The sequence below is a fragment of the Triticum urartu genome, chromosome 1A (genome assembly GCF_056163025.1).
Source record: "Triticum urartu cultivar PI428250 chromosome 1A, HENAU_Tu73, whole genome shotgun sequence".
In the NCBI taxonomy this organism is placed as follows: Eukaryota; Viridiplantae; Streptophyta; class Magnoliopsida; order Poales; family Poaceae; genus Triticum; species Triticum urartu.
The window spans coordinates 592,687,987-592,759,181 of NC_141873.1; the positions used below are offsets into that span (position 1 = coordinate 592,687,987).

The 71,195-nt window shown below is 44.7% G+C and overlaps 4 protein-coding genes across 7 annotated transcripts; 1 reads left to right on the forward strand and 3 right to left on the reverse strand.

Annotated features, from left to right (window-relative positions):
* Positions 1–20,375: 20,375 nt before the first annotated feature.
* On the forward strand, positions 20,376–24,198 carry LOC147993248 (uncharacterized). 2 transcript variants are annotated; one of them, XM_087533889.1, is made up of 4 exons: positions 20,376–20,762; positions 22,260–22,769; positions 23,426–23,587; positions 23,709–24,198. In XM_087533889.1, exons 1-4 carry the CDS (start codon positions 20,514–20,516, stop codon positions 23,802–23,804), a joined length of 1,017 nt encoding a protein of 338 aa, XP_087390015.1. In that variant the 5' UTR covers positions 20,376–20,513; the 3' UTR covers positions 23,805–24,198. The 2 variants fall into 2 exon arrangements, with proteins under 2 accessions (XP_087390015.1, XP_087390018.1); XM_087533892.1 differs by having other exon boundaries at positions 23,429–23,587.
* A 742-nt stretch (positions 24,199–24,940) lies between these two features.
* LOC147993249 (nucleoside diphosphate kinase 3-like) lies at positions 24,941–28,803 on the reverse strand. Its single transcript, XM_087533898.1, has 7 exons — positions 28,560–28,803; positions 28,228–28,362; positions 28,090–28,127; positions 27,881–27,931; positions 25,837–26,004; positions 25,633–25,745; positions 24,941–25,368 (listed from the first exon to the last, which is right to left on the reverse strand). The coding sequence occupies exons 1-7, from the start codon at positions 28,654–28,656 to the stop codon at positions 25,245–25,247; spliced, it is 726 nt and encodes a 241-aa protein (XP_087390024.1). The 5' UTR covers positions 28,657–28,803; the 3' UTR covers positions 24,941–25,244.
* A 498-nt stretch (positions 28,804–29,301) lies between these two features.
* LOC125528535 (uncharacterized) lies at positions 29,302–31,733 on the reverse strand. 2 transcript variants are annotated; one of them, XM_048692991.2, is made up of 8 exons: positions 31,532–31,733; positions 31,153–31,262; positions 30,925–31,036; positions 30,736–30,818; positions 30,541–30,604; positions 30,320–30,437; positions 29,749–29,903; positions 29,302–29,606 (listed from the first exon to the last, which is right to left on the reverse strand). In XM_048692991.2, exons 2-8 carry the CDS (start codon positions 31,245–31,247, stop codon positions 29,517–29,519), a joined length of 717 nt encoding a protein of 238 aa, XP_048548948.1. In that variant the 5' UTR covers positions 31,248–31,262; positions 31,532–31,733; the 3' UTR covers positions 29,302–29,516. The 2 variants fall into 2 exon arrangements, with proteins under 2 accessions (XP_048548948.1, XP_048548947.1); XM_048692990.2 differs by having other exon boundaries at positions 31,153–31,281; positions 31,532–31,725.
* Positions 31,734–35,670: 3,937 nt separating this feature from the next.
* LOC125528536 (uncharacterized) lies at positions 35,671–41,646 on the reverse strand. 2 transcript variants are annotated; one of them, XM_087533915.1, is made up of 4 exons: positions 41,247–41,646; positions 37,354–37,836; positions 36,503–36,664; positions 35,671–36,389 (listed from the first exon to the last, which is right to left on the reverse strand). In XM_087533915.1, the coding sequence occupies exons 1-4, from the start codon at positions 41,487–41,489 to the stop codon at positions 36,294–36,296; spliced, it is 984 nt and encodes a 327-aa protein (XP_087390041.1). In that variant the 5' UTR covers positions 41,490–41,646; the 3' UTR covers positions 35,671–36,293. The 2 variants fall into 2 exon arrangements, with proteins under 2 accessions (XP_087390041.1, XP_087390042.1); XM_087533916.1 differs by lacking the exon at positions 41,247–41,646 and adding an exon at positions 39,134–39,607.
* Positions 41,647–71,195: the final 29,549 nt, after the last annotated feature.

Here is a 71,195-nt window from a genome sequence, read left to right on the forward strand (position 1 = left end):
GAGGCGGCCAGGGCTGGGCCGCGGCCCCTCCCCCCTAGTCCGAATAGGACAAGGAGAGGGGGGGCGCCCCCCCCCCCCCTTCCCTTCTCCTTCCTCTTTCCCCCTCCCAAATCCTAATCCAACTAGGAAAGGGGGGAGTCCTACTCCCAGTGGGAGTAGGATTCCTCCTGGCGCGCCCTCTCTCCTGGCCGGCCGCACCCCCCCCTTGCTCCTTTATATACGGGGGCAGGGGCACCCTAGAGACACAACAATTGATCAGTTGATCTTTCAGCCGTGTGCGGTGCCCCCCTCCACCATAGTCCACCTCGATAATACTGTAGCGGTGCTTAGGCGAAGCCCTGCGTCAGTAGAACATCAGCATCGTCACCACACCGTCGTGTTGACGAAACTCTCCCTCAACACTCGGCTGGATCGGAGTTCGAGGGACGTCATCGGGCTGAACGTGTGCTGAACTCGGAGGTGCCATGCGTTCGGTACTTGATCGGTCGGATCGTGAAGACGTACGACTACATCAACCGCGTTGTGCTAACGCTTCCGCTTTCGGTCTATGAGGGTACGTGGACAACACTCTCCCCTCTCGTTGCTATGCATCACCATGATCTTGCGTGTGCGTAGGAATTTTTTTTGAAATTACTACGTTCCCCAACAGTGGTATCAGAGCCAAGTTTTATGCGTTGATGTAATATGCACCAGTAGAAAAAAAGTGAGTTGTGGGCGATATAAGTCATACTGCTTACCAGCATGTCACACTTTGGTTTGGCGGTATTGTTGGATGAAGCGGCCCGGACCGACATTACGCGTACGCTTACGCGAGACTGGTTTTACCGTCGTGCTATGCACACAGGTGACTAGCGGGTGTCAGTTTCTCCAACTTTAGTTGAACCGAGTGTGGCTATGCCCGGTCCTTGAGAAGGTTAAAACAGCACTAACTTGACAAACTATCGTTGTGGTTTTGATGCGTAGGTAAGAACGGTTCTTGCTCAGCCCGTAGCAGCCACGTAAAACTTGCAACAACAAAGTAGAGGACGTCTAACTTGTTTTTGCAGGGCATGTTGTGATGTGATATGTTCAAGACATGATGCTAAATTTTATTGTATGAGATGATCATGTTTTGTAACCGAGTTATCGGCAACTAGCAGGAGCCATATGGTTGTCGCTTTATTGTATGCAATGCAATCGCCCTGTAATGCTTTATCACTAAGCGGTAGCGATAGTCGTAGAAGCATAAGATTGGCGAGACGACAACGATACTACGATGTAGATCAAGGTGTCGCGCCGGTGACGATGGTGATCATGACAGGTGCTTCGGAGATGGAGATCACAAGCACAAGATGATGATGGCCATATCATATCACTTATATTGATTGCATGTGATGTTTATCTTTTATGCATCTTATCTTGCTTTGATTGACGGTAGCATTATAAGATGATCGCTCACTAAATTATCAAAGTATAAGTGTTCTCCCTGAGTATGCACCGTTGCGAAAGTTCTTCGTGCTGAGACACCACATGATGATCGGGTGTGATAGGCTCTACGTTCAAATACAATGGGTGCAAAACAGTTACACACGCGGAATACTCAGGTTAAACTTGACGAGCCTAGCATATAACAGATATGGCCTCGGAACACGGAGACCTAAAGGTCGAGCGTGAATCATATAGTAGATATGATCAACATAGTGATGTTCACCGTTGAAACTACTCCATCTCACGTGATGATCGGACATGGTTTAGTTGATATGGATCACGTGATCACTTAGAGGATTAGAGAGATGTCTATCTAAGTGGGAGTTCTTAAGTAATATGATTAATTGAACTTTAATTTATCATAAACTTAGTCCTGGTACTATTATCATATCTATGTTGTAGATCAATAGCTCATGTTGTTGCTTCCCTATGTTCTATATATGTTCCTAGAGAAAACTAAGTTGAAAGATGTTAGTAGCAATGATGCGGACTTGGTCCGTGATCTGAGGATTAACCTCACTGTTGCACAGAAGTAATATGTCCTTGATGCACCGCTAGGTGATAGAACTATTGCAGGAGCAGATACAAACGTTATGAACGTTTTGACGAAAGCTCAGTATGATGACTACTTGATAGTTTAGTGCACCATGCTTTACGGCTTTGAACCGGGACTTCAAAAATGTTTTGAACGCCACGGAGCATATAAGATGTTCCAGGAGTTGAAATTGGTATTTCATACTCGTTCCCATGTCGAGAGGTATGAGACCTCTCACAGTACTTTGCCAATAAGATGGAGGAGAATAGCTCAACCAGTGAGCATGTGCTCAGATTGTCTGAGTACTACAATTACTTGAATCAAGTGGGATTTAATCTTCTAGATAAGATAGTAATTGACAAAGTTCTCTAGTCACTATCACCAAGTTAATAGAACTTCGTGATGAACTATAATATGCAAGGGGTGACGAAAGTAATTCCCGAGCTCTTCGCCATGCTGAGATCGGTGAAGGTAGAAATCAAGAAAAGAGTATCAAGTATTGATGGTTAACAAGATCACTAGTTTCAAGAAAAGGGAAAAGGTAAAGAAGGGAAACTTCAAGAAGAACGGCAAGCAAGTTGCTTCTCAAGTGAAGAAGCCCAAGTTTGGACCTAAGCCTGATACTGAGTGCTTCTACTGAAAAAAGGACGGGTCACTGGAAGCGGAACTACCCCAAATAATTGGCGGATAAGAAGGATGGCAAAGTGAACAAAAGTATATTTGATATACATGTTATTGATGTGTACTTTACTAGTGTTTATAGCAGACCCTCGGTACTTGATACTGGTTCAGTTGCTAAAGAGTAGTAACTCGAAACAGGAGTTGCATAATGAACAGAAACTAGTTAAGGATGAAGTGACGATGTTTATTGGAAGTGGTTCCAAGATTGATATGATCATCATCGCACACTCCCTATACTTTCGGGATTAGTGTTGAACCTAAATAAGTGTTATTTGGTGTTTGCGTTGAGCATGAATATGATTTGATCATGTTTATTGCAATACGGTTATTCATTTAAGTTAGAATAATTGTTGTTCTGTTTACATGAATAAAACCTTATATGGTTACACACCCAATGAAAATGGTTCATTGGATCTCGATCATAGTGATACACATATTCATAATATTGAAGCCAAAAGATGCAAAGTTAATAATGATAGTGCAACTTATTTGTGGCACTGCCGTTTAGGTCATATTGGTGTAAAGCGCATGAAGAAACTCCATGCTGATGGGCTTTTGGAATCACTTGATTATGAATCACTTGGTACTTGCGAACCGTGCCTCATGGGCAAGATGACTAAAACGCCGTTCTCCGGAACTATGGAGAGAGCAACAGATTTGTTGGAAATCATACATACAGATGTATGTGGTCCGATGAATGTTGAGGCTCGTGGCCGATATCGTTATTTTCTCACCTTCACAGATGATTTAAGCAGATATGGGTATATCTACTTAATGAAACATAAGTCTGAAACGTTTGAAAAGTTCAAATAATTTCAGAGTGAAGTTGAAAATCATCATAACAAGAAAATAAAATTTCTACGATCTGATCGTGGAGGAGAATATTTGAGTTATGAGTTTGGTCTTCATTTGAAACAATGCGGAATAGTTTCGCAACTCACGCCACCCGGAACACCACAGCGTAATGGTGTGTTCGAACGTCGTAATCATACTTTACTAGATATGGTACGATCTATGATGTCTCTTACCAATTTACCACTATCGTTTTGGGGTTATGCATTAGAGACAGCTACATTCACGTTAAATAGGGCACCATCTAAATCCGGTGAGACGACACCGTATGAATTATGGTTTGGCAAGAAACCTAAGCTGTCGTTTCTTAAAGTTTGAGGTTGCAATGCTTATGTGAAAAAGTTTCAACCTGATAAACTCAAACCCAAATCGGAGAAGTGCGTCTTCATAGGATACCCAAAAGAAAATGTTGGGTACACCTTCTATCACAGATCCGAAGGCAAGATATTCATTGTTGTGAATGGATCCTTTCTAGAGAAGGAGTTTCTCTCGAAAGAAGTGAGTGGGAGGAAAGTAGAACTTGATGAGGTAATTGTACCTGCTACCTTATTGGAAAGTAGTTCATCATAGAAATCTGTTCCTATGACTACTACACCAATTAGTGAGGAAGCTAATGATGATGATCATGTAACTTCAGATCAAGTTACTACCTAACCTCGTAGGTAAACCAGAGTGAGATCCGCACCAGAGTGGTACGGTAATCCTGTTCTGGAGGTCATGTTACTTGACCATGACGAACCTACGAACTATGAGGAAGCGATGATGAGCCCAGATTCCGCGAAATGGCTTGAGGCCATGAAATCCGAGATGAGATCCATGCATAAGAACAAAGTATGGACTATGATTGACTTGCCCAAAGATCGGCGAGCCATTGAGGTTAAATGGATCTTCAAAAGGAAGACGGGCGCTGATAGTAGTGTTACTATCTACAAAGCTAGAATTGTCGCAAAAGGTTTTTGACAAGTTCAAGGTGTTGACTATGATGAGAGTTTCTCACTCATATCTATGCTTAAGTCTGTCCGAATCATGTTAGCAATTGCCACATTTTATGAAATCTGGCAAATGAATAAACAAAACTACATTCCTTAATGGATTTATTAAAGAAGAGTTGTATATGATGCAATAAGAAAGTTTTGTCAATCCTAAAGGTGCTAACAAAATATGCAAGGTCCAGCGATCCATCTATATGGACTGGTGCAAGCATCTCGAAGTTGGAATATACGCTTTGATAAGTTGATCAAAGCATATAGTTTTATACAGACTTGCGGTGAAGCCTGTATTTACAAGAAAGTGAGTGGGAGCACTACAGCATTTCTGATAAGTATATATGAATGACATACTGTTGATCGGAGATAATGTAGAATTATTCTGCAAAGCATAAAGGAGTGTTTGAAAGGAGTTTTTCAAAGAAAGACCTCGGTGAAGCTGCTTACATATTGAGCATCAAGATCTATAGAGATAGATCAAGACGCTTGATAAGTTTTTCAATGAGTACATACCTTGACAAGATTTTGAAGTAGTTCAAAATGGAACAGTCAAAGAAAGAGTTCTTGCTTTTGTTACAAGGTGTGAAACTGAGTAAGACTCAAAGCCCGACCACGGCAGAAGATAGAAAGAGAATGAAAGTCATTCCCTATGCCTTGGCCATAGGTTCTATAAAATATGTCATGTTGTGTACCAGATCTATTGTATACCCTACACTGTTTTTGGCAAGGGGGTACAATAGTGATCTAGGAGTAGATCACTGGACAACGGTCAAAGTTATCCTTAGTGGAATAAGGATATGTTTCTCGATTATGGAGGTGACAAAAAGGTTCATCGTAAAGGGTTACGTCGATGCAAATTTTGACACTGATCCAGATGACTCTAAATCTCAATCTGGATACATATTGAAAGTGGGAGCAATTAGCTAGAGTAGCTCCTTGCAGAGCATTGTTGACATAGAAATTTGCAAAATACTTACGGGTCTGAATGTGGCAGACCCGTTGACTAAACTTCTCTCACAAGAAAAACATGATCACACCTTAGTACTCTTTGGGTATTAATCACATAGCGATGTGAACTAGATTATTGACTCTAGTAAACCCTTTGGGTGTTGGTCACATGTCGATGTGAACTATGGGTGTTAATCACATGATGATGTGAACTATTGGTATTAAATCACATGGCGATATGAACTAGATTATTGACTCTAGTGCAAGTGGGAGACTGAAGGAAATATGCCCTAGAGGCAATAATAAAGTTATTATTGCCTTCCTTATATCATGATAAATGTTTATTATTCATGCTAGAATTGTATTAACCGGAAACATAATACATGTGTGAATACATAGACAAACAGAGTGTCACTAGTATGCCTCTAGTTGACTAGCTCGTTGATCAAAGATGGTTATATTTCCTAACCATAGACATGAGTTGTCATTTGATTAATGGGATCACATCATTAGGAGAATGATGTGATTGACTTGACCCATTCCATTAGCTTAGCACTTGATCGTTTAGTTTGTTGCTATTGCTTTCTTCATGACTTATACATGTTCCTATGACTATGAGATTATGCAACTCCCGTTTACCGCAGGAACACTTTGTGTGCCACCAAACGTCACAACGTAACTGGTGATTATAAAGGTGCTCTACAGGTGTCTCCGAAGGTACTTGTTGGGTTGGCGTATTTTGAGATTACGATTTGTCACTCCGATTGTCGGAGAGGTATCTCTGGGCCCACTCGGTAATGCACATCACTATAAGCCTTGCAAGCATTGCAACTAATGAGTTAGTTACGGGATGATGTATTACAGAACGAGTAAAGAGACTTGCCCGTAACGAGATTGAACTATGTATTGAGATACCGACGATCGAATCTCGGGCAAGTAACATACCGATGACAAAGGGAACAACGTATGTTGTTATGCGGTTTGACCAATAAAGATCTTCGTAGAATATGTGGGAACCAATATGAGCATCCAGGTTCCGCTATTGGTTATTGACCGGAGACGTGTCTCGGTCATGTGTACATAGTTCTCGAACCCGTAGGGTCCGCACGCTTAACGTTTCGATGACAGTTATATTATGAGTTTATATGTTTTGATGTACCGAAGGTTGTTCGGAGTCACGGATGTGATCACGGACATGACGAGGAGTCTCGAAATGGTTGAGACATGAAGATTGATATATTGGAAGCCTATGTTTGGATATCGGAAGTGTTCCGGGTGAAATCGGGATTTTACCGGAGTACCGGGAGGTTACCGGAACCCCCCGGGAGGTTAATGGGCCTTAGTGGGCCTTTACGGAGAAGAGGAGAGGCGGCCAGGGCTGGGCCGCGGCCCCTCCCCCCTAGTCCGAATAGGACAAGGAGAGGGGGGCGGCGCCCCCCCTTCCTTCATCTCTCCCTCCTCTTTCCCCCTCCCAAGTCCTAATCCAACTAGGAAAGGGGGGAGTCCTACTCTCAGTGGGAGTAGGACTCCTCCTGGCGCGCCCTCTCTCCTGGCTGGCCGCACCCCCCTTGCTTCTTTATATACGGGGGCAGGGGGCACCCTAGAGACACAACAATTGATCAGTTGATCTTTTAACCGTGTGCGGTGCCCCCCTCCACCATAGTCCACCTCGATAATACTGTAGCGGCGCTTAGGCGAAGCCCTGCGTCAGTAGAACATCATCATCGTCACCACGTCGTCATGCTGACGAAACTCTTCCTCAACACTCGGCTGGATCGGAGTTCGAGGGACGTCATCGGGCTGAACGTGTGCTGAACTCGGAGGTGTTGTGCTTTCGGTACTTGATCGGTCGGATCGTGAAGACATACGACTACATCTACCGCGTTGTGCTAACGCTTCCGCTTTCGGTCTATGAGGATACGTGGACAACACTCTCCCCTCTCGTTGCTATGCATCACCATGATCTTGCGTGTGCGTAGGAATTTTTTTGAAATTACTACGTTCCCCAACAGTTTCCCCGGTGAGGTGTGTAGATTGGCCACTGCCACTCCTATTGTTTATGGCATGGGAGACGAGGAAGAAACACAAGTGAAGTCGACTATTTGTTTGATCCCATTCGAAATTAATCAGATATAGCGTAGGATATTTTCCTTCTATTTCCTCCTTTTTTCTACTTTCTCTTATATTTTTTGTGTCCGCCGGTGAGGGATCGAGGTGCAGCTATAATTAGCGAAGGCGGTGATTGTAAACCTATAGACGCGTGCTGGCAGTGGCCATGCAACTTTAGTTGCGCGTGGGCAACCCACATGGATTTGTGCTAGGTTGGTTCTTGTGCAACTATAGTTGCACGTTTATTCGGAAAAAAAAGAAGAAAAAACTATAGTTGCACGTAAGAGACGAACGTGCATGCAACTGTAGTTGTGCACGAAAAAGAGATGCAGTTGCACATGGACAGGCATATGCATGCAACTAAATTTGCGTGCAAATTACTTCCTCCGTTTTAAATTACTCGTCATAGAAATGGATATATCTAGAACTAAAATACATCTAGATACATTCATACCCGCGACAAGTAATTCGGAATACAGAGAGTACAAGTATAGTTATGCGTGGAAAAAATATAAAAATAGGAACACTGAAAAGTTATTAGAAACATGTAAAACATATGTCGAGGAAAAATAAACAAAACTTGAAAGGAAATTAGGATTTAAACCCTGATGGGCTGAAGATACCACAGTCCTTCTGACCATCCAACCACAGGTTGGTTCACTACAGGCGACTGTTGATAAGTAACAAGCCCGCTTAGGCAGCGATGATATGATATGACTGTCCCAACCCATAGGGCACTACGGATAGGTGCTGGCACCACTGCACGGTTTGCTTTGCTGCATATATGGTACTCCCTCCGTCCAATAATATAAAAGTGTTTTTAACACAACAGAGAAAGTAGTATAACTCGTAACGACTTTGATTAGTGCTCAATTTGTTTCTTCTTCCTCTGTCCGGTCTGGCTTAGCTTGCTCCATTTAGCTGAGGCGAACACCAAAGGTCGTCTAATTAAGGTCGACAGTGGACAAAGTGAGGACCCACTAGGTCACTAGTATCTGCCGCGGGCGCGATGGATGGACCGGACCAATAATGAATGGCGAATGATGAGTCATTATCGTCCATCTCCATCTCCATTTGTTTGTTGTCACATTGTTGTTGGATGCTCTTCTCTCCTCTCCTCCATCGCCAGCTTCACTCAATGCAGCTCCACCGACCACTTCGTTCTCTACATCTTGATCATTACTTTTATTTGATATCATTACAAATTTAGGAAGACTAATGGTTTTCGCACTTCCAATCAAATATTCCTAAAATGTCTTAAACATCTTTTTTTTCAGGACCAGAAAGAGCAACATAGTTCCATGTACACCCACATTGACACATGTTTGGAATTAATTAAACTCGTATTTGTGTATATTAGAGTTGTGTAGAGTATTTTGTACAAGTTAGATTACAATTGAACTTGAAGTTGTGATGTGTGTAGACAGGGTATGGAATCGTGTCCTATTAAGACACTTGTATCCTAGACCTCATGCATAATTTGGGAATAGACACACAATGTAACATATGCCAAAATAGCACAAGCACGCAGAGGGGGCCGACGGCATGTGCCGGTGTTCGATTGGCCGGTGTCTGATATTGTCATGGTATCAATGGGGAGGAGCAATTGAAGTCATGTCCCAAGGATTATCCGATGTTCGATGAACACCGTTAACAAATCTCGATATTGCGTCTTGAGTGATTATTTGGTTCTCGGTAGATCGATGTGCGTCTTGGATTAATTGTAGCATGTATAACTAGCTAGTGGGGAGAAAGATATCAACAAATCGGTCATTAAAAACATATGCTCTCTAAGTTTTTGATTTTTGAAACAATTATTTGTGAGGGATGAAGGTTCTATGCGAGACAAAACTAGGACGTAAGCGTGAGAGTGACTGACATATGAATGATTTCACATCCATCCAATACTAACTAATAGGTGCCAGCAACAACAAAGATGGCACTACCCAAGGGACCATCATATGCATGATTGACCAGACCGCGGGCATAATAACCACATATTCCTTCTAGCAGTCCAACAAGGTATTATTTGACAAATTTGGCCCTTTGCTGACAAATTTGGCCCTTTGCTGAAACTAATACCACATCTGGCCCCTTGGCTAAACTATGTACAAATCTGGCCCCCGAGGTCGGCGCCAAAGAGGATGGAGCCGAACCGGTGCAGGTCGGCGCCAGTAGGATCATGCACCGAAGCAAGGTCGGCGCCGAGCTCCTTGGAGCCGACTCCTCAGAGCATCTGACTGCAGCAATGTCTTGGCGCCGACCTGCACAAGTTTGACGCCATCCTCCTTGACGCCAACCTCAGGGGCCAGATTTACAAATAGTTGCGTCAAAGGGTCAGACGTGACATTAGTTTTAACAAAGGGCCAGATTTGTCAAATAATACTCCAACAAGTGATGAATCATCGCACAATTGATGCCCTGCCACTGCCGCCAAACTATACACACTTAACCAGCCCATGTGGTGAGCGTAACACGTCTTATATTCTGCTGCGGGAGATGGAGTAGGTAGATACATGTTTGCGGTCAACAATTGTGGCTCCATTGGGTGGATTACAATAATCCAGCTTATCCAACTGGTTTTTGTCTACTTTAGCATTTGTTTTATCAACTTATCTAGTTTGGTGGTAAAAATGTCGCCTGCTCGGACGGCCATCCCCACCGCCACAGGCGCCTCCTAACGACCCTTCCCTCCTCACCGTTGTCGGCCGGCCGAAGGTGGCGGCGGACCATCTCCCCTCTTGTCCCGCCGTCTCCAAGGTTCCTTGCAACACATCTTCCCATCCCACGCAGATCCGGCGATGGTCGTCCATCGTTCTCAGCGACATCGTTCCCCTTGCGTTGACTCCTTCGGCAGGGGCGGTCATGGGCACATCTGTGTTACAAGCAAGGGTTTCAATCCATGGCATGTGACATCTATGACGCCAGGAGCAATGCCATAAGCCGCGCGTCATGGAGTGGTACGCCGTCGCACCCGATGGACCTGGCATTGGTAGCGTTATCTAGCCCGCGGCTGGTCTGACGGGGCACCGGCGACTCCTCTCGGCGGCACAGTTGGCAGATGGCAGCCCCTGAGCAGGGTTTTCTCCATCGACGAGGAAGATCTTTGTGAGAGTTTTTCTCTTCCAATTTGGTGTTTGCTGCAGTGGCTTTTACTGGCAACGTTGTGGGATGCAGGCAGAAGGCTCTATTATGGGTTTCCGTACCCTATTCCTTCTCAAAGCTGATTTGTAAGAGAGGTACGGTTTCTCATCACGTTGTATTGTTGCTTTATCCTTAAAGCGGCATGAAAGCCTATTTCAAAAGTATATATAGGTACACTTTTGTTTTGTTGTAGTGGGTTAAAAAGAAACAACCTAGTCAATGTCAGCGCCGATGGAGCTTAGCTAGGTAGCTGGACCGATGAGCATAGCTTAGCTAGGCAGCTCCATGCGGGCGTGGATGTATGGATCGATCCCAGACTGTAAAGAGACGAGGGAGAAAGAAAGAAAGAAAGAAAGAAAGAAAGCTATCGAGCAGGAAGGATCGAAGAAGCTGCAGGTGGAGATGCCCTAGAAATGAAATGAAAGCAAGCCAAAGCTGCAGCAGAGTCGAGACGTACGCTGCGTATAAGCGGCGGCACACTTCCATTCCAACTTGCCCACACATCCATCGCTACAACCCAACACGCACTGCACGTGTGTGATCTATCTGTAGCTAGCTGCACTGCAACTACTCCACATATACTACTGCAGTATATTACAGGTCAACGCACGGGTCAGTATGAAATCCAGTTAGTTAAACCCTTCAGATCAAATAAAAAGGTCAAACCCCAGGTAACATCCAACCAACAGTTTGCTGATTAATCCTAACCATTTGATCTCAGTCTTTATCTTATCGGGATTGCTAAATCTCGGTCGACTAAGACTGTCGATGTTATATTCATGAGATCTTACACAAAGATCTGTGCAAATTTTCTTTTAATTTTTCTCTTTCTTCTTTTTATATGTTATATCACTTGATTGAGACTTGATTAAGTCTCAGTACTAAAATCTAGCCACCCCTTATCTTATAACTGGAGCTGGCTTAAAAAAGTTCACTATCCACTCCATTTCAATCTTATTCATCCTCATCAAACCTTTTTGGTTAGAAAAAATAAAATAAAAAATAATGCAGGTGGGAAGCCTCAAACTGCAGAACTTGTCTCTACACCCAGCTCAATCAAACAAGCAAAGTGGCCACCTCACTCATGTTTTGAATGAAAAAATATATTTTATAAGTACATATCAGTGCTTCAATGACCGTGCATTTACGCAGGTGGGCTTGTTTGAATTTCTTTATTACCTTTTGCAAATCCATTGGTTATTGTATACTCGTGATCCAATGCAATTTCAATTGTTTTATACTCCCTCCGTCTCAAAATAAAATAAGTGTCTCAACTTTGTACTAGTTTAATAAAACACTAGTGTTATGCTAGTACAGTGGAATGTAGATGGTGATTGATGCACCAGTCATGTGGCTCAAACTTGTGAAAAGAATCATTTCATTTATAGCTGAATTTTGATTCTACGTGTACTACAACACGTAGAGTACATCCACCTGGGCAGCTAGTTTGTTTTGTTTTCCTTTGTTTTATCAGTAGCTAGGAAGCTAGTTTGGCTTCTTGTATTTCATGGCTAGCTAGACCACCATGCATGCATCGATCGGAAGAACAAGGAAGGTTGACATGTATACTCTATCATAAAGATACCAAGGCGGCCCTAAAGCTAGATACCACATCAAAACATGGACACGTAGAGCCATGCACACCTATACTATACTATACACACCCCGTACCAAAATATAAGCCACGCATTTTGTTTCAAAATTGTACCTTGTTCGACCATATATATGCAGATTATTTGATACAAAATTGGCACTCCATCAAACAGTGATTTTAATGATACCAATTATTATGTTGTAATCTACATATTAGTCATTGCACTTTTTTTCTCAAACTGGACATTCAAAAGCGTATATGATTTGCACTTCAGGCCTATGTTTTTCAAATTCCCGATCTGAACTATTAACATGATTTTTTTTCCTCTTTTGCGAGGGCAAAGAGAGTTTTATACCAGAGTTATAGAATTACATTCCAGAGGCAAGAGTTCCTCAATACAAAATTCCCGGTCTGGATTATTAACATGGTTTGTTTGTTTTTATTTTGCAAGGGTAAAGAGAGTTTTATTCCGAATTACATTCAAGAGGCAAAAGTTCCTCAATACAAGGGGGTCCTCTATTCACATGATATTAACTGTCAAAATTTTGAAAGCTTGACCGAAAACATGTCCAAAACATCACGTTTTTTATGATACATATGGCGAGAATACGTAGCTTGTTTGTGAACTAATCAATGACTCGGTGGTTAAAAAGAACTAGCCATCGAAGTGGAGGTGATGCATGGAATAAATGACCTAGGTGATTTGATCTCACTACCAGAGGCCCTCCAAAGGAACAAAAAAGGTGTTACCATATATATATAGCAATTGGTTATGGGTGGTTAATTACATGGCCAATGATGTTGTTGCAATTGACCAAAAGAAAGGAAAAACCTTGCCGGTTAAGGAACAAGGGTTGTCCTTGGTTTGCCTCTAAAAGGTGTAGACGCACAAGACATAATGGGTGCCTCTACAAAAGATGTTGGCTCTCCACTAGCCAGTAGTGAAAACCAACCGGGTGCATCTTCCCTTTCCTCTTCAACACTTTCTTTTCTTTTCTTTTCTTTTCTTTTCTTTCTTTATGGGGATTGCAAACCAGTAAAATAATTATAATGAAGCAGCTTGTAGCCCGTAGCTAGCGACGACTTTGTGTCTTCCTCATGGATCGGTGCGTGCATGGTGCATCTAGATGCAAACGCTTTAGCATGCATGCATGCATGCATCTAGACACACACTGAGATGAATTAAACAGCTACTCCCTATGTAAACTAATATAAGAGCGTTTAGATTACAACTTTAGTATTCTAAACGCTTTTATATTAGTTTACAGAGGGAGTAATATACTTATCCCATGTTGTCATGTTGATATAGTAGCTGTGATATCACCCCCCATGAAATAATAACCTAACTAAGCTGTCAACCAAAGGCAGCATGTAGCAGATGCCTGATGCAAGCTGCCAGTAATAAAGTAAGTAAAGGAGACTCTGTGTGTTTTACCAACAAGATTAAAAAGTAAGCAAAAGGGAACCTTTATAGTATAAGCAAGATGACATGTGGGACCCACCCCGCCGATTATTGGTGCAAGCAAGCGAGCAAGTTGCAGCTAGAGGTAGCCAGCGTCAGCAGCTGGCATGTGTGAAAAGGCCAGGCACTGCACATCACACTCACAAATTGACAATAAAAGGTGAGAGAGGGCCCTCTTGTTTTGTTGCTAGCTAGCCACTAGCTTGTTGTTAGCTACTGTACCTTACCTTGGGTGAAAATAAAATAAAATTGGAGTGAAGAAGGCGCCACTAGAGTGAGGGCCCACCACCATCAGGGCCACCACACAAAGATTCCCACTCAGTCACTCACTCACTCACCTCTCTCCTTGAGATCCCTTGCCAACAAATAGAATCCAACTCGCTCGATCGTGCTGCCTCTTTGTTTTCTTCATATTGTGCACAAAATTGCACTACAGTAACAGTTGTACACCGTGCAGGTGCATGCATGTACAAATCATACATACTTACATGCTTGCATGAACATGTCGTAGATTCATACACACAAAAGGCCCTGCTAAAACTTATCAGCTGGAGCAGTCCCATCTGCTGGCCTTAATTTGCTCACGCATCATCCAAAAGAAGAATTTAATAAACATTTTCCTTGTTTATTGCATGTTTCACTCCTCATTCATTTACCAAAAATACATATACATATATATATATATATATATATATAGAAAGCATTATTTGGGTCGTTTTCGCCATGGGTCTGCGAGTGGCCTCTAGCTAGATAGATTGATATATAGGTAGGGTGATGCACACATGGAATCCGAACAAACTGTTGAAAGCCGCGTGATGGATGAATTGAAACGTTGGAGGAGGACAGGATGGATGCATATTCCCAAGTGAATAACATGCTGCAAGCTGTGTACAGGCATGTTCTTTTTGCTTTTTGTTTTTGCAAAAGCAAGCATACTGTACTTTGAACTCTACATCACGCGTCTCCTTTTTGCAAGACAATTTGTGTTGCCAACCAACCGGATTGATGTCTGTCTTTAATTCCCCAAGAATCTGGTCCGGCCACTCGTGCACGACCGCCCGCCGCCGCCACCGCCGCATCAAGAGAGAATTTCGATTCTGAGTTGTGAGCTGGAGAAATTATAAATTCCTTCTAATCCAGAAATGCGAGCCCGCTTGAAGAGTTCGCAAAACAATGTTGAAAAGATGCTAAATTGCAAATTGAGATATTTTGAGTTCCTTCCCATAAACACGCACCAACCCCCAAGATCTTCTCAATCAATCTACATGCTATGCCAAAGACATCACGTCTTCACCCTGCTTGGAAAATTAACTAGCAACCAAACTCGATCAGACACTAGTTTGGCTCATTCCTGTTATAATCGTACTCTATTTTCTTAAAAATATATATCTTCATAATTTACAAGCTAGCATACATAATGCCAAAGCCCATGCATGCTCTCACCCTATATGGAAAATTAGCTAGCTACCAAATTCGACCATATACTACTAGCTAGTTTGGCTCATTCCTAACAAACCATACTCTATTTTAAATATTAAAGAATATCTTCAGCTACTTAAACCATTGTGGCATGCATGTTATTTTGCCCAACAAGACCATGCTTAGGTGCCTTTAATGGATTTAATATATACATACAGTTCAACGGTTGGCGCATGTGTTATCTTGATCTTGCTCCATTGTGTCAATTGAGTTGTGCTTTGTCCAATAATGCATATAGCCCTCCATGAAACCCCTTCTAATCAATTGTGCTTCGACTTGACTTGCCGGTGGTTCTTAAAGATCATGATATTTTCACAATCACGACATGGACAGAACATACTCCGTTCGGTGGGTGGTTTCCTCCTCATATCCATCATGGCGCCTGTCATGGATCCAAAGATTCGATTAATGTACGCTTCGGTTAAACGGCACTCTTCTTTGTACATCCAATGTTCCAGTCCATATTCTATGTATATTATGAGTTAAAATTTATTTCAGTTAAATAATCAGAATCATATAAATAAAATTACAACTAGTAAAAACAAGTCGATAATTACAACTAGTATCAGTTTTGCAGTAGTGTGGAGAAGTTGTTCTAATTCAGATATGCGAGTCCGTAGAGTTTGTGAAACAACTTTTAAAAGTGATGTTGTTTTGCAAATTAAACTAATAGTATATCTGTTATGACTTGTTTCACAATAACACGCACCAACCCACAATTTAATCTTAATTTAATGCATATGTAGTGACACTGCCCATGCTCTCACCCTATACGGAAAACTAACTAGCTACCAAATTCGCCCATACACTATAGATAGTTCGGCTCATTCCCAACTAATCATACTCTATTTAATATTAAAAAAACATCTCTGGTCACTTGTGCAATCGTGACATGCATGTTATTTTGGCCAACAAGATGATGATTAGGTGCCTTGGATGGAGTAACATATACGTCCTCAAACAGTGCAACTTGATGGGTGGACGCATGACTTGGCGATAGATGCATGATGCCTCTCTGATGACGTTCAATTACTTTTATATTATGAGATTAGGAAGGAATTAGCTGCTAGCTCATGGTTTACTTTTGTTTTGTTCGTTTATACTATACCGGAGGGAAGGAATAAAGGAGCCATGCATCTACATCATGCACCTTAGGTAACATATATATCTGATTAGAGATGACATGTGACAGTGATGTCGATTAGTAAAAACAATTTGACGTGTGCGTTGATATCAGTGGCTACAGTCGAAAGGGTCATTTACTGGTATCAAGTTGTTCATTAAAAGTATACAAGTTATTATTAAAAAGAATTATCATTGGCGTCTCTGTCAATATGATGACGGCTCAATCGATTCTCATGTGTCTCTATCGCTGCTGGAATTGATTTAAGTCATTCCAGCCAGGGGCAATGCATTTTCCTTTTTGTCGTATTTTTGTTGATATTTGCTCTGGTGTTGCACCAGACTAGTATGCATGAAATAATTTATGTTTATGTAATATAGGTCAACTGCATGCGTACTCAACCATGAATAGCCAAAGGAGATACCCCAGAGTAAGCAACAAGGGCCCAATAGTGATAATTAATTAAGCTATCATTAACATGGCCAATATAGAATTAGTCGGCAAGGACTTAAGCAATAAATAACGGTAACAAATACTGTAGGTTGCAACAATGTGGGAAGGCGGTTTCAGTTAGAAGATAGATAGGGTTAAGGTTGGCACAAGGCTGATATATATATCAAAAACAACAACGATGGATGCAGGGGCAGGGGTAGGACTGGGCCAGGGCTTCACTACTCTGTAGCTACAGGGGGATGAATAGTATGTACGAGCACGTGGGCATCATGCCCTAGCCGCAGACCGATATGCCTCCTGTGCTTTGTCTCTGCCCCTGGATGAATGGGCATCTGAGGCAAATAAGATGAAAATGAACGGTAAAATCAAAGAATAACACTAATCAACCAGCAAGTTAGGTGGAAGGCGGCAGGTTGTAATTTTATTTAAATGTTCCTTATATGTAATACTATAAGAGAAGGTGGAGGTAATTTACCTGACGATTAATCGAGGATGAAATCAAATTAATGTGAGTGAATGGATGGACATCGTGGGTGTATGCCATTACATAAGAGTATACACTATTCTTTTCTTTCTTTTTATTTGATATGATGATATAGTGGTGGAGGGGATTGGGATGAGGCAGTGTAGGTGAGGAGATAAACGGGGTTAAGGTTGGCCCATGGTATAGGTTGGTTCTGTCCATGTAAGCGAATGGATGTTGATCTGAGGCACGCGAATAAGATGAATAGGACATCAAAATGGGTGAGTAAAAGGATTTGGCATCATATAAGAAGAAAAGTGAAGGTGGTCCTTTTTAGAGATGAAATCGAAGGTAATTTAATTAGATGGATGGGACTCCAATGAATTTTGTTGTTAGGAGATAGATAGGGTTAAGGTTGGTCCAAGGTGTAGGTTGGTGCAAAGGCAGCCCATCAGCTAATATATCAAAAAAGCGGGAGATGGGTGGCAAGGGCGGAGGCAGGATTTAGACATGCCCAGGGACGGCTTCACTACACTGTAGTTACATGGAGATGAATAGTGTGAACGTAGTGGGCATATAAACAGGCCACCAATCGACCAGTTAGCTAGGTGGAAGATAGCGGGTTGTAATTTGCATGCTCAGGTCGAAAATGGTGTGTATGAGCACGCGACCGTCACCCCCCGGTGTGCATGAGACTTATCTCTGCCCTTGGATGGGTGGTCACCTGAGGCACGCAAATACGATGAAAATGAACAACAAAAACGGATGAGTAAAGGGTTTGGTGTCATATAAACAGGCAACCAATCGACCAGCTAGCTAGGTGGAAGATAGCGGGTTGTAATTTACGTGCTCAGATCGAAAATAGTGTGTACGAGCACGTGGCCATCACGCCCCGGCGTGCCTGAGACTTATCTCCGCCCCTGGATGGATGGTCACCCGAGGCATACAAATAGGATGAAATGAACGCCAAAAATGGATGAGTAAAGGGTTTGGTGGCATGTAAACAATGAATCGACCAGCTAGCTAGGTGGAAGATAGCAGGTTGTAATTTGCGTGCTCAGGTCGAAAAATGGTGGGTACGAGCACATGGCCGTCACACCCCGGCGTGCATGGGGCCTATCTCCGCCCCTGGATGGATGGTCATCTAAGTCACATAAATAAGATGAAAATGAATGTAAAAAAGGGATGAGTAAAGGGATTGGCGGCGTATAAACAACCAACCAATCAACCAGTTAGCTAGGTGAAAGGCAGCGGGTCGTAATTTACTTTAAACGTTCCTTATATGTAATATATGGACAATAAGAGGAAGGTGAAGGTAATTTATTGACGATTAATCGGGGATGAATTTCAATTAATGTGAGTGGATGGACATAGTGGGTGTATGCCACTGCATAAGAGTGTATTCTATTTATTTCCTTTTATTTGACCATATTGAGGGTGTAGGTTGTCTGGTTGGCTACAATGCACTGTGAGAGTCTGTCCAAAAAACAATCGAGTGCTTCTCTTGGCCGTGTGGCATGCTAAGAGGAATTACCAAGTGTGTGATCGAAATGGTGATGCGATGTCACTAGTTGCGGGCCAGTGTACATGGAGGAAGGAACAGTGATGGTATGAAAGGAAGTAAGATGATGTCGGTACCGGTGACGAGATATGATGTGGCGGTGGAGGGGAGGGGAGGGAGAAGTAGGAGACTTGTTTTTTGTGAAAAGGAAGAGATCTATTATAGAGATTATTTATACTTTGAGCGCCACTTATTTGTAATAACAAACATATAGACAAATACATTGTCGCAAAAGGAAGTTAATTTAATTATGCAGGGACGGACGGATCGGGATTGAAGTGAAGTGCGTGAGTGGAGTGGAATGCATGGACGTGGGTACATGCAACTTGCTAGAGTAGTTAGTTAGGGTGAACTAGCTAGCAAGGAGGCAGCAGTGAGTGTATGCGCATGTATATGAGCGCTTGTGTCCGTACTGATGCTTAAAAAAAAGAGGCAGCAGTGTGGTGAAAGAAAACAAAGCAAGTCACCATAGAAGGTATGAGCGAAAGAAACAAATAGAACTTGCTGGGAGGGAGTGTGTGATGTCCTTAACTGCGTGCGTGTGTGTGATTGGGATTAAGTAATTAGATTTTGGGTTTGACGTTCTTCCGTTTCCGTCTCATAATATAAAAAGGTTTTTTGGCACTATACTACTAGTGCCAAAAAACCTTCTTATATTATGGGACTCCTATGTGGTTGGTGATTAGGACGGGTAGATGGCGATGGATGGATGGACGGGGAGAGGGAGGAAGCAGTACAAGTAGAAGTACAAGTAGAAGAAATGGACTGATTGGTTGAAACTGGTTATGAACTCTGTAAATAAACATAATAAGAGTGTTTAGATCACTAGTATTACGTTGCACCAAAAGAAAGTAAAGGTAAAACAGACAAGCAAATTCACGTGGAAAAGAAGAAAAAACCAAGGGAGGAACATGGGTGGGTGGCAGTGCTAGTAGTAAACACTGTAGCAGGCAGGGCAGGGCAGGGCAGGGCAGTGTAGGGGTAGTGGGGAAACAGAGAGGCGTGTGTTGATTGCGCAAGGAAGGTGAAGGTGAGTCCATCCATCCATGTGGCTGCCCTGCCCTGGCCTGCCTCACTGATTGAACAAGAAGAAGAAGTTTACTTTTTTTTTTTTTGGAAATGGTCTCTGCATCACAAGAAACAAGTGAGCATCTGGCAGGCAGTAACAACAAGAGTGAGTGAGTGAGTGAGTGAGATGGGAGCGAGGTTGCTTGCTTGCATGTTGTTTACCAGCAGCAAGAGCAAGCGGCGAGGCTCTTCTCTTGTCTTCATGTCTTGTCTTGTTTTGAGGCCAGCCCAAGCCCAGCAGCAGCACCGCGTTGGAGTTGGAGTTGGCGTTGGCGTTGGCGCTGGTGTTGTGATGTGATGGATGGGATGGCTTTTATTTACTTTACTTTTCTTTTCTTTCTTTGTTTGTCCCTTTCTTCCTCCTCCGCTCTGCTTGCACCTTGTTGCTATAAATCCCGGCTGCGGAGGCCTCCATCCTTTCCAATCTCTCCCAACCCAACCCCCATTCCCTCCCCTCCCCTCCCCTCCCCTTCCCTTCCCTAGAAAGAGAGAGCCCTTCCCTAGAAAGAGAGAGAAAGAGAGAGACCTCCTCCTCACGCCGGCCACCGCAAAACACACAGCCACTACACAAACAAACAGACAAACAAGATGTTCGCCGACGCCGGCTTCAGCTTCTCCGCCTACTCGCCGCCGGGGCCAGGCTACTCATACTCCCCGCTCTTCTCCTCCTCCTCCCCCTCCTCCTTCTCCTCCCCATCTGCATCCACCCACGCTGCTCCGCCGCCGCCACCTCTCCCTCTCCCTCTCCTGCACCAACAACAACAACAACATCAAGCCACCGCTGTTCCTACTGCACCCGACGACGACGCCGCCGCCGCCGCCATGTACCACCACCTCGTGAGTACCTTTCCCCCTGCTAGCTACTAGTATCTTAATCTTATTTGCATAAGAGTACATGACATGCATGACACTCCATCAATCTCCTCTCCTGCATCACATCACTTCTTTCTAGTACTATTATGTTGCATCACCCCCCAAAAAAAACAAAAGGCTTTGCTTTTAGCACAGCACTAACTGGTATTTTTCCTGTCTGTCTGCTTCTGCTTCTTGGCTGCAATTCAATTCAATTTTGGAAATTGAAATTGGTTGCTGCACCACTTGTAAGGCCGCCGCCGCCGCCAATTCCAATTCTTCTCTTCTCTGTCCGTCCGTCCGTCCTCTCCGTGGAGACAAATTAAAATGTCGCCTTCTTTCCCCATTTTTGTTTCCGAGCCCCACCTGCGATATCGACGGCCTCTCCTCTGCAAAAAAAAAAAACGGACACAAGAGTATATGTAGAGAGAGGAGGGACAGGGAAAGGGAGGAGCTGTCAACTATTCTACACTGGACTAGAAACAACCTCCCTTCTAATTAGATTCATCTCCCAATTTTAATAATTCTCATCCACTAATTAACAAAAATAACATCTCTAATAGTAAGTACTTACTGCCCACCTTTATTTTTAATTAACCACTCGTTGCTTCCTCCTACCTCCTTTCCTTTCCTTTACTTACTTTTTTCTTGTTGCAAACTCATATAATATCTATGTATGGACTATGGACTGGTGCTACTTTACTGATTGTCATCAACATGCATCAATCACACTGTCACACACAAGCACATTTTTAGCTACTTTGATAGATAAAGATTGCTTATCATGTCTTGCTATAATTAATATTACTACTGGTATACAGTATTCATACGTCAACGTCCATCACCACTGCACTGCCATACAAAAAGGGGAAACACCTATTTTTGCCTAATTCAAACAAACTGTCCTAATTTACCAGCACCATGCCATAAATCCTCATGACCCTCACTGTTTTTTTATGTGTTATGTAAAGAAAGATCCCAGATAACACTTGCTCATGTTGCCTCCCAGCTTTGAATCTTCTTCTTCTCACTCACCTTTAGGCTTTAGTAGTTGCCAATTTGAAGAGAGGGATGGAATTAGGTTGTAGTGTTTTTGGCCATTGGAGGAGATGCCACTGTCCTGTCCTGTCCATGGGCGGCATATGCTCTTCTTCTGCCCTGCTCATGTAGTCATGTGGTGTGGTGGTAGCAATAGCAATAGCAATAGCAAAGCATGACAGGGACTTGGCGTCAGTTCACATGTGCACCCACACTAGAATACAACAGCACTCATCAAAACTATTCTCTACTGCTACCACCACTTGCCCTTTTTATTTTTACTCTTGACCTTCCACTCTTCTTCCTACTGCTTACTTATCTTCTTCAGTTCATTGTATTTGCAGAAATTAAGTGTTTCTAGTAGGATTAAATGTTTTAAGTTGATTTCTCACCTCTAATAATATATTTTGTTTCATGCATGTATGGTAAAAAAATAAATAACAGGGAGACATGGGGCAGCCATCCCTGATATCAGAGTACGACCTGGGAGCAGAGGGGGACCTGTTCAAGGCTCCGGAGCCCATAATCGAGGAGCCGCTGCTGGCCCTCGACCCGGTAGCCGCCGCCATCTCGATGATGTCCGGCGGGGACAACGCCATGGACGACAGCATCAAGGTCTCCGACATGGGCCTGAGCGAGGTGCTGTACGAGTGCGAGAAGGAGCTCATGGAGAAGTCGGCCATCGAGGAGACCATATCCGAGCTGCTGGACGTCAAGATCCCCATGCTGCAGGTCGAGGACGTGCCCGGGGAGCTCAGGGCATCATCGTCGTCGACGGTTGCTGCTGCCGGCACCGGCGAGTGCTCGCTCCAGAAGAGCGTCAGCTCCGGGTGCCTCAACTCGGCCGACTGGATGAACGGGTCGGCGGTGAGGCCCAACTTCCTCGACTTCCAAGGGCTCGACTTCGAGGCCGCCTTCGGGCTCCGGCGAGCCTACAGCGAGGGTGACATTCAGGTATGATACTAGCAAGATGATCATCTCCTTTCTCCCCGCCCTGTCTCTCTCTCTCTCTATCTCCCTGTTGCACAGCACAACACTGGAGATGGAGATGGAAATGGAATTATTGCTGTGACAAGCACCACTGATCGACCTTTCAGCTTTGTGTCTCCAAGTGAGCACAGCTGTCGACAAAAGACACGATGAGTACACAAGACAAACCTAAAAGGCGTCGCTTTCTCATGGCATTCCACAAAACCTTCTCACTGTACATGTACTAAAATCAATGTAGTGCTTTGCTCGACATGAAAAGGCCGTTCCGTTATACTATAGATAGATAAAAGCTACTGTATGATATGAAGGAAGGAGAGGCACTAGCTATGTAGTGATGTGATCTCAGAGGTTGCTAATTCTGCCCAAAGCCACCTTTCCCTTAACGGCCTCCTCGATGCTTTAGCTGACACTGCAGGGCATATATACCTACCCTGCACACTCACCACTTACTGTGTGTGTGGTATCTTTCAAGTTGCTTACTAGTTTTTTCGACACGCAAGATACTAGTAATATGATTTCTAATTTACACGCACAGGTGAAGTATAGATAAATGTAAAGTTCAATTTTTGTACGAGGATTGCAATTTGCAAGGCTAATATGTTTACCTCTTTTTTCGACAGAAGCTTGGTGCCAACAACCCTCGACCTGGGATCGCAGGAAATGTGCAGGCATCTGGTGAGAGGCTTGTGACCATCAGTGACCTGAAAAGCGAGGAGAGGAAGCAGAAGCTCAACAGGTACAGGAAGAAGAAGATCCAGAGGAACTTTGGCAGAAAGATCAAGGTATATTACAAACATACCTCTTTTTCTTTTCTTCTTCTACTAGCTACTACACAAGTAATTCAGCAAGAAGATTGAAGAAGACCAGAGAGTGATGACTGTTTGCAATTCTGTGTGTTTGCAGTATGCTTGCAGGAAGGCTCTGGCAGACAGCCAGCCGAGGGTGCGAGGGAGGTTCGCCAAGATGGACGACGGCGACATGCTCAAGCCGAGGAAGTAGACGGGGCCATGGAGGCCGCCGCAAAGCCGATGAGGAGGGAAGACAAAGGTTGTTGCAAGGAGGAAATTAAGCTGCTGCTGCTGCTGAGAGCTGCTGCCAGTGGCTTTGCTGGCGTCTAGAAGCTTCTAGGTGAGGCGGCACCGCCTTCTAGGATCATGGCTGTTGTGCCGCGCTGCGCCGCCCGTCGGAATTCATTTCAGTCGATCCATCAAATCCGTTCCTTCGGGTGACATTTTCTATTTTCGCGTTCGTTTGTAGTAGTAGTAATAATAATATGATGGTCCTCCTCCCTGTGGTGCAAGAGAGTGGAGAGCCCTCCCTAGCTTCTCTGTGTACAAAGGCTTGAACTTGAAGTTGGTACTAAATAAATAAAACCCAGGCCCCTCTCTTGTCACTTGCTTGCCGCCATGTGATAATCTTGTTGTTATTGCTATTAATAATCCTACTAGTAGTACTACTCTTGTGATGATGATGGTTGGTGAAGTGCTTGCTTACAAATTGACCTATCAGTCTCAAGGCCCCAACTTCCAAACCAAAACTATGTCCTTTTATGTCGACAAGCTTTCTCAACGTTCTAAGATCAGTTTTATGATTGCGGGACTATCATTGTGACGCGCCTATTTTATAACATTTACAGAAAATCAGCCAAAAATACATAAAAGTTGGTCCAACAAACACTAAAACAGGCAAAATTGGGTGGGACAGGGCTATCATAAATCCGTCGCTAATGAACTAGGGACAATTTTGCTGGGATGGGAGAGTAATTCATTTGTTGTAGGGGTGTATTCGTAACACAAACTCTTCTTCTCTCTTAGTTATGTACTATATAGGCAAATCTTTTACCTCCGTTTAAAAAAAAAATCCACCGCAACAAACATGCCCAGAACTATCTATCTAGATTGTATCGTTGTATATCTGTTTATCAGGGATAATTTATTAGTGTTTATTGCTAGTACAGACTTAATGTCACAATTTTAAGAAACAAGGGCAAATATTGCATCCTCAAAGACTTCGAAAGGTGAAAGCGGTCGAGATTTGGCCCCATCCTCTAAGCCCCCAAAAATCATCCCACAGTCATGCACCAAGGAACGGAAACGAAATTAAAATGGACATCCGGCTACAGTGACAGTGAAAAGTGCAGAGAATATAGGCCTGAATTTGGACAACACATGAAAACAAACAGCATCCATCAAAATCAAGTGCCTGAAGGCGACGGTTTGATTTGAACATCACGATTGCTCGGTGCACGCTCTATAATATTCAAAGGTACAAGCTCTTTAAATTTCTTCGGGCCTTATTGCATCAGAACAAGACAAGGGCAAGGGCGACACCGACTGAAAGGTCGCCCGGGTCGCGGTGTTATTGCACTCTGCCATGGTCTAGAGGCGATTACGGAAAGGGACTGGAGCTTCTTTGGCTCTTCTGAAGACGATGCAGCGGTTAGTTCACACCGTAGATCCACTTCTCCTCGTTGCTGGTGTAAGAGACCAGCTCCTTGGGCTGGAACCAGAGTGCGATCTCGTCCTTGGCTGTCTCCGGGCCATCGCTCCCGTGGATGATGTTTCTGACGTTCAGACGACAGAATGAATGTGAGCACAAAGGAATTATTCTGGGAGTGCATCATGGCATTCAAGAAATGCGGAATCGAACCCTACATCAGGCCTTTCTTTCTTCTTTTTTTGCTTCAGTCTGTCTATTCTAAAAGACTGAAACTAAGCAGTGATGAGTGCAAATGATGGATGATTAGATGCATGGACACACTTTTCTGAATGAGTGCAAATAATGGATCATCGCTAGCTGGGCCTACTGACGAGAGAATGAAGCATACCTTCCAACAACAACAGCAAGGTCACCCCTGATGGTTCCTGGCTCAGATTTCGATGGGTCCGTGGCACCGATCAGCTTCCTCCCGTACTTGATAACGCCCTCTCCTTCCCATACCTTCAGAATATGGAACAGATTAATAAACCGCAACTTGGCGGCAAACACAGGGTTATTTGTGTACGGACAAAAGATGGGGGGATTTGATTACCATGGCAAGCACGGGACCGGAGCTGAGGAAGTCGCACAGTCCACTGAAGAAAGGTCTTTCCTTGAGATCATGGTAGTGCTTCTCGGCAAACTGCTTGGATGGAACCACCAGCTTGATGGCAACAAGCTTGTATCCTTTTCTCTCAAATCGGGACACTATCTCAGAAATCTGTTGCCAGAGAGAAAAGATACAGAGACATCCATCATGATACAGTAGGAAATTAAAGACATGTATATGGAGAGAACACTTTTTGTATCCCGAAAATCAGGGGTATTTCCCTGGCTCTGTTCATAGAATGAAACCAAATGTCACAGCTCTTGTTGGCTAACGGCGCTACAGCAAAGGATAAAAGAGGTTTGAAACAAACTGTGACACCTTGTACTGAACACCTGACATGGGGGAGAACACTAAACAGTAGAAACTTGTGATGGACTGCATATTTTGGTCTTACAGGATTGTGATGGGCATGGGCTGTGTATTTTGGTTTTAAGGGATTGTGATGGGCTGTGCGCAGTTTTGTTTAAAGGGATTGTGATGGGCCTGGGCTGTGTATTTTGGTTTTAAGGGATTGTGATGGACTGTGCGCAGTTTTGTTTAAAGGGATTGTGATGGGCTGTGCGCAGTTTTGTTTAAAGGGATTGTGATGGGCTGTGCGCAGTTTGGTTTAAAGGGATTGTGATGGGCTGTCGCAGTTTGGTTTAAAGGGATTGTGATGGGCTGTGCGCAGTTTGGTTTCAAAGGATTGTGATGGGCTGTGCGCAGTTCGGTTTTAAGGGATTGCATGGGCTATGCATTTTGGTTTTAAGGGATTGTGATGGGCTGTGCACAATTTGGTTTTAAGGGATTGTGATGGGCTGCGCAGTTTGGTTTCAGGGGATTGTGATGGGCTGTGCACAATTTGGTTTTAAGGGATTGTGATGGGCTGCGCAGTTTGGTTTCAGGGGACTGTGATGGACTGCACGTATTCGTTTCAAGGGAATGTGATGGGCTGTGTATTTTTGCATTCTGGATTTAAGGAATTGTGATGGGCTGAATGGTGGAACTGGATTTGCATATCAGCCTGACTGTAACTAGAAGCATGCCTAGCCTTATTACCAAACCTTGATTGTGAAGCATAATGGGCTAGTGGGCCCCCTACTACGGATGCTACCGAAATAAGGAAAGGCCACCAGGGTCCAACAAGATAGAATAGTAAGGTTCCTCTCCAAACCCCCAAGCTTGTCCTAGGCTCCTAGCTAGGTGGTGTACCTTAATTATTATATAATATACAGATAGATCCAAATGGATCCAAGGGTAGGTACAACATTAGTTGTTAATGGTTGGTCTAGAACAGATCTCAAGAAAAACGCTGTCGGTGGGCGAAACGGAATATGTTAGCATTTCAAGACCAGGAATGGGTGTAGGATTCAATTGACCTATTCATATATGTTGGTTTTAGAAAGGGGTTGTGATGGGCTGCATATATTATTTGATTGTAGGTGGATTTGCATATGAGCCTAACTGTAGCTAGAAGCACAGAGCAGGATTTTGAAGCATAATGGTCTATTGCATCGCACACGCCTACTTATCGATGCAAATGAATTAATGAAAGGCACGGTCCAACAAGATAGCATCTATATGATTATCTGCTGTTCCTAACAAACTTGTGTTTTTTTTTTGTCCAGCAAGAGTGTTTGATTCCAACCCCCCAAGTTAGTCATAGCTGGTGGAGTGTCTCTTATTATATACTGTACAAAAAAGAAAGAGTCCAAATGTGATCCAAGAGTAGGAGATTAATTGTTAATGATTGACCGAGAAGAGATAGATCTCAAGGACAAGGTAGGTGTGTGAAAATTAGAACTCGCGTATCCAAGAATGTAATAACGATTCGATTGATGTGTACGTATATGTATGAAACAGCAGAGAACCTTGAGTGCAGGCATAAATAGTGAAGCGGTGATGCAGAAACAATATATGTATAGTATGGATGTTATGTTGCAGGAGTAATATGATTGATAACAGATATGACATATGTGTGTGTTGGTGGTATAGGTTGGGTACTCACGAGGCCTCTCTGGACGCCGTCGGGCTTGATGGCGATGAAGGTGCGCTCCATCTGCAGGCAGGCAGGGAGATTCAGAGTGTGTGTGAGGATTATAATACATACATACTGTACATGGTTGTTTCCTTTGCATCGATTCAAGGGGACTAGAGTAGAATACAATACAGTAGAATACAATACAATACAATACATAGAAGAGAAGAAGATAGGACCTCGGCGGCATGCACGTCCTGATCCTGGAGCATGTAGGCTGTAAGCAAGGGAAGGAAAGGTGGGTTGGAAGGCCTTACTTATGGATGTATGAAATGAATCTATCTATCTGAAGTTGTTGTTAGAGAGAAGAGTGAGACCTGCGGCGGGGATGGCGGCGATCCATGCGTAGCCGTGGGAGGAGGCGTTGGTGTGGAGGTGGTGGGCGTATGCGGCGGGGAGGGTGGAGTTCCTGCCGAGGTTGGCGAGGGTGGCGAGCGCGGCGTTCCTCCCGTCTGCAATGCAATGCAGTTCAATTCAATGCAATTCAATTCAATTCAATTCAATTCAACCCTGATCAAGTGATTCGATTGGATTGGTGGTTGATTGGATTGAACGGAAATCAGAAATCTGACCTGATCTGGATCGAATGGATTGGTGGTTGATTGGATTGGATTGGATCTGGGAGTGAGTGAGTGAATGACAGACTGACCTGCGAGGAGGGAGGAGGCGGCGCGCGGGGCCGGAGCGGAGGAGGATGCGATCAAGGACCTGGCGGCCTTGCAGGCGGAGTGGAAGAGCTTGCTCATCGTGTGGGTGGGAGAGGGAGAGGGAGAGGGAGAGTGATGGGTGCTTCTCTCTCTTATGTAGATGTTGTCTGCTTTTGGTTGGTTGGTTTTGCTTTGCTTTGCTTCAGTAGATCAGATCTGAATCTGATGCCTCCTCTCGTCCATTCCCTTCCCCTCACTTGAAGGGAAGATGTTATTCTTAGTTAGTTAGTTAGTTACCTTTTTGCCCCTCGCTGCTGCTTCTTCTTCATTGTTTTCTTCTGCGTCGCCACGTCGCACATCGCCCGAGCACAGACGGAGGAAACCACCCGTATTCATGCCAAATTATTTTTCAGCATCCCCGAGGATGACAAGTTATATTCTCCGAGGATGACAAGTTTACTTCACCTTTTTTTTCCAGCAAAATTTCAGTGTCAGTTTCACTTCACATAAAATTTCAGCCCCAAATCGCATATGCTTGCAAAAGAGAAACTCCTTCCATCCTTCTTTTTTGTTACTCTTCCAACTCAAATCTAGTGCTCACTCACCATGTGACATATGTGGTAAGCAATTCAAACCAATCCAAAAAAAAATCTAGTGCTCACTACTAAGCAGCTATGCTCAGTGAGTACACTGCTTACTGCATTGGGTATAGCTGCTTGCAATCTTGGCTCGGAACAACACGCAAAACATCAATAGAAACTTTATTCAACCAACAAACCTGTTAATCATAATTCATACTGCACAAACAAGCCTGTCACCTACAGCTGCTTGCACGCTTCTGAAATTTTATATACATACATCTGCATATACTCCTACAGCCTCTACAGTACAGACTAAAGCAAGCCCCCTTCTGTTTAGCTTACAGCTACTACATGTTTCCTCCACACAATTATAATGCATCACCATCCCCCGCTCGTCTTGCTCTTCGCCTCGGCGCCTGCTTCTGCCAGTTTGCAGTCGCTTCTTACGGCCCTTACCCACGAATCCACCTGCCACACCACAAATCGCACGACAACAAAAACTTGTATTAATCCGTGCATGGCAATGCGATGAATCGTTCACATAAATAAATTCCCTTCTAACAATTGTTGTTTCGGTTAGGGCCTTAGGGGAAACCACTGTATTACTCACCTGTATCTCGCAGCTGCTCGAGCACTCGAACCTCAGGCCCTGCCGGGTCAGTATGAAGAAGGCGTATCTCGTTTTCCCGTCCTCCGGCACAAAGTTGGGGAGCTGCCCTACCTCCACCACGTCGCGCAGCAGCGTCGATTCCTGCGGGCTCAGGTCTGAAAATGCATCGCAGAGTTCACCATCATCAGACTCAAGTTCAGGTTCAGCACAACAAAGAACACGACACCAAGAGAAATGTGATTCGGGTTCAGTACGCCAAAGAACGCGTCACCACGAGAAATGTGATTCAGCTTCAGTACGACAAATAACAGGACGCCAAGACAAATGTGATTCAGGTTCCATATGACAAAGAACACATCACCAAGAGAAATGTGATTCAGGTTCAGTATGACAAAGAAAATACCACCAAGAGAAATGTGGTTTTTAATGTCTAGTGAGCAAGTATGATGTGTATTCATCTGTAACTTGATTACTTGAATTCAGGTTCAGCATGGCAAGAAAGACCAGTAGTGCTGCGTATTCATCTGTGATTGGATGACCAAGACCAGTATGTCAAAAGTTTTTATCTTACCTGTAGACTTCAGATAGTAGTATAAACACTGTCCTTGTAGGACAACAAAGCGGGGAAGCCAGTCATCCACATCGGCATCGTCTATGATAGGCGGCTCCCCAGGAAGTTGAGTCCATCTCTGCATGCGGCAAGAGATCATTTAGAGTCATCAGTCTATTGAACAGTTGTCAGACCAATGAAGGTATTTGGGGCAAACAAAAGTGCACTGGTTTCTTACTTACACTTCTAATATGGAGGTACCCAGAAAGGCGTGCATATCTCAAGACTTCGTCAATATTCTCTAACCTGCAATGCTAAACTTTATGAATCACATTTGATGGAGTAAAAAAACACTTAATATAGACAGACACACTTTTGTTCAGGTGATAATCCACACGAATGTCGAGGCTGAATATTGAAGGGGTGTTTCAACATACCGAGCTTTTAGCTGGGACTCCCTTTCATCGGCATCGGCGATTTCGCTTCGTAATGATTCCACTTGAGCTCTGGTCAATTCGATCTGATAACAGCAAAAAATGTTAGTACTGCTTGTAACTTGTAAGATGGGATTCATGGTAAATGACAGAAACAGAGGTCTGTTATAGCTATATAAAAAACATTGTAACCTTGTCATCATCCTCGTTGCTGGAAGACCACCTAATACGAGGAATAGACAAGAGTTGCAGAAGCGATGCGGGTCCCTTGACTCGTTTCGGGGTCCAAGAACGCCTACGCGGGCTGCTCATATTGGCAAAAACAGCAAGCGTGTCAGTACACCCAGCATTAAAGAAAGAGGTTGAAAGTTTAGAGAAGTCTTTGACAGCCATAGTTGATTCTGCCATGCGTATCATCACCTTGGTGAAGGATCCATGTTGCTCTTACTTGTGGACTCTTTGTTGGGAGTGAAGTGCTGCGGGAAGACCTCTATTCTCCCGTAAACATCATCCATCCAACGGCGCAAGTGCTAGAAGAAATTGCATAGTCTGTTTAATGGTAGAATGTGGTGTAGAATTAAATTAAGAATCGTAAGACAATTGGAATCAAAGTGGTTTGCCACATATTAGACCATCCAGTACTAGACTAGAGGAATCTGTTGAATCTATCATTAGTCTAACCGATGATTCCTAGGGGAACCGCGGCCTGTAGAGCAGCAACGTCTCATGTGGATGATATATACGTATGTCGATAACAAGTGGTAGGGATTGGGAGGTGGAGATGGAGCGAGGAAGGAACCTGAGCTGACTTGATGGCGCGGCGCGGCGGGCGGCGATCTGGATTGGGTGGCCGCCGGGGAAACCGAGGCTGGAGGACCTAACCTACCGCTGGATTGGTGCGGAAGGAAGGAAGGGGAAAGCTGGTCTGCTGGTGGTGGGGTGGTGGGGGTTCCGTCTTCCGTTCCGTGGGAGATACATACAGATTTTTTTTATTTTTTTTTGAGGGGTGAGGGGTGGGAGATACATACAGATACAGAGCAACAAGACGACGGATGATGCCAGGTCAGGTCGGACTTTCCCTCCAGCGCGACCACGTTCCGTTCCGGACCGGAACCGTGTACGTTTTGTATTGGGCTAAAGCTGGCCTGGCCCAATCAACCACTTGCTAATTCAACACACACATTACATTACTGTTTTCTCAAAAATAAAACAAAATGTAGACACATACTGTTTCAGTGTGCTTGTAAGGGTCACCTACTCTGTATTGATTCGTGATTTGAATGAACAATTTCTCAACAACAACAAAAATTCGGTTTATTGTCAAATTCGGTTTACAAAGTTAGAAACCAAAAATAACAACCCAAGACAGCTAACCGAAAATTCGGTTAACAATCTCCTCAGTGATGTTCAATCACTTTGGGTTGGTAGGTGTTTGGGTTTGGGTTTTCCTCACTTGATGATTTTCGTTCATAGTCCTCGGAGGATGGGTTGCTCTCAATGACAAGTGTCAGTTTCTCGCGGAGCAGCCAACCAGCTAGTGGTTGTAGGGGGGCGACTATTTATAGCCTAGGGAGCAGCCCGACATGATAAGCCATAAATGCCCTTCAATGATATGACCGTTAGGTGGGTAGATATTTTGGGACAGCTGGCGCGTAGCACAGCAACGGTGGGATATTTGAGTCTCAAATTCCTCAGGGCTATCATGTTCCTCACTTGTAGGCAATCCGTACTGGCGATTCCTAACTCCCCAGTCAGAACAAATTCTTCAGAGAACAGAAGATCTTCGTCTCTGTCACTGAAGAAATTGACTGAACTGTATAAGATTTCCAATGACTTCACTCGAAAGGATTGGGTAGGTGTAGGATTTTGAGACGAGCATCACTTGGAAATTTTTCCTTAGTTTCTCCTATGACTCAAGAAAGAGAAAATGAAACTACGAAAACAAAAGTCTTCATGCTTCATAATCCTCGCATGAATATCAAGTCTTCACGGTCACACTAATTTATTCACTTTAAAATCTTCAAGAAAAAAAGTCTTCAGCTGAAGACATTCATTTTTAGGGGTCGACTTTCATCGTAAATATCAAACTCCTCATAGACTTATAGACCTGTGTACACTCACAAACTCATTAGTCCCTTAATCTATAAGTCTTCAATACACCAAAATCACTAAGGGGCGCTAGATGCACTTACAATCTTCCTCTTTTTGGTGATTGATGACAATATAGGTCAAGTTTTCAATGGGGATAAACATATGAAATGTAAACACTGATATTGAGGAATTTGATTGCAAGATATATAAGAACTCCCCCTGAAGATGTGCATATGTGAGGAATTTGCTTTGAATAGCAAATGCACATTGTAGAGTGGAATCATGGAGATCTCCCCCTATCTTGTAACTCATACACGCATTTAACATATGATATGAAGAATTTGAAATGCGTGATGAAATATGACGACTGATGTAATTCAGCATGCGTGCATTAACATATATAAGGAAATAACATGCAGAAAAACAGAGCAAAAGTATCAAACCATCATCGGAAGTTTACAACTCGATCCAACAAATATTTCAGAAGAATAAGAGTTGTAACTTAGCAAAGAAACACCCATATAATGAGACCCGCTTGAAGACTAACTCAAATTTCTCCCCCTTTGTTATCGAATGACCAAAAAGGATGAAAAATGAGGACTAACGATCCTGAAGAATATCATAATGTACTTCCAATTAGTACATGTCCCCGTTCTGGAGACGTTTTCTGTTAAAGCCTCGTAACCGCAGCTGGAGCAATAGCCCAGCAAACTTGAAATGTCTTCTCGTAACCGCATCAATTTTTTTGGTAATTCACTTCTGAGCCCGGGCTCATCTACCTCCATTGAATAGTAAATTCAAAAAAAGTAGTAGAGTAATTTTAAAATATCTGATTTTTTCTGCCATCAAAGCTGCTCAGGTGTACAAGGAGAGTGCAAATTTCTACAGTTTTGGGATATTCCAGGACCTCTAGGAAAAACAATTGGGTCCAAATAGTTTTCTTTCTCAAAGTTTCTTTCACAACCATTTTTTGTCTTTTTTACCACGACATCCTCGAATGTTTAAACACCACACATTTTTGCACGCGCAACACGCATTCGAGCGTCTTGGATTGCAAAAGTTTCAATTTTTTGGTACTTTATTTAAATTTACTGTTTACACTTAGGCGGAGATGCACCTTGGCACCAAATCGTTGCACTTTTTTTCTTCTTGTTTTATATTTTTGAATAAGATAAATACAACATAGGAAAAGCCAACGTGACACTCAATCGACAGTGATTTAACAAAAAGAAGTCATAGTGGAATGAGCGGTACCGAAAAGAGACATAGCAGCAACCCCCAAAATTAGTCTTTGTGTGGAGAGATGCAACTAGTACTTTGGCTAAAAGAACAGATGGAGGCGTACCTTAGAGAACGATATCACATGTCTTATCCGTGGCAATGGAGAGTCCTATCTAAGGCAATGGAGAAGATGATGAATTCCATGCACTGATTTCATGCAAAAAAAAAAAAGTAAAGCTGCGCGGTATGAGATGAGGGATGTTTAGGGCCCGTGCGGATCTCATCCAGCTTCATGAAATAGCCAGCTTCCTGAGAAGCCAGCCGCCGCCAGCTTCTGACCGGATTCGAATGCGTTCGCCCCATCACCAGCTCCTCCTCTCCGTCATCATGGGCTGGCAGCCCAGGAAGCGAGTTTGTGGCCCAGTTTGGTTGCTCGTAACGAGGAAAACTGTTTGAGCGAAAGAAAACGGTTCGCACCGAGGCACTTCGGAAGGGCATTTCCCAGTAATTACCAGCAACTTCTCCTTCTCCTTTACGTGAAGCTACGCTTCTGCTGCTCCACGGATTTACACCGCGGGCCGCTCGGTCTCCTAGAGCGGGATTCTCGGAGGTGAACCGTTCGGGTCGCTTCTTGCTGGCTTCTCGGGAAGCTGGATCGTGGATGAGATCCGAACGGGCCCTTAGAGGTTGCCTGGAGAACAACAACTTCGGCATATGGAAAAAGTAAAGTACTTTGGCTTGCCTTTCGTTACACATAAACGAAGATGCTCCCCCATTTTGTGCAATCTCCATTGCAAACATAGATGTCAATAGAATGTTTCGTAAGTTTTTTTTAGAAACACCTGTAACTTTATTCATACACATAACAATTACACGTGCACTGATTTGGAGCTAAGATCCAAGAAATACAAAGTAACTCCTATGACTAAGAATTACAATGAAATCTATTGAAAACACCTTCTTCGCGGTATCAATCTCTGCTCGAAGAATACTCCAAAGACTTCGGTAAAGAGGTTGCAATTGGACAGGAGCAATGATGTTATCACTCTTTCACCCACACGAACGTTACCAATAATGGTTTTTGAAAGCGCCTTGTGTCCCCCATCCAAAAAGATGGGAAGCCTTAATCGATGAACGTACTTGGCCGGGGATGATCCCCTAGAAGTGCAGGTCGTCGAATCAATATATCTTCACCATGATGTCGATGAAAGATCTCAACTCCACAAAGAACCATGCTAACAAAAAAAACTTGACACATAAACATAAACTCGTCAGATCCGAATAATCGGATCTGCGAGGACAAAAAACTTTCTAACCTCATAGCACCACCAAATGAACGAGATGAAATTTATTCTCACGAAACTACGATGATCACTAGACGTTGACGAAGAAGATGGAGGTCTTGAAGATCTGAGGTCCCCTCACCTCTCAGTGCCAAGATGGTAGCCGGAGGTGAGGGGACCTAAATTGGTGGCGGCGGCGATGGCGGCACAAGAAACCCTAAGAGAAAAACTTTTTCCTAAGTTTGTTTAACTCAAGAGAACATAGCTCATCCCAAAACACGGCCAGACCTCCACCTTTGCCTTGAACAGAAACACTAAAGCATTTTTCACACCAAAACAACAATGCAAACTCTCAACATACCCTTTATTTTGTCTAGTTTCGGAAAGGAAGATAACATTGAGTCAGTGCGTCTTGGAGAGGCGCACAAGTTCTGGGACTGTGCGAGGTTGAGCCAGGCCTTGATAGATCCAACACATCATTTTCATGGCTCCCGATGGGCGTCATCATGTGCGCCCGTTAGTTGATCGGTAGCTTCCTTTGCCACATCATCGACATCGTTCTACTCTCGCACAAATTCCCTACTACTAACCAGTAACACCTCCTCAGCTCCATCCACTTCCTCAGTAACATGAGTGACATAACACTCTGCTCCTAACACAACCTCAATTCTCTCAATGCAAACTCTTTTACACGAGACACTCCTAAACTCTACACTCTCAGAGTCTCGGTACTACGGTTGTTCATGTTGAAGACAAGATCTTGGCCATGAGAGAGACGCCTCTTAGTACCTGCAGTGCTCTCAAGTATAACAGCAAATGAATGGTTCACTACCGTTGTTGGTGAAGAAGGAACCCCAAACTTGACATGCTTGACGCCTACACACTGCACCTCAACACGCTCATCAGCTTCCTGGAATAACCTTGCTTAACTTCCTCATCAGCTTCGCAGTGACCTTCCATGGCGGTCTACTTCCTTGGCTTGAGCATGTCGCCAACATCCATCTTGACGAACCTCCCTCGCACCCTCGGTTGGCTGTCTGCTAGAACCTTCCTGCAAGCATACTGTAGAGCACAGAATATAAATCATCTATCACTCTCTGATCTTCTTCAATCTTCTTGGTGAATTACATGTGTACTAGTAGAAGAAGAAAAGGAAGAGAGATTAGTTTGTGTACCTTTATCTTTCTGCCGAAGTTCCTCTGGATCTTCTTCTCCCTGTACCTGTTGAGCTTCTGTTTCCTTTCCTCACGTTTCAGGTCACTGATGGTCAGAAGCCTCTCACCAGCTGCGTGCACATTTGCCGCGATCCCAGCTGGAGGGGTGTTGGCACCAAGGATCTGTCAAAAAAAGAGGTAAAAAGATCCTAATAAGTCATCTTAGGCTGTGTTGTGCTCCGTGAACCAATCTTAATCTATCTTTTCATTTTAGGGTGTGTTGTGCAATTTTGTAGGGACCTTATTGTAAATTCAACTACCGACTAGTGGCCTCCACATCTGACCCCCAAACAATTTTTAGGGCATTGTTCTGTCCGATGCCACGCGGTACCACAAATCCGGTTTAGGGAGAGCCATATACTATTTTTAGGAGACACGTTTTTGCGGTATCTCTAGAGATGCTCTATAGCTAGACTAGTGGTGAGTGCGCAGGGTAGGTATATATGCCCAGTGCCAGTAGTACTATCAGCTAAAGCAGTGATGAGGCCATTAAGGGAAAGGTGGCTTTGGGTAGAATTAGTAACCTCTGAAATCACATCACTAGCTACCTAGTGCGTGTCCTTCATAGTCTTTTTTTTTTAAATATAAAACGGCCTTTTCATGTTGAGCTAAACTCAGTCTTGCATCTACAGTGAGGTTTTTGTCCAATGCCATGAGAAAGCAACGCCTTTTAATTAGTTTGGTTAAGTGTACTTGGCGTCTCTTTTGTCGACAGCTGTGCTCACTTAGAGTCACAAAGGTGAAAGCTCATCACAATAATTCCATTTTCCATTTTCATCTAGTGTTGTGTTGTGCAGTGCAGTGCAACATACCTGAACGTCACCCTCGCTGTAGGCTCGCCGGAGCCCGAACGCGGCCTCCAAGTCGAGCCCTTGGAAGTTGAAGAAGTTGGGCTGCATCGCCAAACCGTTGATCCAGTCCGCCGAGTTGAGGCACCCGGAGCTGACGCTCTTCTGGAGCAAGCACTCGCCGGCGGCAGCAGTCGTTGTCGACATGAGCTCTCCGGGCATGTCCTCGACCTGCAGCATGGGGATCTTGGCGTCCAGCAGCTCGGATATGGTCTCCTCGATGGCCGACTCCTCCATGAGCTCCTTCTCGCACTCGTACAGCGCCTCACTCAGGCTCATGTCCGACGCCTTGATGGTGTTGCCGCTGCCGGACATCATCGAGATGGCCTCTGCGACCGGGTCGAGGGCGAGCAGCGGTTCCTCGATTATGGGCTCCGGAGCCTTGAACAGGCCGCCTTCTGCTTCAAGGTCATACTCTGATATCAGGGATGGCTGCCCCATGTCTCCCTGTTAATAATTTTTTCCATACATGAAACAAAATATTAGAGCAGAGAAGTCAACTTAATTATTTAATAATCCTACTACAAACACTTAATTATTAGGGAAACTTAACTAGTTATTTCTGATTCATCCATTCATTCAGTAGAAAGGGAGAAATAAAAAGACAATTGTTTTGATGAGTGTGTGCTGGACCGGTGGGTGCCCCATACCCGGTAGGCGTCCTGGTTGGGGCTTCAGGTCTTAAATGTTGGGTTTGACTGCGAGGTCTATTTGATATTAGGCCCAGACTATCAGTATCCCTTTATCAACTAGATAAGAGTAGCGACAAATGTTGCCTAGACGGCGGCTTCAGCCTTACTATTGTATTACCTTATAAGGTCTTTTTATGCATAATTAATAAAGTGGCTGCATGCATCGCCTAGATACAAAGGCCGGGGGTCTTTCTCCTTTTTCAAAAATAAAAATAAAAATTGTTTTCATGAGCAGGGAGAGTGTAAATAAGAGGTGCTGTAGCTTCTAGGTGGTACGTACTATTTGTAGTTGTATTCTAGTGTAGGAGCACATGTCAACTGTCGGCATGTGCTGGTACCACCAGAGCACATGAGAGCAGATGACAAGAGGAAGAGCATATACCGCCCAGGGACAGTGGCATCTCAAATTGGCCAAAATCTCAGGCTAATTCGATCCCTCCTTCCAAATTAAAGAAAGCAGTGACCTGGCTGGCCTTTGTGTGAGAAGAAGAAGATTCAAAGTTGGGAGGCAACATGACCAAGTGCTATCTGGGATCTTTATATTACATAAAAGAAAACAGCGAGGGTCATAAAATCTGCCGTCGATTTCTTCGATATGATAAATCACAAGGCATGCATCTGTTTTCTCCTGAATGAATGAGTGAATGAAATCACAAGGTATCTATCAGTAGCTAAAAATGTGCAGGCTGCAGCTTGACAGTGTGATTGATGCATGTTGATGACAATCAGTAAAGTAGCACTAGTCAGTCCATACATAGATATTATATGAGTTTGCAACAAGAAAAAAGTAAGTAAAGGAAAGGAAAGGAGGTAGGAGGAAGCAATGAGTGGTTAATTAAAAATAAAGGTGGGCAGTAAGTACTACTTATTAGAGATGTTATTTTTGTTAATTAGTGGATGAGTATTATTAAAAATCGGGAGATGAATCTAAAGTGGCCGTCGATATCGCAGGTGGGGCTCGGAAACAACAAGGGGGAAAGAAAGCGACATTATAATTTGCCTCCACGGAGAGGACAGGAGAGGAGAAGAATCCAACTTGAGCGAGCGAGCACCTTTTATTTGATCTCCAAAACTGAAGTGCAGCAAGAAGAAGCAGGAACTTCAGTGCAGTGGGTTGATGTGATCTGATCCAGGAGATTGCTTAGCTTATTGATGTTGTTGATGCAGGAGCGGCAGTGCTGGCGGCGGTTGCGCCGGAGCAGCGGAGGCACAGGTGGAGGAGGAGGAGGAGTGGTCTGGGTGGGGGTGGGAGAAGACTGTGGGGGAGTAGCCCGGCCTCGGCGGAAAAGAAGAGCTGAAGCCCGCGTCGGCGAGCATCATCTTCTTCTTCTTCTCTGCTTCTTGGCTTGTTAGAAGAGGAAGAGGAAGAAGAAGGGATGGATGGATGGATGAACGAACGACAAGGAACGGGTAGAGAGAGATTGGAAAGGATGGAAGCCGCCGCAGGAAAGATTTATCATATATATATATACGAGGAGTAGGAGGATTTTTTTTTATTTTTTGACGGGAGTAGTAGGATGACTTTTTTTTAGGAGGGGAGGGGGAAGAAATTAAGGGACAAAAAAAAACGCCACGCTAGCTGGTGTTTTCTCCATCTTGGTCGTGGGCTGGGCTGCTAAACAATAAGCAAGGAAGCAACCATATGGGCCGTCCGGTTCCCTCTCCTTCACTCACTCTTCTTGTCGCCTAAACAACAACAACAACAACGACGACAAAAAACCCACTTTTACTGCCAGCAGCTAGCAATATCGCATCACCATTACGATCGCACCCTTGGCAATTTCTCTTATAGCATGATACTCGAAGGAGAAGAAGCACTTGGTTATTTTTGGACCGATTGAGTGCATTGTAGCCAACCAGACATACACTCTCATTATAGTCAAATAAAAGCAAATAAGAAAACACACTCTTATACTCCCACCAGTGTCAAAAACGTTCTTATATTATAGGACGAAGGGAGTATATATTACTGATATACACCCACTATGTTTATCTATTCCATCCACAAATGTTAATTGCAATTCATCCTCAATTAATCATTGAGTAAATTACATATAAGTAATGTTTAAAGAAAATTACAACCCGCTGCCTTCCACCTAACTAGTTGGCTGTTTATATGCCTAAACTCTTCACACATCTTTTTTTATCATTCATTTTCATCTTATTTGCGTGCCTCAAATGACCATCCATCCAGAAGGCGGAGACAAGCGCCGGGCACGTCAGGGCATGATGGCCACGTAGCCGTCCACACTATTTTTGATCTAAACACGCAAATTACAACCCGCTACATTCCACCTAACTAGCTGGCCGATTGGTTGCCTGTTTATCTATCTACCACCAAACCCTTTACTCAACCGTTTTTGTAGCTCATTTTCATCTTCTTTGCGTGCCTCAAATGACCATCCATCCAGGGTGGAGAGAAGCCCTGGGCACGTCGGGGCATGACGGCCATGTGCTCGTCCACACTATTTTCGACCTGAGCACGCAAATTACAGCCCGCTACCTTCCACCTAGCTAGCTGGCCGATTGGTTGCTTGCTTATCTATCTACCATCAAACCCTTTACTCAATCGTTTTTGTCTCTCATTTTCATATAATTTGCGTGCCTCAAATTACCATCCATCCAAGGCGAAGATAAGCCTTGGGCAAGCCAGGGCATGACACTCACGCGGTGCTGGGCTGTTGCTGCTGGCGAACAACAAGCAAGATGGCAAGGAAGCAACCATATTAGCATGTTTGCTTCTGCATCTCCCTCTCATTCACTTACTCACTCTTCTTCTTACTGCCAGCAGCTAGCAATACCGCATCGCCATTATGATCGCGCCCTTGGTAAATTGCTCTTATAGCAAGATACAAGGAGAAGAAGCACTCGGTTCTTTTTGGATCGTCTGCCAAAGTGCTTTTAGCCAACCAGACAACGTACACCCTCATTATGGTCAAATAAAAGGAAATAAGAGAGTACCCTCTTATATATAATAGTGGCACACACCCACGATGTTCATCCATTCCATCCACTCATATTAATTGTAATTCATCCTCGATTAATCGTCAAGTAAATTACCTTTAGCTCCCTCCTACTTTCCATATGTTACATATAAGCAACATTTAAGGAAAACTACAACCCGTTGTATGCAAAGATTAGGATAGCAGGGGAAAAGGTACTCACGAGGTGGTGGTACATGGCGGCGGCGGCGACGTCGTTGGGCGCAACAACAACAGTGGCTTGATGTTGTTGATGCAGGAGAGGCAGAGATAGCGACGATGGTTGTGCCAGAGCAGCGGAGGAAGAGGGAGAGAAGAAGGAGGAGTAGTCTGAGTGGGGGTGGGAGAAGACAGGGGAGTATGAGTAGGAGTAGTCCGATGGCGAAGAAGAGTAGGCGGAGAAGCTAAAGCCCATGTCGGCGAACATCTTCTTCTTCTTCTTCTCTGTTGATTGTTGGATCTCTGCTTCTTAGCTTGTAAGAGGAAGGGGGATGGATGGATTGTTGGTTTATGAACGAATGGGTTGGGATAGTTTGGAAAGGCTGCAACAGGAAGGATTTATAGGAGGAGGAGGAGAACCAGGGGAGAGGAGGAAGAAGAAAGAGCGGCGGGGGAGGGGAGGAGTAAGAAAGAGACAAGAAGGAAAGAAAAGCCACGCTGGTGTCTCCATCTGGGTGGTGGGCTGGACTGGTAAACAACTAGCAAGGAAGCAACCATATGGGCCCATCCGTTCTACATCTCCCTCTCATTCACTCACTCTTCATGTCGCCTCAAAATAAAACAGAAAAACTCATCTGGTTACTGCCAGTAGCTAGCAATATCACATCGCCATTACGATCGCACCCTTGGTAATTCCTATTATAGCATGATACTAGAAGGAGAAGAAGCACTCAGTTGTTTTTGGACCGACTGCCATAGTGCATTGCAGCTAACCAGACAACATGCACCCTCATTATGGTCAAATAAAAGGAAATAAAAGGACACACTTAAAAATAATAAGGGCATAGACCCATGATGGTCATCCATTCCACCCACTCACATTAATTGGAGTTCATCCTCGATTAATTGTCAAGTAATTTACCTTTAGCTACCTCTTATTGTCTATATGTTACATATAAGCAACATTTAAAGAAAATTATAACTCACCGCCTTCCACAAGCTAGCTGGCTGATTGCTTGGCTGTTTAAACACCGCTAAACTCTTTACTCATCCATTTTTGCCGTCCATTTTCATCTTATTTACATGCCTAATATGACCATCCATCCATGGGAGAAGACAAGCCCCAGACACATCGGGGTATGGCGGCCATGTGCTCTGCACACTATTTTCGATCTGAGCACGTAAATTACAACTCGATGCCTTCCACCTAGCTAGCTGGTTGATTGCTTGTTTGTTTATATGCCACCAAACCCTTTACTCATGCATTTCTGTCATTCATTTTCATCTTATTTGTGTGCCTCAGATGACCATCTATCCAGGGGTGGAGACAAGCCCCGGGCATGTTGGGCCGTGAAGGCACGTGCTCGTACACACTATTTTCGATCTGAGCACGTAAATTACAACCCGCTATCTTCCACCTAGCTAGCTGGCGGATTGGTTGCCTGTTTATCTACCACCAAACCCTTTACTCATCCGTTTTTGTCGTTCATTTCATCTTTTTTGCATGCCTTAGATGACCATCCATCTAGGGCGTGGAGACAAGCCCCAGGCACGTTGGGGCGTGATGGCCACGTGCTCGTACACACTATTTTTGATCTAAGCACGCAAATTACAACCCGCTACCTTTCACCTAGCTAGCTGGCGGATTGGTTGCCTGTTTATTTGCCACCAAACCCTTTACTCATCCATTTTTGTCGCTCATTTCATCTTTTTTGCGTGCCTTAGATGACCATCCATCCCAGGGGTGGAGACAAGCCCTAGGTACATCGGGGTGTGACGTCCAGGTGCTCGTACACACTATTTTCGATCTCAGCATGCAAATTACAACCCACTACCTTCCACCTAGCCAGGTGGCCGATTGGTTGTATGTTTATCTTCCACCAAACCCTTTATCCATCTGTTTTTGTCGTTCATTTTCATCTTATTTGCGTGCCTCAAATGACCATCCATCTAGGGCAGAGACAAGCCTCGGACACGCCAGGGCATGGCGGCTGCGTGCATGTTCACACTATTCATCTCCCTATAGCTATAGTGTAGTGAAGCCGACCCGGGGCCGGGCTCAATCCTGCCATCAACCTAGCATCCATCGTCATTTTACCCTGCCCACCGGGCACTCTTTTTGCATATAAACTGATGGGCTCCCTTGGCACTGATAACCCACAAGTATAGGGGATCGCAACAGTTTTCGAGGGTAGAGTATTCAACCCAAATTTATAGATTCGACACAAGGGGGCCAAAGAATATTAGTAAGTGTGAGCAGTTGAGTTGTCAATTCAACCACACCTGAAGATTAAATATCTGCGGCCAAGTGATCAGTAGCACAGTAGTATGATAGTTTAATAGCAGTGGTAACAATAGTAGTGGTGACGGTAACAATAGTGATAGTTTTGTAGCAGTTGTAACAGTAGCAATAGCAAATGTAACTTAGCAAGAACAATATGTGGAAAATTCGTAGGCATTGGATCGGTGAATTCATTGGATGATACTCATCATATAACAGTCATAGCCTAGGGTGACACAGAACTAACTCCAGTTCATAAATATAATGTAGGCATGTATTCCATAAATAGTCATACGTGCTTATGGAAAAGAACTTGTATGACATCTTTTGTCCTACCCTCCCGTGGAAGCGGGGTCCATAAGGAAACTAAGGGATATTAAGGCCGCCTTTTAATAGAGAACTGGAACAAAGCACTAACACATAGTGAATACATGAACTCCTCAAACTATATCATCACCGGAAAGTATCCCAATTACTATCACCCCGGGGTTTACGGATCATAACACGTAGCAGGTGTTGGGGAACACAGTAATTTCAAAAAAAAATCCTATGCACACGCAAGAACATGGTGATGCATAGAAACGAGAGGGAAGAGTGTTGTCTACGTACCCTCGTAGACCGTAAGCGGAAGTGTTATGACAACGCGGTTGATGTAGTCGTACGTCTTCATGATCGACCAATCCTAGCACCGATGGTACGACACCTTCGCGATCTGCACACGTTCAGCTCGGTGATGTCCCATGAACTCATGATCCAGTAGAGTGTCGAGGGAGAGCTTCGTCAGCACGATGTCGTGATGACGGTGATGATGATGCTACCGGAAAAGGGCTTCGCCTAAGCACCGCTACGATATGACCGAGGTGGATTATGGTGGAGGGGGGCGCCGCACACGGTTAAGAGATCAATGATCAACTTGTGTGTCTATGGGGTGCCCCCTTCCCCCGTATATAAAGGAGTGGAGGAGCGGGTGGGGGCCGGCTTCCTAGGCGCACCCCAAGGGGAGTCCTACTCCCACCGGTTAATACAATTCTAGCATGAATAATAAACATTTATCATGATATAAGGAAATATAAATAACAAATTTATTATTGCCTCTAGGGCATATTTCCTTCAGTCTCCCACTTGCACTAGAGTCAATAATCTAGATTACATTGTAATGATTCTAACACCCATGGAGTCTTGGTGCTGATCATGTTTTGCTCGTGAGAGAGGCTTAGTCAACGGGTCTACAACATTCAGATCCGTATGTATCTTGCAAATCTCTATGTATCCCTCCTTGACTTGATAGCAGATGGAATTGAAGCGTCTCTTGATGTGCTTGGTTCTCTTGTGAAATTTGGATTCCTTTGCCACGGCAATTGCACCAGTATTGTCACAAAAGATTTTCATTGGACCCGATGCACTAGGTATGACACCTATATCGGATATGAACTCCTTCATCCAGACTCTTTCATTTGCTGCTTCCGAAGCAGCTATGTATTCCGCTTCACACGTAGATCCCGCCACGACGCTCTGCTTGGAACTGCACCAACTGACAGCTCCACCATTTAATAAAAACATGTATTCGGTTTGTGACTTAGAGTCATCCGGATCAGTGTCAAAGCTTTCATCGACGTAACCGTTTACGACGAGCTCTTTGTCACCTCCATATACGAGAAACATATCCTTAGTCCTTTTCAGGTATTTTAGGATATTCTTAACCGATGTCCAGTGATCCACTCCTGGATTACTTTGGTACCTCCCTGCTAAACTGATAGCAAGGCACACATCAGGTCTGGTACACATCATTGCATACATGATAGAGCCTATGGCTAAAGCATAGGGAACACCTTTCATTTTTTCTCTATCTTCTGCAGTGGTCGGGCATTGAGTCTGACTCAACTTCACACCTTGTAATACAGGCAAGAACCCTTTCTTTTCCTCATCCATTTTGAACTCCTTCAAAACTTTATCAAGGTATGTGCTTTGTGAAAGTCCAATTAAGCGTCTTGATCTATCTCTATAGATCTTGATGCCCAATATATAAGCAGCTTCACCAAGGTCTTTCATTGAAAAATTCTTATTCAAGTATCCTTTTATGCTATTCAGAAATTCAGTATCATTTCCGATCAACAATATGTCATCTACATATAATATCAGAAATGCTACGGAGCTCCCACTCACTTTCTTGTAAATACAGGCTTCTCCAAAAGTCTGTATAAAACCATATGCTTTGATCACACTATCAAAGCATATATTCCAACTCCGAGAGGCTTGCACCAGTCCATAAATGGATCGCTGGAGCTTGCACACTTTGTTAGCACCTTTTGGATCGACAAAACTTTCTGGTTGCATCATATACAACTCTTCTTTAAGATATCCATTAAGGAATGCAGTTTTGACATCCATTTGCCAAATTTCATAATCATAAAATGTGACAATCACTACTGGAATCAGCTACTTTGCCATCTGCCAGTTCTTTGCCGTCCGCTAGCGGACGGCAAAGAAGCTCTTTGCCATCAGCTTCCAAAAAGCAGACGACAAAGAACTGGCTGATGGCAAAGACCAAGTTTGCCATCAGCCAGTTCTTTGCCGTCTGCTAGCGGACGGCAAAGATTCTTTGCCGTCGGCTAGCGGACGGCAAAGAGGGAGGTGGCCCCCACCGCCAGCCCGTTTAGATAAAACATAACGCCCCACCTCTTTGCCGTCTGCTAGCAGACGGTAAAAAGGGATAAAGGCGGACGGCAAAGAGCGGCGGACGGCAAAGGGCAGCGTAACTAACGCCCCCCGCCCCCCGCCCGTTACTCTCTCTACTCTCCCTCTTCCCTCCCCGACGCCCACCAGATCCCCACCCACCGCCGCCCCCACCGCTCGGCGCCGCCCCCGCCCCCGCCGCCACCCCCGCCCCGCCGCCCGGCGCCGCCCCCGCACCCGCCCCGCCCCTGACCCCCCCGCCCGGCACCGCCCCGTCGCCCGCACCACCCTGCTCCCCCTCCGCCCACCGCCCGCACCGCCGCTGCCGAGCCTCGCCGCCGTCGAGCACCGCCCACCCGGCCGCCCCACCCTGCCACCGCACCTCGCCGCACCTCCCTGTCCCGAAGGTGAGAGCCCCTCTTCTCCTTTTTTGTTTTTTCTATTTTTTTAGTTTAGATTACTTCTAGTTTTGTTTTAGATTTAGTTTAGTTTTATATTTAGTTTAGTTTAGATTACTTTTAGTTTTAGGTTTAGTTTAGTTTTAGGTTTACGTTTAATCATGAAAAAAGAAGAAGAAGAAGAAGAAGAAGAAGAAGAAGAGGAAGAAGAAGAGGAGGAGGAGGAAGAAGAAGAAGAAGAAGAAGAAGAAGAAGGAAAAAAAGGAAGAAAAGGAAAAAGAGGAAGAAGAAGAAAAGGAAAAAAACCCCGACCCGACACGGTACCCTGACCCCGACCCGGCACCCCGACACGACACCCCGACCCCGAGACCCCGACCCCGACCCCGAGACCCCGACCCCGACACCCCGACCCCGACCCCGACCCCGACACCCCGACCCCGACACCCCGACCCCGACCCCGACACCCCGACCCCCCAAGCCTGACCCGACACCCCGACCCCGACCCCGACCCGACACGGTACCCAGACCCCGACCCGGCACCCCGACACGACACCCCGACCCCGAGACCCCGACCCCGACACCCCGACCCCGACCCCGGCCCCGACACCCCGACCCCCCAAGCCTGACCCGACACCCCGACCCCGACCCCGACACCCCGACCCCCCGAGCCTGACCCGACACCCCGACCCCGAGCCTGACCCGACACCCTGACCCCGACACCACACCCCAACCCCGAAACAACACCCCGACACCGACACGGCACTACCCCGACATCGACACGACACCCCGACCCCTCGACCCCGAAACAGCACCCCGACCCCGACACGGCACCCCGACACCAACAGGACACCCCGGCCACCGACACCTCCCGAAAAGGTGTTCTTTGGCCTTCCAGAGGCCGACGGGGTCATATATTTGTGAATTATTAGTTAGGTCATATATTTTTCGATTTTGTTATGAAAAACATCATATATAATTGTGTTGATCGTGTAGTTTTAAATGTGCAGTTGTTTCATCGCTGCGAGGTTTGGTGTTCGACGACCTCGCCGTGCGTTTGACGAGCTCTGCCCCTTAGTTCGTGGGTGAGCACAAATGACAAGTCCTCCTCCCCCATTAATTATTTGATCTATTCCGATGAAACTTGATAGCTAGCTATATATGTGTCTTGAATCATCAGTATGCGTAACCAATATGTGTCTCCCGCTCGAAAGCGTCATAGTTATAAATATGCATGCATTTGCATATTTATAACCTTGATTCTTTCGAATTGTCCAATGCTATCCATGGACAGCCCGAGTATGTGTAGATTGGGTTCGTTTTCCCATATGCTTTGCTCCGGATCCGACGCATATATTTCGTCAGTGCCTCCCCTGTTGTTCTCCGGGTACACATCCTCTCTGTTTATTGCAGAGACGTGTATCAGGAGAACAGCAGGGAGGTGCTGCCGAAATTTTGCGTCGGATCCGGAGCATAGCATGGGAAAATAAACCCAATCTACACATACACGGGTGGGATTAGGACCTATCATTACCTATTAGAGTGTAGGTTGCATGGACGTAATAAAATTGACAAAGTAGATCAACTGATGAATATATACATGGTGAATTACATATATAATTGTTGTGTGTCCAGTAGCTCTGAAAGTCAAGATGAGTGACCGTGCTTGGATGTATACCGGTCACACTGGTCAGAACAAATGGAGCGCTGAATGGTTCACAAAAACTAAGGGGTTTGTGCAAGCCGCATTTGAAAATGGCCAAAAGAAAACCTGGTGCCCCTGTTTCCGGTGCGGCAATTGGGAAAAGAAGACAGAGGCTGAAATGGGCAAACACCTGCAGAAGAGTGGTTTTACGCCCGATTATACGGTGTGGACATTTCATGGTGAGTCTGCCCAACGTGACCGAGCTGAGGTGGATCGTCGTCGCACCGACGAGCATGGTACCGGGATGGAAAACATGGTGCAAGGCTATGATGATGCTCGGGATTCGGACGAGGAGATGGAGGAATCTGCAAAGGCCTTCAATGAAATGTTGGAGTCTTCGAAACGTCCGCTCCACGAGCACACTGAGCTTTGTCAGTTGGATGCCATCTCACAAGTAATGGCTCTGAAGGCTCAGTTCAACTTGGGCAGAGAATGCTATGACGCAATTATGACAGTATTTGGACGCTTTCTACCCAAAGGCCATGTAATGCCTGCAAACCTGTACCAGTCGGACAAAATCCTCCGTGCACTGAAGATGCCCTATGAGAAGATACATGCCTGTGAGAAAGGATGTGCCTTATTTAGGCTTGACTATGCGGACTTGAACTATTGTCCCATTTGCAAGTCTTCCAGGTATATTGTGGTAGACAACGGTATGGGTGAGAAGACACAGACCAAAATCCCCGTTAGTGTTCTTCGGTATATGCCAATCATACCAAGACTTCAACGTCTTTTCATGGTCGAAGAGACGGCCAGACAGATGACATGGCACAAAACAGGCAAAAGAACCGAACTAGATGCAGATGGGAATCTGATGATGGTACACACATCGGATGGTGTTGCGTGGAAAAAGTTTGATGAATTACATGCTGACAAAGCGGCAGATCCAAGGCATCCTCGAGTCGGCATCAGCACGGATGGGTTCAGTGTGTTTGGTATGACGGCAGCCCAATACAGTTGTCTGAGGTCGGGAGCGTGGTCTGAGGTCTTCCATTCCAGACGCACCTCTCCGCCGAGCGTTGCTGGACAGTATGGCCACACCGCCGGGCCCTTCTTCGTCGACCGTGGTGCCCAGCAGGGGACGAGCTCGAGGTAGGAAGAGAGGAGGTGGGGCACGTGGTCGTGGGAGAGGAGGTAGGGTGACTGCTACGGCGCCTTCCTCGCTGCCACCCCCGACTGTTTCACCCGAGCACGTGACTACTAGGGTGGACTCGTCCGAGGAGGAGGCTACACGGACTCCGGTCCACGAGCCTCCAGTCCACGGGTCTTGGGCCCACGAGCCTCGGGTTGACTGGCCTTCGGCCCACGAGAGTTTGGCCCACGTGACCCCGGAGGAGCACACGTCCGGATGGGGTACCTGGCCGGATCAGCCCGAGGAGCCGAGTGGCCATGCTGATGATGGCGGGGAGCCGACTGATCTTGAGGAGGAGGGGTGCACCGTCTACCAGCGTGGTGCTACACGGCTCCCGTCCGTGCCGGTGACCCGCGAGCAGAGGTGGTTGATTTTCCCTGATGGGGAGAGGTACGTAAGTGCATTTAATATTTTTGTACCTTGTGCATTCACGTTTTTTCAAATAACTAATGCGTTGGCCTTGTCATGCTGCAGGGGTTGGGACCACCATCATAGTGTCCGCCGGCCCAACTCCGTCCTTGGAGTTCTTTGCCGGCAAAACTTCCCGGGGTTTGTCACGTTGCCTGGTGAGGGTCGGCTTCCAGAGCTTGGATTGAGCTGGGAGCACTACGTGGCTGCCCCGGCCCCGCCGGATGAGATTATCGACGGTGTCGTGTGCGACACGAGGGCAGACATGGTGATCAGAAAGTTTTGGGTAATTTCTCCTTTACACATTTAAAAATCTTCAACTAGCTAGTTATTAATTGTACTAATCAATATTGTCTCATTTGATTGCAGACATTCTACAGGTGTGAGGAGGGATACGAGGAGGACGTGGCACATGTTATCGAGAACGTCTGCAAGCGCCTACTCCAGAACTTACGGCACGAGGCTCGGGTGCAGGCTGTTCGAGACTACTACGCCTTGCGTGGTATCAAGAAGACCAAGCCGGCGTGCCGCGATAAGTTCCTGAGTAAGGAGCAGTACATGAAGGTAATTCTTAAGGCCTTCTCTACTTAAGTTCCTTCATTTAGTAATTCTTAGCCGTAGCGCTCAAGTTTCTATTTGCTAACTTAGGCGCCTCCGAGATGGTGTGCGGATCGGATGGATTGTTGGGAGGTGTTGGTCGATTAGTGGTGCTCAAAACAATGGCTAGCCCTCCACAACGAGGCCAAGGACAAACGTGCCCAAATGGAAGGTGTGCCACACCATCAAGGCAGCTCCAACTTATATCAGTTCGGGCGCAACTGGGTATGTGGTTTGCTTCATGATTCATGCAATTCATTCATCATGCTAGCTTGAGCCCTTTAATTACTAATTTTCATTGTTTCTCTCTTTCAGGCACGCTACAATAAGGCGGATAAGGTGCCAGAGGTGTACGACCTGTATGCCATGGCACACACTGCCTCTTTCAAGAAAGTCAAGGCTTTCTCTCAGTCTGACCTCGATGATGCAAACAACTTCACCAACATCTCCTCCCACAACAAGCTCGTGAGATATAGAGATGAGGGGAAGGCAAGGAAAGGGGAGGACTTTAACCCGAGCCAGGGTCCCATTGATCCAGAGCTATTGATGATATCTGGTGGAGGGAGGTCCCATGGCTCCATAGCCATTGGAGATGGACTTATCCGTTGTCCTAGCACTCTCCCGGAGATCAAGGCGCGCCAGTCGAGCTCCGCTCCTGAGATAAGGCCTCGTGAACGGCCAGTGCAACTCGCCATCAAGGTTAGTGATACGTACTCATTTATCTTTCTCCATTACATTGTGTGCGCTTCCATCGATGATTACAAATGGTCATGTGAGTGGTGTTGCAGGCTGCTATACAGAGTGAGAGAGATAGAACGGAGAAACTTCTGGCGGAGGCGGCGGAGAGGCAGCGGGAGTTGGAGGAGAGGACGACAAAGATGATGGAGGAGGAGAGGGCACGGAATGACATGCAGGCAAGGGCCATGTACGAGCTCCTTGTGGTAAGTTTCTTCTGCAGATTAGCCAAAACATTCATGTAGTGTTTGTCTCATTACTAACTAGTATGACTGAGTCGTCAAAACCAAATGTGCAGTCTGTGTGCGAGAAGACAGGTCAGACCGCTCCGCCGATGCCAATGATTGCTCCTGGGACCACGGTGAGTTTTATTTGAATGGACATTACTTGCTAGTCTTAACATTTGAGTGTCATCATGCTAACAAGACATTGGAAATGATCTTTGGTGCAGCGTAACTCCAGACAAGCATCACACGATCCTTCTCCAGCTACCGACACGAGCCACCCCGCTCCTACACCTCCTGGATCTTGGTAAGTTTATCTAGTGTTTTGCTTAACACATGCATAAAGACCTAGACTTAGCTTTATTTCCTCCAATGCTTACCATAATGACCTAGACTTAGCTTCTTCACCTCCAAAATGACTTAATAAGCTTACTGACCTCCAAAACCATCCATTTTACCTAAGTTAGCTCTAAAACGATCTGTACTTAGCTTACTTATGTCAAAAATTGCATAATTAGCTTAGTTAGCTCATAGACGATCCATTTTACCTAAGTTAGCTCTAAAATGACCCATTTTACCTAGGTTAGCTTATAAATGATCCAGTTCATCCAAGTTAGCTCAAAAATGACCCATTTTACCTAGATTAGCTCCTAAATGATCCATTTTACCTACGTTAGCTTTAAAATGACCCATTTCACCTAGGTTAACTCCAAAATGACCAATCTTACCTAGGTTATCTCATAAACGATCCATTTCAACTAATTTAGCTCATAAACGATCCATTTCACCAAGTTAGCTAAAAAACGATCCATTTCACCTAAATTAGCTCTTAAATGATCCATTTCACCTAAGTTAGCTCAAAAAGATCCATTTCAACTAAATTAGCTCATAAATGATCCATTTCACCTAAGTTAGCTCAAAAACGATCCATTTCAACTAAGTTAGCTCATAAATGATCCATTTCACCTAAGTTAGCTAAAAACGATCCATTTCACCTAAATTAGCTCTTAAATGATCCATTTCACCTAAGTTAGCTCAAAAAGATCCATTTCAACTAAATTAGCTCATAAATGATCCATTTCACCTAAGTTAGCTCAAAAACGATCCATTTCAACTAAGTTAGCTCATAAATGATCCATTTCACCTAAGTTAGCTAAAAAACGATCCATTTCACCTTAGTTACCTCAAAAACGATCCATTTGACCTTAATTAGCTCATAAACGACCCATTTCAACTAAGTTACCTCATAAATGATCCATTTCACCTTAGCTAGCTCTTAAACGACCCATTTCAACTTAGTTAGCTCATATATGATCCATTTCACGTAAGTTAGCTCATAAATGACATACTCTTCTTGTTCTACTCTTCTTCTTGTTCTACTCTTCTTATTCTAGTCTTCTGCTTGTTCTACTCTTCTTCTTGTTCTACTTTTCTTGTTCTAACTTTCTTATTTTTCATTTTGCAGATTTCATTCACTTGACGAAAGCTTGCATAGATGGAGTGCTCCTTATCCCTTTCTCTGTTTCTTTTGTATCGTTGAACTATGCATGTATCATTGGATGAAACTATTGTAATATATATGGTTGGATGCCTCTATGTTGAACGATGAAGTTATGTGTTGGATATCTTATATGTTTGCTCTGTAATGGCCTTTTGAAATATATCTATATATGTCATATATATTTGTGATGAAAATTGTTGGATTTAATAAAAAACAGATAAAAGAGCCAATATGCAGGCTCTTTGCCGTCTGCCACCGACGGCAACGGGCTCTTTGCCGTCTGCCGCGGACGGCAAAGAAGACACGTGGCATCCAGCTGTGCTTCCTGGGAGCTGACCCATTTGGTCAGTTTGCCTACCGTGGCAGACGGCAAAGACTTTGCCATTAGTGGCAGACGGCAAAGAACCTGCCATGTAGTGACGTGTAGATGACATCATACGGCGGACGGCAAAGACCCTAGCAATTTTGCCGTCAGCGGCGGACAACAAAGGCCTGCCGTTAGCCACTTAACGGACTGACAGCGCAATTATTGCCGTCCGCTCTCTTTGCCGTCCGCCGCAGACGGCAAAGACTTTGCCATCAGTAGCAGACGGCAAAGTAGCTGTTTACCGTAGCCTACTTTGCCGGAGCCTTTTGCCGTCCGCGGCTGACGACAAAGGCCTTTGCCGTCCGCCGTTCATGCCTTTGCCGTCCGCCGTGGCAGATGGCAAAGTAGCTGATTCCTGTAGTGAATTGCTAACATGATTCAGACGGACTTAAGCATCGCTACGGGTGAGAAGGTCTCATCGTAGTCAACTCCTTGAACTTGTCGAAAACCTTTTGCAACAAGTCGAGCTTTGTAGACAGTAATATTACCATCAGCGTCAGTCTTCTTCTTGAAGATCCATTTATTCTCTATGGCCTGCCGATCATCGGGCAAGTCAACCAAAGTCCATACTTTGTTCTCATACATGGATCCCATCTCAGATTTCATGGCCTCAAGCCATTTTGCGGAATCTGAGCTCATCATCGCTTCCTTATAGTTCGTAGGTTCGTCATGGTCAATTAACATGACTTCCAGAACAGGATTACCGTACCACTCTGGTGTGGATCTTAATCTGGTTAACCTACGAGGTTCGACAGTAACTTGATCAGAAGTTTCATGATCATCATCATTAGCTTCCTCACTTACTGGTGTAGGAATCACTGGAACTGATTTCTGTGATGAATTACTTTCCAATAAGGGAGAAGGTACAATTACCACATCAAGTTCTACTTTCCTCCCACTCACTTCTTTCGAGAGAAACTCCTTCTCTAGAAAGGATCCATTCTTAGCAACGAATATCTTGCCTTCGGATCTGTGATAGAAGGTGTACCCAACAGTCTCCTTTGGGTATCCTATGAAGACACATTTCTCCGATTTGGGTTCGAGCTTATGAGGTTGAAGCTTTTTCACATAAGCATCACAACCCCAAACTTTAAGAAACGACAACTTGGGTTTCTTGCCAAACCACAATTCATAAGGTGTCGTCTCAACAGATTTAGATGGTGCCCTATTTAACGTGAATGCAGCCATCTCTAAAGCATAACCCCGAAACAATAGCGGTGAATCGGTGAGAGACATCATAGATTGCACCATATCTAATAAAGTGCGGTTATGATGTTTGGACACACCATTACAATGTGGTGTTCCAGGTGGCGTGGGTTGCGAAACTATTCCGCATTGTTTCATATGAAGTCCAAACTCATAACTCAAATATTCACCTCCACGATCAGATCATAGAAACTTGATTTTCTTGGTATGATGATTTTCCACTTCACTCTGAAATTCTTTGAACTTTTCAAATGTTTCAGACTTATGTTTCATTAAGTAGATATACCCATATCTTCTCAAATCATCTATGAAGGTGAGAAAATAACGATATCCGCCACGAGCTTCAATGTTCATTGGACCACATACATCAGTATGTATGATTTCCAATAACTTTGTTGCTCGCTCCATTGTTCCAGAGAACGGAGTTTTAGTCATCTTGCCCATGAGGCATGGTTCGCAAGAACCAAGTGATTCATAATCAAGTGATTCTAGAAGTCCATCGGAATGGAGTTTCTTCATGCGCTTTACACCAATATGACCTAAACGGCAGTGCCACAAATAAGTTGCACTATGATTATCAACTCTGCATCTTTTTCAATACTATGAACATGTGTATCACTACTATCAAGATTTAGTAAAAATAGACCACTCATCAAGGGTGCATGACGATAAAAGATATTACTCATATAAATAGAACAACCTTTATTCTCTGATTTAAATGAATAACTGTCTCGCATCAAAAAAGATCCAGATATAATGTTCATGCTCAATGCTGGCACCAAATAACAATTATTTAGGTCTAAAACTAATCCCGAAGGTAGATGTAGAGGTAGCGTGCCGACGGCGATCACATCGACTTTGGAACCATTTCCCACGCACATCGTCACCTCGTCCTTAGCCAATCTTCGCTTAATCCGTAGCCCCTGTTTCGAGTTGCAAATGTTAGCAACTGAACCAGTATCAAATACCCAGGCACTACTGCGAGCATTAGTAAGGTACACATCAATAACATGTATATCAAATATACCTTTCACTTTACCATTCCTCTTCTCCGCCAAATACTTGGGCAGTTCCACTTCTAGTGACCAGTTCCTTTGCAGTAGAAGCACTCAGTCTCAGGCTTAGGTCCAGACTTGGGTTTCTTCACTTGAGCAGCAACTGGCTTGCTGTTCTTCTTGAAGTTCCCCTTCTTCCCTTTACCCTTTTCCTTGAAACTGGTGGTCTTGTTGACCATCAACACTTGATGCTCCTTCTTGATTTCTACCTCCGCAGCCTTTAGCATTGCAAAGAGCTCAGGAATCGTCTTATCCATCCCTTGCATATTATAGTTCATCACGAAGCTCTTGTAGCTTGGTGGCAGTGATTGAAGAACTCTATCAATGACACTATCATCAGGAAGATTAACTCCCAGTTGAGTCAAGTGGTTGTGGTACCCAGACATTCTGAGTATATGTTCACCGATAGGACTATTCTCCTCCATCTTGCAGCTGTAGAACTTATTGGAGACTTCATATCTCTCAATCCGAGCATTTGCTTGAAATATTAACTTCAACTCCTGGAACATCTCATATGATCCATGACGTTCAAAACGTTGTTGAAGTCCCGGTTCTAAGCCGTAAAGCATGGCACATTGAACTATCGAGTAGTCATCAGCTTTGCTCTGCCAGGTGTTCACAACATCTGGCTTTGCTCCTGCACCAGGTTTGTCACCTAGCGGTGCTTCCAGGACGAAATTCTTCTGTGCAACAATGAGGATAATCCTCAAGTTACGGACCCAGTCCGTGTAGTTGCTACTATCATCTTTCAACTTAGCTTTCTCTAGGAACGCATTAAAATTCAACGGAACAACAACACGGGCCATCTATCTACAACAACATAAACATGCAAAATACTATCAGGTACTAAGTTCATGATAAATTAAAGTTCAATTAATCAAATTACTTAAGAACTCCCACTTAGATAGACATCTCTCTAATCATCTAAGTGATCACGTGATCCATATCAACTAAACCATGCCCGATCATCATGTGAGATGGAGTAGTTTTCAATGGTGAACATCACTATGTTGATCATATCTACTATATGATTCACGCTCGACCTTTCGGTCTTAGTGTTCTGAGGCCATATCTGCATATTCTAGGCTCGTCAAGTTTAACCCGAGTATTCTGCATGTGCAAAACTGGCTTGCACCCATTGTATGTGAATGTAGAGCTTATCACACCCGATCATCATGTGGTGTCTCGGCACGATGAGCTTTAGCAACGGTGCATACTCAGGGAGAACACTTATACCTTGAAATTTAGTGAGGGATCATCTTATAATGCCACCGTCGAACTAAGCAAAATAAGATGCATAAAGGATAAACATCGCATGCAATCAATATAAGTGATATGATATGGCCATCATCATCTTGTGCCTTTGATCTCCATCTCCAAAGCACCGTCATGATCACCATCGTCACCGGCTTGACACCTTGATCTCCATCGAAGCATCGTTGTCGTCTCGCCAACTATTGCCTCTACGACTATCGCTACCACTTAGTGATAAAGTAAAGCAATTACATGGCAACTGCATTTCATACAATAAAGCACACATATGGCTCCTGCCAGTTGCCGATAGCTGTGTTACAAAACATGATTATCTCATACAATAAAATTTAGCATCATGTCTTGACCATATCACATCACAACATGCCCTGCAAAAACAAGTTAGACGTCCTCTACTTTGTTGTTGCAAGTTTTACGTGGCTGCTACGGGCTGAGCAAGAACCGTTCATACCTACACATCAAAAACCACAACGCGGTATAGTGATTGCTTTTTATCTTCAGAAAGAACCATGTTCATTGAATCCGATTCAAATAAAGTTGGAGAAACTGACACCCACCAGCCATTTGTGTGCGAAGCACGTCGGTAGAACCAGTCTCGCGTAAGCGTACGCGTAATGTCGGTCTAGGCCGCTTCATCCAACAATACCGCTGAATCAGGAATCAACTAGTGACGACAAGCAATATGTATATACCCACGCCCACAACTCCTTTGTGTTCTACTCGTGCATATAACATCTACGCATAAACCTGGCTTGGATGCCACTGTTGGGGAACGCAGTAATTTCAAAAAAAATTCCTACGCACACGCAAGAACATGGTGATGCATAGCAACGAGAGGGGAGAGTATTGTCTACGTATCCTTGTAGATCATAAGCGGAAGCGTTATGACAACGCGGTTGATGTAGTCGTACATCTTCACGATCGACCGATCCTAGCACCGAAGGTACGACACCTCCGTGATCTGCACACGTTCGGCTCGGTGACGTCCCATGAACTCATGATCCAGTAGAGTGTCGAGGGAGAGCTTCGTCAGCACGACGACATGATGATGGTGATGATGATGCTATCGGAACAGGGCTTCACCTAAGCACAACTACGATATGACCGAGGTGGATTACGGTGAAGGGGGGCACCGCACATGGCTAAGAGATCAAAGATCGACTTGTGTGTCTATGGGGTGCCGCCTTCCCCCGTATATAAAGGAGTGGAGGAGGGGGAGGGGGCCGGCCTCCTAGGCGCGCCCCAAGGGGAGTCCTACTCCCACCGGGAGTAGGATCCCCCCTTCCCTAGTTGGATTAGGAGAGAAGGAAGGGGGAGGAAGGAGGAAGGAAAGGGGGGCCGCCCCTCCCAATTTAGATTGGGCTTGGGGGGGTGCCCCCTCCTTTGCACCTCCCGGTACATTGGTAAATGCTCGATCTCACCCGGAACTATTCTGATGTCCAAATATAGTCGTCCAATATATCGATCTTTAAGTCTCGACCATTTCAAGACTCCTCATCATGTCCGTGATCATACCCGAGACTCCGAACTACCTTCGGTACATCAAAACACATAAACTCATAATACGATCGTCACCGAACGTTAAGCATGCGGACCCTACGGGTTCGAGAACTATTTAGACATGACCGAGACACGTCTCTGGTTAATAACCAATAGCGGAACCTAGATGCTCATATTGGTTCCTACATATTCTACGAAGATCTTTATTGGTCAAACCGCATAACGATATACGTTGTTCCCTTTGTCATCGGTATGTTACTTGCCCGAGATTTGATCATCGGTATCTCAATACCTAGTTCAATCTCGTTACCGGCAAGTCTCTTTACTCGTTCCGTAATGCTACATCCCGTGACTAACTCATTACCTACATTGCTTGCAAGGCTTATAGTGATGTACATTACCGAGAGGGCCCAGAGATACCTCTCCGACAATCGAAGTGACAAATCCTAATCTCGATCTATGCCAACTCAACAAACACCATCTTAGACACCTGTAGAGCACCTTTACAATCACCCAGTTACGTTGTGATGTTTGGTAGCACACAAAGTATTCATCTGGTATTCAGGAGTTGCATGATCTCATAGTCATAGGAACATGTATAAGTTATGGAGAAAGAAATAGCAACAAACTAAACGATCATCGTGCTAAGCTAACGGATGGGTCAAGTCAATCACATCATTCTCTAATGATGTGATCCCGTTAATCAAATGACAACTCATGTCTATGGTTAGGAAACATAACCATCATTGATTCAACGAGCTAGTCAAGTAGAGGTAAACTAGTGACACTCTGTTTGTCTATGTATTCACACATGTACTAAGCTTCCGGTTAATACAATTCTAGCATGAATAATAAACATTTATCATGATATAAGGAAATATAAATAACAACTTTATTATTGCCTCTAGGGCATATTTCCTTCAGCAGGTGCATATGACTTGCATCGGATCTAGAACATAGATATAATGGTGAAAACATAAACGGTTCATATCTGAAATCTTGGCACTCGAGCCCTAGTGACAAGCATTAAGCATAGAAAATCGTCGCAACATCAATCTCAGAACATAGTGGATACTAGGGATCAAGCCCTAACAAAACTAACTCAATTACATGATGAATCTCATCCAACTCATCACCGACCAGTGAGCCTACGAAGGAGTTACACACTCCCGGTAGGGAGCAGCATGTAGTTGGTGATGAAGGAGGGTTGGTAATGACAAAGACCGAAGATTCCCCTCTCCAGAGCCCCAAATAGACTCCAGATCTGGCCTCCCGATGAAGAATAGGAGGTGGCAGCGGCTACGTATTGTGAACTGCGATGAAATTTCCTCCCTGATTTTTTCTCTGAAAATAGGTATTTATGGAGTTGGAATTAGGGTCATGGGGGCCACTAGGTGGGCACAACCCACCAGGGCACGCTATGGTGTATCGTGCTCAGCCAGGGCACCCCCTCTGGTGGTTCTTGGTCCCATAATTTTTTATTTATTCTCAAATAAATCTCTAGAAAGTTTCATTCCAATCCAAGAACTATATTTCTGCACAAAACAACACCATGGTAGTTCTGTTGAAAACAGTGTCAGTCCGGGTTAGTTTCATTCAAATCATGCAAATTAGAGTCCAAAACAAGAGCAAAAGCGTTAGGAAAAGTAGATACGACGGAGACGTATCAACTCCCCCAAGCTTAAACCTTTGCTTGCCCTCAAGCAATTCAGTTGACAAACAGAAAGTGATAAAGAAAAACTTTTAAGAACTCTTTTGTTCTTGTTTACATAAATAAGCTTAAGTAGCACCTTGGTCTTCAACAAAGATCATGACTAGCCATGTCAACAATAGCTCTTAGAAATTATATTAACTCATATCAATAGCATAATCAACTAGAGAGCAATAATAAGATATGTCAAATGCCAACACTTTCTCAAAACAATCATGATATAATATGACAACAGTGGTATCTCGCTAGCCCTTTCTGAGACTGCAAAACATAAATGCAGAGCACCTCCAAAGTTCAAGCAATGACTAAACATTGTAATTCATGGTAGAAAAGATCCGGTCATGATGCATCCAACATTAACTATACACAAGGCACGAGGATGAAAAAATTGCTCTTAGATCTGGCGCTTGTTTGAGAAGGTGATGACTCAACATAAAATTAAATAGATAGTCCCTACATAGAGGGAAGCAGGGATTTGCAGAGGTGCCAGTGCTCATAGCTTAAAACAGAGATAAATATAATTTTGGGAGGTACACCCTTCCTGTCAATGTTACGTCCCAGAGTTATCAATATCTTCCATGCTAAAAAAATTAGTGGCGGTTCCCAAGCAGTAAAAGTAAAGGTTTACTCCCCCTCTGCCAAGCACACTCCACAGCTAGCCGAATCCACGGGTACCGTCCATACCAATACCAATCCTGGGGGAGTTTTGTTTAACTATTTGCATTTTTTGATTTCGGGACTGGGCATTGCTACTTCTTGAGCATGCGTTGATTTTTCCCTTGAAGAGGAAAGGGTGATGCAGCAAAGTAGAGATAAGCATTTCCCTCAGTTAAGAACCAAGGTATCAATCCAGTAGGAGGCACAAGCAAGTCTCCAATCTATGTACCTGCACAAACTAACAAACACTTGCACACAACGCGAAAACGGGGTTGTCAATCCCTTCACGGTCATGAACAAGAGTGAGATCTAATAGAGATAGGTATAAAACATAAATAAAAGAGCAAACTAAAGTAAATATAAATAAATTGCAGCAATGTATTTTTGGGTTTTTTGGTTTATAGATCTGAAAATATATGATGGAAAATAGACCCGGGGGCCATAGGATTCATTAGAGTCTTCTCTCTTGAAAGCAAGAATACAGTGGGTAAAAAAATTACTGTCGAGCAATTGATAAAAAACGCATAGTTATGACAATATCTAAGGCAATGATCATGAATATAGGCATCACGTCCGTGTCAAGTAGACCGAAACGATTCTGCATCAACTACTATTACTCCACACATCGACCGACTCTTGCCTGCACCTAGAGTATTAAGTTCATAAGAACAGAGTAACGCCTTAAGTAAGATGACATGATGTAGAGGGATAAACTCATGAAATATGGTATAAACCCCATCTTTTTCCTTGATGGCAACAATATGATACGTGCCTCGCTACCCCTTCTGTCACTGGGTGAGGACACTGCAAGATTGAACCCAAAACTAAGCACCTCTCCCATTGCAAGAAAAACCAATCTAGTTGGCCAAACCAAACTGATAGTTCAAAGAGAAATACAAAGATATCTTAATCATGCATAAAAGAGTTCATAGAAGACTCAAATAGTATTCATAAATCATAAATCCATAATTCATTGGATCTCAACAAACACACCACAAAAGAATATTAAATCGGACAGAACTCCAAGAACATCGAGGAGAACATTGCACTACTAGGGAAAACCTTATACACAAAACATTAGCATTAGCGCGGGCTAAAAACGCACGCTGGTGCTAATTAGCAGCAACGCGGTGTTTTAAACCGCGCTACAGATACAGTTATAGCAGTAGCGCGCCTGAGTACAAAAGCGCTACTACTAAAATTCCCATGGCTTAGCCGATAGGCTACACATAGTAGTAGCGATCTACGTAGAACCGCGCTACCGCTACTTGTTTTGTAGCAGCGCGTTTACGAACAAAGGCGCTACTGCTAACAAAAATAAAATTAAATGGAAAGCAAATAAAAAAGAGAAGGAATAGCAGTAGCGCTTGTTAAGAAACGCGCTATAGCCACCGTAGCAGCAGCGCACTTCCTGGAATGCGCTACTGCTACTTTTAACTTAACCGCGCGGTTTGTTCTTCCCCCACAGCCACTTCCCCCAAATCCCTACTCCTCCACTATCGCCGCCCTGCATCGCCGTCGGCCGCCGCGCGTGACCCGTCGCTCTCCGCACACCCTTGACACCGCCCCCGCCCCCGACCAGGACCTCGACACCGCCCCCGACCCTGACCTCGATGCCCCCCTACATCGCCGCCCTCCGCCGTGCGCCCGCCGCCCCGACCCCGACCCCATCCCCGACCTCGACGCCGCGTGCCCCTCTCTCTAACTCCGCCGGCGCCAGAGGTGAGCACGCCCTCCTCCTCCCCTACCTCTGCCTAGCTAGGGTTCTTAGGGTTAAATTTCAGAGTTCATCTAATTAGTTAGGGTTTATCAAATTAGATGCTAATTATGGCAGTAGTTGTTAAGTAGAATTAGTTTTAGAGTTCATCGAATTAGTTAGGGTTAAATTTTAGAGTTCATCAAATTAGTTAGGGTTCATTAAATTTAGAGTTCATCAAATTAGTTAGGGTTCATTAAATTTTAGAGTTCATTAGTTAGGGTTAAATTTTAGACTTCATCTAACTAGTTTTTTTTACTGTTTTTAGTAAGTGTTTAATAGAATTAGTAAGAAAATTAATATAACTAGTTGAACTAGTTTACTTTTAGTAAAAACTAGTTTATTTTTATTCATAGTAAGTGCTTAATTGAACTAGTTGAGTTAATACAACTATTTTATTTTTAGTACGAAAATTAATAGAACTAGTTTACTTTTTTAGTTAAAGCAATTATCACGCATCGACGTTGACGATGCCTATCCCGCATCCTCGTCGTCGAGTCGGCAGAGGACACATGCGTCACCAGATGGGTCATGTCCGGGACTGGGCTCCGCCGGGGTGGTATTGGGAGGCGCTACCTACCGGGGGCGCAGGTTGGTGAGGAGTCAGCCCGTCGTTGACCCGAACCTTCTTTGGTGGCGGTCGCGTGGGCCAGTGACGGTCCAGAGGCTCGAGGACCCCATGGAGGTGGTGCGTCACCGTGTCAGTGAGGGGGACACGCATGTTCGTCGCTACTTGTTTGCGTTGGAGCACATGTTCTCCAATACCTGGCAGGTTCTCCAGGGATCTCACTTGAGCTATGATCCTGTGATGGTTCCTTCTCTGCGGGTGTCCACCGCCCGCGCCGATACCCGTCGTGCGCTAGGGTTTTAGTTGTATTAGTGATGTTATATGTATGATACTATTCGGGATGTATTAGTGATAATATTCGATGATGTACGGACGCATGAGATGATTTACTTTTGCTTATTGAATGCATGCTAATTTGAATACTTACTTATTTCACGATTTGGTTTTGCTTATTGAATGCTCATGTCAATATGAGTCCTATAAGATATTTTGAAGTGTATATCTTGTGTTGCTCAAATAGGATATGTGCTTGACCAAGTGGCTGATCATGTGTGCAAGTTACACCTCCGAGTGGCCTATGTTTTGCCGGAGTGTTGATTCATTTCCGTTCCGACAAATTTCAGGCGCTCGATATGTCCTATTTTAGCAAAGGTCATGCCGGATTTTTCTGTGAATTTTGGCATGACTTGTGCCAGAATATGTAGGAAATATCGAGTGTCCCGGATTTGTGTGTTAAGTATCCTGGTAGTTGTCTTCGATCGATTTTCAATTAATGTTTCAACTATGAACATAGGAAATGTCTAATGACGAAAAGGATTTCGGTATTTGCAAGTACTGCGAAGACTAGTGTGGCCTGTGCGACGGAATCTTCCTAGATGATGCTAGGCACTTCAGCATCAAGATGGACGAGAACTTTGAAGTGGATACATTAAGTCACAACGGCAATTCTTTTTTCGTAATTAAGCATGACATCTCCTTCATTTGCTTCAACTTATAATTTAATTTTTTTACTATTCTACTAGTGTATCCCCTGCCATGCAAGAGTTTTTGTCTTGGATAAGATAGGTTTCAGTCGTACTATGGAGGTAAAGAAAGTTTACTTGAAGACCGAGCATGATTATATTTTCCACGCAAAATTATACAACGAAGACGACTACACCTATTTTGGATGCAAAACTTGGCGAGCACTATGCAAGACTTATGCATTTGAGCCTGATATGGTTATCACCTTTGATATTCGTCCGGAAGATGATATTGAAGGTAATACCGACATCTAGATCGATGTGCAGACGCCTCCAGTTATACCATTATGTGAGTTTCTTAACCATATTTATGCCTTTGATATTGTTTATTCAAAAATAGTTGACAACTAATTTCTATTGTCAGCTTATTTCCGTTCAAGCAAACATGCATGACTAGTGCTTGGTAGATAGGACCTACTACTGTCCCGGGGCTGAACTAAACTGCGAGGAGCTAAGTCATTATGTTTCATGGCTTCAGGATCTTGATACTGTCAAGACAAATTTTCTTCCTGCACTTAGAAATGTAGTACTGAAAACGTGCGACCAATAGTGTTCATACTGAACTACGGTCACATCTATTTAGGAAAGATGGTAAGATTTTTACTATTTGTCCTCAGTTCATCTTTTGCATACATTATTTTTAAGCTAAACTTCATTGCTAAGTATGTTACTATACAATGTTCTTCAACAGGGACTCCCGATGAATGTTGTGCCTGATTGGATCGAGACTAAAGGTACCATGAATATTGTTAGCTTACAGCCAAGATATCCTACAATGCACTTTAGTGCATTCAGGATTTCTAATAACGAGGAATGCTTAATAGTGAAAGACTGGAGCAAAATTGTGAATGATCGCAGAGAAGTACTAGGGGGCAACAATCAGAAGCGTAGCCCATGATTAGGAGACAGGTTCATCTGCATGCTCTAACTTGATGAAGGAGGAGTGCTATACATGTTTTACGTTATTTTACCTGAGAGAGAGCAGCAGGAGTGATTAGCTAGCTAGAAATGAGTTTGAAGATGATGATGTGCTACACTATGACTATGATGATTAAATAGCTAGTGTTCGTGGTAATGACTATGATGGTTATTATTAGCTAGTGTTGGTGGTGATTAGATAGCTACCGCAGCTAGTGTTGGTGGTGATTAGCTAGCTAGAATGAGTTTGAAGATGATGATGTGCTACACTATGACTATGGTGATTAAATAAAAACACTTGGTGGTAATGACTATGATGATGATTAAATAGCTTGTGCTGGCGGATTAGATTCAAGTGGAGGCAACATGTGGTGCACATCGAAAGTACTACTAGTCCAAACTAGATCAAGTTTGGATTAGAAGTATACTTTTGACATGCACCACATATTGCCTCCACTTGAACCTAATCCACCTTCATTTGACACACTGTTATGCACATAATGATATAAACCTCATAATTGGTATTGTACCAAAATTTGTATAACGGCGTATAAATACACTAAAATGAAAAAAAAGAGTACTAGTAGCGATGGATAAAAAACACGCTACAACTAGCTAGATTAGCAACAGCGCGGGATAGAACAAGCGCTGCCGCTATGTGTCTTAGCAGTAGCGCTTGTTTCACGCGCTACTGCTAAGTAATAGCTGTAGCGCCTTATTGGTAGCGCGGCTGCCCGCGCTACTAGTGGGCTTTAAACCCACGCTACTACTAGGGTTTTCCCTAGTAGTGTTGTATTGAAGATCAAAGAGAGAGAAGAAGCCATCTAGCTACTAGCTATGGACCCTTAGGTCCATGGTAAACCACTCACGCATCATCGGAAGGGCCGCAAGGTTGAGGTAGAGGCCCTCCGTGATCGAATTCCCCTCCGGCAGGGTGCTGGAAAAGGCCCCAAGATGGGATCTCACGGGAACAGAGGCTTACGAGAACGGAAAAGTATTTTGGTGGATAATTCTGATGTTGGTAGGATATTTGAGAACATATAGAGGTGGAATTAGGGTTGGAGGACTCCCGAGGGGCCCACATTCCCTCAGGGCGCCCCTAAGCATGCCCTGGAGGCTTGTGGCCTCCTCGAGACTCATCTGGCCCTCTTTCCAAGTCACGTAGGTGTCTTCTAGTCCAAGAAAAATCATCGTAAAGTTTTATTCCATTTGGACTCCATTTGATATTCCTTAACTGTGAAACTCAAAAACAAGGAAAAACAGAAACTGGCACTAGGCTCTAGGTTAATAGGTTAGTCCCCAAAAATAATATAAAATAACATATTAATGCAGATAAGACATGCAAAATAGATAATGCTAGCACAAATGCCCGTGCGTTGCAACGGGAGAGATTGTTACACGTCTCATGCCTCCACTTATTCCCTACTTCCTCGTCTCAGTCCGCCACATGTCCATGTGTTGCAACGGGATAAAATTTCCTTGCACTCCTATGGTACTATGCCTTTTCTAATAAAAGATGGACAATTTGGTTGATGAAATCCTGATAGGTGATCGACACTTTTTCTTATGTTCAAGAGCGCTTCATATATTTTTCATAGCAAATGTGCAAGTGGGTTGCAACAGGAGAAACAAATGCTGCCATGCCCGACCCATCCAAGTTGTCAATTCTAATGTTTGCTACCATCACAAATGGTGGCCAACTTATACATCTATTCAACACCAATCTCTATTCAACTTGGTGCATGCATCCTGCCAAGTCCAAACTAAATCACCAATTACCAAAGTTGATGCATACATCGTTACGAACTAAGTCACCAATTACCGTGAAGTAGATGACAATGTAGTTAAACGACTAAACTTATAAGTAGTGAAGGAAGTGAAGGCCCTCCTGGTGAATGGGATGATGAACCTTGTTAAAAAATGTGTTAGCCACGTTAAGGCTGTAGTAGGTCGACAACGCATGGCCTATTGGCTGTGAATTTTGGAGTTCTTCTATGAAAGTTAGGGAAGTTACACAACAATGTGAACTGTTGATGAAATTTCAGTTCCCACGCAAAACCCGAAAACTTTGCGAGTGCAAATGTGATCTCGATGCTAGGTATGCGATTGACAGAACAAGCGAGACGGGGTTCCTGGTATTGGATAACTCGTCCATCGCCCTCTATCTCGACGGTGTCAGCACGAATGGGCAGAGCCCCAGCCATATTTGAAACAGGTATCCTACATCACGGTCTCCTTAACATCCAACGTGATAGAGTCGAACAGTAGACACCTGCAATTTTTTGTCAAAAAAATCGAGTCCATATGTATTATATGTATACCTGGCCATGGGAAGCCTGGCCCGAAAAAGCCCGACCCGGCCCGGCCCGACGCTGCTCCTGGGCCGGGCTCGGGCCTAGATTTTGAGCCCGATGGCCGGGCCGGGCCAGGCCCGGGCCCATCGTTTTTGCACTTTTCCGAAGGTCGGGCCGGGCCGGCCGGGAGCCCGACGGGCTTTTACGTGTTTGGGCCGGGCTCAGGCTCAAAAAACAGGCCCGATGGGGCCGGGCCGGGCCCGGGCCTGGGTTTTTTGCGTCGGGCTTGGCTAGGCCCAGCCCGGCCCGAGGTATGGCCAGGTATAGTGTGGTCTTTTTTGTGGAAAATTATATGTGTTTTATCAATAATATGCAACAAAACCTTCAAATTATATTAAAAGTGAATAGTTAGTCTGTATATTTGCTTGAGAAGTGGTCCTAGAATTAACATAATCAGAGTATGTACAATATGAGAAAATCAAGTAACGTCGAGTGAAAAATCACACAATGCTGGTTCGAATCCTTCAAACCATGTCTCACAAATCCTCTTCCTCGTTAGTTAATTAATTACTTCACTAACTAAAAAAATTTCCCACTGATTGCTCCATGAATGGAGTGGCCGTTGTGCATCAGCCCATTTAATGGCATCATTTTCTCCCAGTAATCCCTCCTTGAATGGCGTGTCTGTTGTGCTTCAGCCAATTTAATTGTATAATTCCCTCTCCTTATTACTCTCAAGAAGCTTATTGATTTCAACTTGTACTCATATATAAATTGGTGTAATTGTACGCAAAGAGGCGAGGTGGTACTATACAATACATATGAAACTTGTCCTCTTTATGCAAGCATGACTTAGATCAGTTGGATCTACCTAAGGAAGACCCATGGTAGGTGGTGAGTTCGATACCTGACAGCAACAACTATTTTTTGCCTGTTTTGTTGTTGGGCCACAACTCAGACTGCTTTTTTTGAGACAATACGCAGGCTGCTGATGGACGGCCAGAGGCCCAATCGGGTATGCGAGGCGGAGAGAAAAAAGACTGAACTATTTTTCTTGTCGTACAAAAATCCTGTAACGAGTGAAAAATGAAAACTTCCACAAGGAGACCTCAAATTAGTACCGTCGTGGTTCTAAGCCGGACAGTAGAATAGGGGGTAGGAATGTAGAGGCAAGATCCTAGCTATGGAGGAGTTGTACACGCGAGTTTTACGAGTTCAGGCCCTTCTCGGAGGAAGTAACAGCCCTACGTCTCGGAGCCCGGAGGCGGTCGACTGGATATATGCGTGTGAATTACAAAAGGTGCGAACCCTTGTCCCAGAGGAGAGGGGTGGCTTATATAGAGTGCGCCAGGACCCCAGCTCCCCTCCGTTACACAGGGTTCAATGTTCATAAAGGAGTAGCATTACTGGTAACGTCTGGAGTAAAGTGCTATAAATGATTATTAAAGCTATGACTTAAATCCCGACCGTTGCGGAGTGAGTGGCTTCACATCTTCTGATGGTCGAATGGTTGTTCGCATGATCGAGTGTCTTCAAGGCTATCGAGTGGAACATAGCTTCATGGTCGAGTGGATGATGATTTCTCTTCGACTGCTTCTGGTTCTTTTAGAGATGTCCTTGGGGAGGGTATCTTGGACAGATCCATGACCCCACCCTAGGTACATAGCTTCGTCATTATCCCCCGAATGGATCACGGTTTGAGTGGGGGAAGGAGTTGAGAACACGTCCGACTCATTCTTCGTGCTGTGAGTTTAACTTGTTCTGGAGCCATGAACTAAGGAGACAACGTCAACTTCTTCTTCAGTCGCCATGGTCCATTCTTGGTTTTTGTTGAGTAAATTTTCACGGTAGAATTCCGAATGATAATGTAGAGGACGTTTTCAGTCTGACAAGTTGCTCTGCTCTCCGCGGATTTCGCGGGATTCAAATTTCGGGAAGCGCGCCATACGGGCAGGGCCGTGGTAATCGGGACGAATTAGGCAAGTCTCCTCGATCTCCGTGCCACCTTTTTCGCCATGTACTGCGCGCGTGACTGTTGCGGGATTTGTTTAGATCGTCTGGGCCTACCAGTCAGTCACTCGGGGAACGACCTTATAAAAGGCACCAGACCGGGTCTTTGCCCCGTGCGCTCCCATTCTCTTTTCTTCTTCCTTCGACCTCTCCGCCACGCTCGCTTCTGCTCTCGTCGTTGAACCCTCGCTCAAACTCGATCCGCCGCCATGGGAAAAGAGAAGACGGTGGCGCTGGAGCACGCGAAGAAGGCGACCGCGAAGGCGAAGGGCAAGCGGACCAGCCAGGGCGGATCCTCGTCGAGATCCGGTCTGCCACCGGGCTGAATCCAGGGCGACTGGTTCCGCTGGACGATCAGCCAGGACGACCTCGACGACCTGGTGGAGAGGGGACTGATCCCCCACAAATCGGCGCGGCTCCCGGGGAACGAGACCGAACCGCAACCAAGGGAGGGTGAGTGCGTTCTCCTCGCCACCCACGTTGATCACGGATTTTCTCTGCCTCCCCATCCTTTCTTTCGGGGATTTTAGAACTTCTTTGGGGCTCAGCTCCACCACTTCACTCCAAACACCATAGTCTATCTGGCTGCTTTCATGTCAATGTGTGAAAATTTCTTGGGTTGTTGACCGCACTGGGGTCTTTTCAAACACATCTTCACCTGCCGCTCCCAGTCGGTCAAAAAGGCCAATCCGAGTGATGAGAGGACGCATGTGATCCAAATGTGTGGGGGCCTGGGGATCCAGATGAGGAACAAGAGCACCTTCCCAGCAATGATCCTTCCCGACTCGGTCCGGGGCTGGCAGTCGAATTGGTTTTACTGTAAGGACTAGCCGACCCCAGGTCAGTCGACTGGACTTCCTCCCTTTTCTCTGGCTCAAGTGGAGAAGCCCTCCTCCCTGAAGGTGGTCCCAGAAGAAAAGGCGCAGGTCAAGGTGCTGGTCGAGCGGGTCGTCCAACTCGTCCGTGACGGGGTGACTGGGATGGACCTGCTGGAGGTCCTTCTCGGTCGACGCATCAAACCGCTTCAGGCCCATGATCATCCGATGTGGATGTACTCTAGACTCGAGGACTCCACTCGGATCCACCCGGAAGACGTCAGCGAGGACATCTTGGAGAAGTGGCTGATGGGAATCACCAGCAACAAAGACAACCCCCGGGGGTCTAGGAGGGTGATTCCATTCGACCACTCATGCCAGCCGGAGCAGGTACGATTCTGTTTTACCAAGTATCTTTCCGATTCACTATGTGACACCTTGTTGATGGTCGACTGAATTTCTTTTGATCGTTGTCTTTTCAGGCCCTCATTGACATGTACTCGATGCCCAACGGAGTGTAGGAGCAAGACGTCGAGGAGGGAGCCAGCGGGGGCGAGAGCGGCGAGTGGCACTCGGATGCAGAGGAGGACGAGGAGAGTGATGACGAAGAAGTCGACTCGCCTCCTCGCAGAGAGAGGAGATCCAAGCACGCACACGACCCGACGAGCACCCCGGACCTGGCGACCGTGCCGACTGGGCAGTCTTCGAAGCACCCCCGGACGTCTTCTCCAGCGCCGATTGAGAAGGCCCCAAAGCAGCCCAAGGTTGTGCCGCCTCCAGCTCCAAGAGTTTTAAGGCCACCTCCTCCAAACTGCCCAAGGCTTTGCCCAGGATCAAAGTGACCGTCCCTACCATCTCCGGGTAATCGTCTGACTTGTTCTTTTCGTCGACTCGAGCAACAGAACATAACCGACTGAGTACGGACACTTGCAGTGCTGCTACATCGGGAACCTCTTCCCTCTAGTATTGAGACGAGGAGATGGAAGACGCGGTTACCTCTAACCCAGGTAGAAACTCTTATGATCTTGTTCTTGATTCCTTAGTTGATTGCATTCTAGTGGTTCACTTGGGGTCGAATGATCTGTCTTGCAGCTCCACCCAACGTCATCGATCTTCCAGATGACGATGAAGATGTGGCTCTTAAGTCCAGGAAGAGCAAGAAGGTAGCAGTT

Excerpts from the sequence above, each read along its gene's own strand:
- LOC147993248 (XM_087533889.1), top strand. The coding sequence starts at position 20,514 with ATGTTCGCCGACGCCGGCTTCAGCTTCTCCGCCTACTCGCCGCCGGGG. Across the intron at positions 22,770-23,425 it reads ACAGCGAGGGTGACATTCAG|AAGCTTGGTGCCAACAACCC; the intron begins GTATGATACTAG and ends TTTTTTCGACAG. Across the intron at positions 23,588-23,708 it reads ACTTTGGCAGAAAGATCAAG|TATGCTTGCAGGAAGGCTCT; the intron begins GTATATTACAAA and ends GTGTGTTTGCAG.
- LOC147993249 (XM_087533898.1), bottom strand. The coding sequence starts at position 28,656 with ATGAGCAAGCTCTTCCACTCCGCCTGCAAGGCCGCCAGGTCCTTGATC. Across the intron at positions 27,932-28,089 it reads AGGACGTGCATGCCGCCGAG|ATGGAGCGCACCTTCATCGC; the intron begins GTCCTATCTTCT and ends GCCTGCCTGCAG. Across the intron at positions 26,005-27,880 it reads ACGGCGTCCAGAGAGGCCTC|ATTTCTGAGATAGTGTCCCG; the intron begins GTGAGTACCCAA and ends CTCTGGCAACAG.
- LOC125528535 (XM_048692991.2), bottom strand. The coding sequence starts at position 31,247 with ATGGATGATGTTTACGGGAGAATAGAGGTCTTCCCGCAGCACTTCACT. Across the intron at positions 30,819-30,924 it reads GCAACGAGGATGATGACAAG|ATCGAATTGACCAGAGCTCA; the intron begins GTTACAATGTTT and ends TGCTGTTATCAG. Across the intron at positions 29,607-29,748 it reads CGAGCAGCTGCGAGATACAG|GTGGATTCGTGGGTAAGGGC; the intron begins GTGAGTAATACA and ends GTGGTGTGGCAG.
- LOC125528536 (XM_087533915.1), bottom strand. The coding sequence starts at position 41,489 with ATGTTCGCCGACATGGGCTTTAGCTTCTCCGCCTACTCTTCTTCGCCA. Across the intron at positions 37,837-41,246 it reads CCGCCATGTACCACCACCTC|GGAGACATGGGGCAGCCATC; the intron begins GTGAGTACCTTT and ends AATTATTAACAG. Across the intron at positions 36,665-37,353 it reads ACAGCGAGGGTGACGTTCAG|ATCCTTGGTGCCAACACCCC; the intron begins GTATGTTGCACT and ends TTTTTTTGACAG.